The sequence below is a fragment of the Melospiza melodia genome, unplaced genomic scaffold, assembly GCF_035770615.1.
Source record: "Melospiza melodia melodia isolate bMelMel2 unplaced genomic scaffold, bMelMel2.pri scaffold_35, whole genome shotgun sequence".
NCBI lineage: Eukaryota > Metazoa > Chordata > Aves > Passeriformes > Passerellidae > Melospiza > Melospiza melodia.
The window spans coordinates 623844-695932 of NW_026948670.1; the positions used below are offsets into that span (position 1 = coordinate 623844).

At 46.4% G+C, this 72089-nt stretch overlaps 1 protein-coding gene across 1 annotated transcript; it reads left to right on the plus strand.

Annotated features, from left to right (window-relative positions):
* Positions 1 to 1637: 1637 nt before the first annotated feature.
* On the plus strand, positions 1638 to 36815 carry LOC134434348 (nicotinate-nucleotide pyrophosphorylase [carboxylating]-like). Its single transcript, XM_063183017.1, has 7 exons — positions 1638 to 1738; positions 22210 to 22927; positions 27197 to 27310; positions 30331 to 30504; positions 34549 to 34639; positions 34796 to 34921; positions 36655 to 36815. The coding sequence occupies exons 1-7, from the start codon at positions 1638 to 1640 to the stop codon at positions 36813 to 36815; spliced, it is 1485 nt and encodes a 494-aa protein (XP_063039087.1).
* The last annotated feature ends 35274 nt before the right edge of the window (positions 36816 to 72089 follow it).

A 72089-nucleotide genomic window follows, 5' to 3' on the forward strand; every position in this document is an offset into this window, starting at 1 on the left:
ATCAGCTCAAGGTTGGGAGGCTCAACGGGTCCGCTCCCAGGGTGACTCAGAGGAGGAGAAATGTGCAGCCTTGTTCCCTAGGGAGCAGAGCTGGGGGTCCTGTCCTCACGAGAGCAGTGGGGCTATACCCCGTGTTTTTCTCAACTTTCGGGTTTTGCTGTCTCGGCGTCTTTGCTCCACCTGAGGTCTTTGCTCAGAGTGAGGGGCAACAAAAGTTCTCACATTTCTGCAGGCTCAATACTTTGTTCCTCACGTCCAGACATCACTCTGATCTCTTAATTCTTTGTTGGCTCATTGTTTTGGGGGTCTTTATGTTAAGTTTGGAGGAGTGGATTCCCATGGCATGCTGGTTCTGAAGTTATTTTGCATTCCCTCTGATGCCCCCTACCATGTCCCCTCTCACTGTCTGGGGAGAAGGGCTATCAACTTAGCCACAGGCAGGGCCTTACCGATACAAAATGAGTAGTTAATGAAAACGACCGATGACTACAATAGCAAACAGGTAGAAATCCACCTTGGAAGCAACTGGTCCAACCTTTTCACTTTGCAACTGTGATAAATAGGTATGATTCGTGCTGATAAATATTGAAACAGTAATCAATGTTGATACAGTAATATATATCTGAGAATAATAAAATAGCTAAAAGTTGTAATGCCAAAGAAGAGAGGGAGAGGAGGGGCTCCACCCCCCCTCCCCCTTCCCATCAGATGTTCCCAAGGACCACTGGAAAGAAGCTGAAGATACAGTTGATAAAAAAGAGCAAGAACCAAGTTGGGTCCCAGAAAATGCTAATTATAAGAGATTTATTGCCTTGATATGTACATGCAGTGATATGTTAGTCTTGGTTTACATCGTACTGGCTTGGTCCGCATGCGTAACTCAAAGGTGAATTAAAGGACAATGAGGAAGAAGAGAGGTCTTCATCCAAAATGACCCCCAAAGACTTGTGCGACCACCAAACCGAGTGGTGGCGCATGCGTGATAAGGGTGGTAGTGAGGGCAGAGCTAGAGATATGATGAACCAAAAATGGGAGGAGATGGTATTGACACATGGCACATAAGGGGTGATTTTCACTTGGCAGGCCTGTATGTGAGGTGGCAAGGGTCCCAGAACTCTGCCCTCCATACCCTGAGGTTATCTTTTTCGTATGTGCTATTATTAGAACCAAATTATCCCTTATTTAATCAAAATATAATGTATCCAATTCTATATATTTTTTTAATTTTAACTATTCAATTAAAATTGCTACTACTTTTAATATTGGTTAGGCTTTTTTATGATGGGATAAATGGGCAAACGTAACACAAACGATTTGCAAAATAATGGGTAGCCTTTTTTTACTCATAACACTGCGCAGCTGCCCGCCTTCGCTCACTTACCCGTGGACGTTAAAGCCATAACCCAACTTGGACTTGACAATGCGGATGATGCAGGGCCCATCCGGGGGTCCTTCCCCAGCCCTGTTCCGCACCTCTGGTGGTGCTTCCCCCTCCTTGTCCGCCATCTTGGCATCCCCACACCGCTCGTTTCACAAGACAGAGCCTGCGACACCCACTGTAGAGACCCCCTCTCTCCCATCCGCGCTGCGGGGAGTGATGGGAAATAGAGTCCACGGAGCTGTCAAGCGCCATTAGCATGCCGCGGGCCGCAGGGGGTGATGGGAAATGTAGTCAGAGAGACGGAGAGGCGGGGAGAGTGCGGCGCATGTGCTGTGGGCATGGGAACGGGGGCTACAGGTGCCATGGGCCTGGGGGATGTTACCGTAGGAATGGGGAGGTGTAGGCATGGGAATGGGAGGGGACTGTTGTCATGGGAACAGAAGGGTGTTGTTGCCATGGGATTAGGGGGCTGAGGCCATGGGGACAGGGGGCCCCTGACATGAGAACGGGGGACGGTTGCCATGGAGATGGGATGCTGTTGCTATGAGAAAGGGGTGTATGTTGCCATGGAAACAGGGAGTGCGGTTTCCCTGGGTACCGGCAGGGGGCGCTGTTTGCGGTGGTGCTGTGAAGTGACTCCCAAGAGACTGAGGGAGCCCCAAAAATCCTGCGAATCCCACAACAATCTGCTCTACAACCTGACCAGGACCCTCCTTGTTCATTCCCGAGCTGACCAGGAAGAACTGAGCTAAAAAACCCCCCGGTTTCATCAAAAGCTGCGTTTCGGGTTCACTAAGAGTGACAACGCCCCCACTGCTCTCTGGCACTGGGGTGGGGGGGAGGGTAAAGGGGAGCTCCTGGGTGTACTGGGAGCACTGGAACGGGAGCTCTGGGAAGCCCCATGTGGGATCCTCCACTCGTTGCCACCCCCCGGGCATGGGAATGTTTTGCGGAGAAAAGAAGAAACTTCACAACTTTGTAAAAGTTGTAAAGCTTGGTATGCTTTTATTACGATGCGTGGGACGCAAGTCTCCCAACAAGGCATGCGTATTTCTGAAGACCTCGGGTCTTCTTTTATCTCTCTTCTAAATGCATATGTATACAGTGTCACAATAAGTTCATACATATTCATTCCGTGTGACATTTAGCACCAGTTCTTCTTTATCAAAGGAATTTCTAAGTCGGGGGCAAATCGACTTTGTGGTCTTTTCTGTTTTTCTTTCTCTGTCTCCTTGCTGTCTCGGCATGCGAGTTCTTCCTTCAGCTTTGGCCTCACAGACTTTTCACCTCTCTTAGACACTTCACTTAATTCAGAATGGATCTTTACTCTGTCTCATTCCCCCCTTTCCTAGGAAATAAGTAAATTCTTTTACTTAATGAAAACTTTCACAACAGTAAGTGTCTTTTAGTGCTTCACTATGTGCTTTTGACAAAGATGTTAGTACAGCTATTTGTTGTAGTATTCTCTAGTTCTAAATTAACAATATAATAGATAATCTTAAGCTTACTCTAATTAATAGTAGTAAAACTACAATGGGGTGGTACAACTTATTAAAGATTCCATTTGCAGTTGGTGACTACTTAAAGATCACATCTAATAATCTTAACAAAATTACATATACAGAGACTAGAATGGTTTCTACTAGACAGAATAACATCATTGCTATCAATTTGTACAGCAGCACAAGCAGTTCTCAAGCATACATCCTTTTCTAGTATATACGAGCACAGTTTTCTGGTCAGTGACTGGATGAATTTCGAAGTGACAAATACTCTGCTCAGTGTTCAAACACACACCTTGAGCATTAATAGTATTGCTTTCACAAATGAATCCTATCTGTTCTCTAGCAGTGCAGGATTCTAAGTTTACTGTCTGCCACTTCTCATTCATCTTTTGTGCTCACACTCTATGTTCTGAAGGATAGAGTATTGTTTTTCATGGTTTAACCTTAGAGCAACGATGGGATGGATAACATAAACAGTGACATTATGTATGGTAAGCACAAAGGCAGTTGTTACATTAGAAACAGGATCATAGGTGAAATTCACTATAGTCTGCTAGGTTTGAAACTTCTTTTAAACATCAGTTGCATTATCTCACACAATTTCTTGAATTTTAGCTGGAAAATTACTTTCACCTCTTTCTCATATGATCAGAGCTGCTGTTGCTTGTATCTATAACTGTGCTTGTATACAACTGAAAGCTAAAGACACATTATCTTGTACTATACTTAGTGCTTCTACTATTAACTTGTGGTCTTGGTCTCTGGCTTTTTCATACTTCTTTACTTTGGCAGTACTTTTGAAATCTGTCACTGGCTAGTTCTTAATGCTAATAGAGATTACTATAAAGGCTGCTTCAATTTTGTTAGGCTACTTGCTGCAGTAGCTAGTTTATTCACCAGTATTTCTGAATCAATTCTATTTAAAACTCTTAATCTTGTCTCTAATATGCCAGTTAGATGTTTGTTATGGGGAACAGGAACTGCTTTCTGTTTATGACTATCCCTCCTTGCCAGAGGGATGTGCTGGGCTCACACTGCAAATTCAGACACACTTCACAAGTGTATCTGACAGAGGTTTAGGTCATATTTGAGGCAGATGTTTGTTCTGAAATGTAGAGACTTCAGGAATCTCTTTCTCCTTCTAAAGTACCTGATTTCTCAGATGTGTGGCAAGCAGGAATGTCTCTCTTGGTCTACAAAACTTCACTCACCTTGCTCTTAGCTTAAGGTCTAAGCTTCAAGTAAATAATGAAGGGGAAATCTGAGAGAAGAGCCTAAATTCATTGCAGTGCCTCAGAAGAAACTGGGATCAGGTTTCTGCTACTTGAAACACTCAGCACAAAAGTGATGCTCCAAATCTTACAGCCTGCTGCTGAGCTCTGAGGGGGGGTCTCTCTCTACTTCTTTTAAGCAGAATCCAACTGCCTCAGACTGGGACAATCACTGATCTAAATCTCAGTAGGAAAAGGGATAGCTATAAATAAAGAAAATCACTTTCTTTGCTTGGGTTAATTTACCACTTGCAGTTCAGCACCTTTTACTAGTCATTGCCTGAGTGTTCAGCTAACTGGCTTGGAAAATGACTTAAGGAAACTGATTTCTTGGTGTTCTTGGTTTTAGGCACCAGGAGAGCTGGCTCTTTCTTTTCTTGTTCTGCTCTTGAGATATGCTTGTTTTTGTAACTATGTTGTCTAGCTCTCAAAGGAAGTTTTTAGGAAGGAGGAGCAGGCTGGTTGGATTTTTGAGATGTTAATTTGCATTATTAACTTTACACATTTGAGAGACTATTCTGGATTGAATAATAGGTGTTGTTCAGTCACATTCTTTACTACGTTAGGTTCAAGTTTGGAGTTTGGGTAGAGTCTGAACTAGTATGGAGTGTATAAGGCCTTGCTGTGGTAAAAAGTACAGTGTCTACTTTGAATTCAAATGAAAGTCTGATATTAATTCGAGCTCAAAGGCAGGTCACTTCTACAGGCTGTATCAAGGTGAAATTACACCAACAGTCTGATTCACTTAGGTTATCACAGACTTCTTGGTGTTCATATACACTAGGGGAGGTTCAGACACTAATTACATCTGGTCTCTCATAAGCTACTCTATTGATGACTTGGCACCTTACTTTGATTTCTTCTCTTCTGATTCTTTGAAGAGTCTACAGTTTTTGTTCTTGCCATTCTTGCTCCTCACATATCTGATTTTCGTGGATTACTACAGTAGATATGTTTAAATCTTTTATCTCAGAAGGTTTTCTTATGGATCTAGTATACTAATTAAATGCCCAGGACCAAGGCCATTTAGCATTACTTTGAACAGAGGTACTCTCAAGTTCTGAAACTTCAGTTATGATTACACACAATACAATTCTACAAACTAAAATATGAGCTACTCTTGACTGCAATATACTCATTTTGCCCGAGTAAGTTTTAATCTCAGTTCATTGTCTCTTGGCGTCACTCCTTAAGGGGTTTCTGGGCCTTCTTCACCCGAGAGTGATGGATCCAGGCATTCTGCTCCTTGATTTTGATTGCAGTGAAGGTGGTGAGAAGTACTCACAGTGGTCTGTCTCACTGTGGTTCTGAAGTCTTCTCTGTAAGAGACTTAACATATACATCATCCCCAGGCTATCTAACTCCCTGCTCTGAGTTCCAGCCACATGTTTCTCAATTACTCTGAGCTGCTTGCTTAATGCCACCATGTAGGTGGACATTCTGGACATTCTCTTTGTATTCTATATGGTCTTCTATAAGGCATTCTAAAAGGACCTAGCATTCCTTTAGCTCAAGGTTTAGTTTGAATTTGAAATATTGCTAGTGGAAGAGCTTGGGCTAGGGTAGATTAACTTCTTGCCTCAGTCTTATTCATTCTCTCCACCTGGTCACTTGATTGGGGGTGGTATGGGTGTGAAGTTCCTAATCTGTGCTCAGATGGCTACTAATCTGTTGCACTATTTTGGAAATGAAATGTGATTCTTTATCTGAGGATATCGTGGCTGGAACTCTGAAGCGTGGTATTATTTCTTGTAAAAATAATCTGGTCACCTCTTGAGCTTTGACAGTTCTGGTGGGGAATGTTTCTCGCCACCCTGGAAATGTATCTATCAATACCAATAAATACTGATATCCCCCCTCTTTCCTTGGGAGTTCTGAAAAGTTAATTTGCCACTGCTGTACAGGCTCATGGCCTCTCCCAGTCTGACCGAGTTTTGGCCGGGGGGTATTTTGGGGTTAGTCTGGAGGCAAGGATCTCATTGTCGGCTTACCTGATTGATAGTGGCATATAAATTCCTGACAACGATACAACGATTGTTTCAATCAGATGTGTGTTCTAGAAAGCTTGTGGAAATTACTGCTTCAAAGTCAACACTTCAATTTAATGCACTCTGTATCACTCGCAGCTTTGGTCATTTTGAGAAAGGAGCCACACTCTATAAAAGGCTTTTAAGTAGTTAGGCTCTAGTGTGTTTTCTAGTGCCCTTCCTTCACTAGTAACCATGAAAATGGGAAGGGATTACTAGCTCTCTTTCAATGGTAGCTCACCTTTTGCAGTTGTACATCTCTTTTGGTTAGTATTATTGTATTATGGCTTACTTTCGAGGAAAATCTGTACTTCACCCTTTGCTGCTTTCTTTGCCTCTCTATCTGCTAGCTCATTTCTTTCTTCTAATTTTAAGCTCACTCTCTAGTGTGCTTTAATATGCCTTTTCAGGTAGCTGAACTCCTTCTAGCAGCTGGATTGTCTCTTCTTTCTCTGTGAGATCAGCAGTCTCCTCTCTTTCTTTAAAGTCTACTGCTCTGCACTCACTTCTTACTCTAGGTAGATTACTTTCTGTTTCACTACCTGTGCCTTTTCTTTGAGACTCTGCATCCTTGGAGTCCTAGGAAATTCAAAAGGCTTACCGTCCAGGCTTCTCTCGCTTCCCTCATCCGAGTGGCTACTAGAAGATCGTCCACGTACTGCAACAGCCTCCTTTCCTCTTGTGGAGCTTCTCGGGACTCTGGGTCTTTGCAAGCTGTTCTCTAATTGGAGTGGGGAATCTTGAAGCCTTCAGGCACATGGACTATGTGAGCTTGAGTTTGAATGCAAAAATTTTCTGGCTGGCTTTGTGGATAGGGAGGCAAAAGAAGGCATCTCTTAGGCCTAAAACAGTGAACCAGGTTAGCTCAGGTGCGAAACAAGTCAGTAAGGTATATGGATTTGCTACCACAGGGTATAAATTCTGTGTTATCTTATTGACAGCCCTTAATCAAGTACTATCAGTTATTGGGCTGATTCCTTCCTTATCTTGCTTTTGAGGGTACTACTCAGTTCTCACTAGTTGTGTTCTTTCCTTAAGCTTGATGCTCATGGGGGAGCATCTTTCAGTCTCCCTGGTACAGCAGAGGCCCATACTCTTGAAAACATTTATTTACTTATTCTAATATCTCTTTACTAATGTCTTTCTTAATTTCAGTGTCTGTTAATGTTAAGCCTAACATCTTTATGTCATTTGCTTCCAGAGTAACCTTTCTCATTTGAGAATGTTTAGCAAATTGAGCGAATTGTACAAAAGCTTTTAGGTACACATAGTACACATGTTACTTTAAAGGTTTGCACAAGTATGCCTTCTCAGACTGGCCAGTTGTTCAGTTTTTCCCCACACTGCAACATAAACATTCTCCACAGGTACTAAAGCTTTATTTAAAACTGAATATATGGCCCTTGTGTCAACAAAAATTCTTCCCTTTTGGGGAGGTCATCTTTACCCTTCCTCCCTTACCTTGGGAGGAGCCTTTAGCAAATCATATGTACTCATTTTGTGAACTGTGATTGCTTTGCATTTCAGCATGATAATCTTTGCTTGATTTCATACGTTGCTATCTTATGCTGCATGCTGAACAACATGTTTGAATTGCTTTCTCTTTGCCTTGTTTTCCTTTTTCAAGGGCTAAGACCAGAGGGTGGTCTGATCTTACAGTCTCTTTGCCATTCTGGGTGATTTCTTAAAACACAAAGACATTTCAGCATACAAAACTCTATCCCATTTATCTTCCTATTTTAAAACAGTACTAACAGCAATGAAGTATTATAAATCTTTTTATTTTCTGAGCTGCTCCTACTGGCAGCCTTCTCCCAGTGAGCCCCTCCCAAAAGGGGCTAATTTAGGAACTTCTTTGCTCTGGTCAGTTCTCATTATTTATTTCTCCTTGCCCTATCTCGCTTCTACTCAAACCTTTTTACAGACCTTCACAGTAGTTTCTCAACTTTCCTCCTATACACAGCTCCAGGTGGCAGGTATCAGATGTGGTTCCCACACACAAGCTCTAAGACCTTAGGTTCTGAATCCGCTTGACCAGAAACCTCTAATTTACATGTGCCCTGACACTTATTAGAACAGCAAAACCAGTGTTTCCCATAAACACCGCACTGCAATAATACCTGCACATCCAGCTTTTGCTCACAGGCCATTCTCGTGTTCCCTGGGGAGACGGGGCAGCCAGAGCTGTCCCTGTGCCCAGGGGACAGCCACTGTCGCCTCACACAGCATGCTAATCAAAAACGTGATATAGACACTATATTCTGATCAAAGAAAATATCAGTCTTTTCTAGTTCTCTTCTTGCACAATCTAATTAAGCCCTGTGTCTACTTACACTTGTTTTACTGCTTTGCAAAAAGACTGTGCTAGTCACAGCCGAAACTCTGATATGCCCACAGACACAAACACTCGCACCCGCACCCCCCCTTTATCTCAAATTCACTAGAGCCAAGGCTTGAATTGCTGTGAAGGGGGAATTCTTAGAATTCCTTTAACTCTATCGTAGTTAAGCATAAATCACCGTACTATAGTTCTCCTATGTAAAATGCTACTCTTGTTGCAACAAAATCTTAAAATCTCTACAAACACTACTATACAATCTGAGAATCAAATTACCACAATGCAGCGGAAGAAAATCACCACACAAAACCACTGGGAAAGGGCATATCTCTCAAAGTGCTCGCTTTTCTCAACACAACATAGCATACCATAATTCAGCATTTACTCAAATCAATTTTCTTGGACACAATCAAAATAACAGCATACAGTCTAGAGATCAAAATCAAACATCCAAGGCAAAGGAACTCTCTGAGCTCATACTCACGGTTAAAATGTACCAAATCTACACAAATCACTACATTTCAACACGATAAATACCATCACTGACATTCTTCTACTCACTTCCCTGCGGGGCACTTCTCTCCCTGCCCCCGCAGCCTGCTGCAGCCGGCGCCTCAGGCCTCTCTCGGCTGCTTCAAACACGGGTAGTACTGACCCCCCCACACTGTAGATTTATTCCTTTTATACACCATACACTTATACACTTGCACGATTAGAAACACAGCTCACCAACCACACAATGCACACATTAACCATACAGCAACACAGTGTCCGGACATCACACACACACACAAACAAAACACACACGGGCTCAACAGTTCTGCTCTATCAGAACTATGAACCCCCAACACGCATACACGGGTTCACCCGGCTCACCCCTAGAGCCTCTAGCGGTTCTGCTCTATCAGAACTATGAACCCCCAACACACACATACACGGGTTCACCCGGCTCACCCCCAGAGCCACTAGCGGTCTGCTCTATCAGAACGATGAATCCTGTCTCTAATACAGCTGCTCTATCAGCTGAACCCAGACGTCTCTGGGTGGTTTACTCCCTTGCTCTCCTTTCCCTCCCCCGGGGGCCCCTCAGTACATACCGTATCTTCCTCCGCAGGCCAGCAGGTCGTTGTCTGTCCTCGCAGGTGGCAAATTGAGATGAGCGGAGCCCCACCAGGAAAAAATCCTAGGGCACGCCTTGGAGGTCCGTCTATCCCCCCCTGCCCCTGCGGGGACAGAGAACTCCCGGCTTGGCTCGCCATAATGTTTTGCGGAGAAAAGAAGAAACCTCACAACTTTATAAAAGTTGTAAAGCCCGGTATGCTTTTATTACGATGCGCGCCGGACGCAAGTCCCCCAACAAGGCATGCGTGCTTCTGAAGACCTCGGGTCTTCTTTTATCCCCCTTCCAAATGCATATGCATACAGTTTCACAATAAGTTCATACATATTCATTCCGTGTGACATTTAGCACCAGTTCTTCTTTATCAAAGGAATTTCTAAGTCGGGGGCAAATCGACCTTGTGGTTTTTTCTGTTTTTCTTTCTCTGTCTCCTTGCTGTCTCGGCATGCGAGTTCTTCCTCAGCTTTGGCCTCACAGACTTTTCACCTCTCTTAGACACTTCACCTAATTCAGAATGGATCTTTACTCTGTCTCACCCCCTTGACCCCTTGACCACCTCAGTGACCCCTCATGGACCCCAGTGACCCCACTGACCACCCCAGTGACCCTAGTGACCCCAGTGACCCCAGTGACCACCCCACGGACCCCAGTGACCCCAGTGACCCCAGTGACCCCACTGACCCCAGGGACCCCAGTGACCCCTTGGCCACCCCACGGACCCCAGTGACCACCCCACTGACCCTCCTGACCCCCCCCCTATGGATAACCTGGGACCACCCCAGGACCCTCAGGGACCACCCCGGGACCCCCCCATGGACCCCCCTGACCCCCCCATGGCCACCCTTGGACCCCCCTGGTCCTCAGGGACCACCCCGGGACCCCCAGGACCTTCATGGTACCCCCATGGACCCTCCTGAGCCCTCTATGACCCCCAGGACCCCCCCCCATGGACCCTCATGGACCCCCCTGACCCCTTCAATGACCCCCAGGACCTTCATGGACCCCCATGGACCCTCATGGACCCCCCATGGTCACCCTTGGACCCTCCTGACCCCCCCATGGACCCTCAGGACCTTCACGGACCCTCAGGGACCACCCAGGACCTTCATGGACCCTCCTGAGCCCCCCATGGACCCTCCTGAGCCCCTCAATGACCCCCAGGACCCTCACGGACCCCCCCCATGGACCCTCCTTGACCCTTCCTGAGCCCCCCATGGACCCCCCCATGGACTCCCTTTGACCCCCAGGGACCCCATTGACCCCATGGACCCTCCTGAGCCCCCCATGGACCCTCAGGACCCCCTTGAGGACCCCAACATGGACCCTCCTGAGCCCCCCACCCTCCATGGACCCCCCTGGGACCACCCCAGGACCCTCAGGGCCTTCATGGACCCCCATGGACCCTCCTGACCCCTCATGGACCACCTGGGACCACCCCGGGACCCTCAGGGACCCCCCTGACCCCCCCCATGGACCCTCTGGACCCCCTTGAGGACCCCCCCATGGACCCCCCTGACCCCACTGGGTGCTCAGGACCCCCTGGAGGGCCCCACGGACCCCCGGGACCCCTCAGGGACCCCCGGGACCCCTTGGCCACCCCACGGACCCCCGGGACCACCCCATGGACTCGTCACGAAACCTTTGGCCTCCCCAGTGACCCCTTGAGCACCCCATGGACCCCCTTGAAGCCCCCAGTGACCCCTCAGGGACCCCAGTGACCCAAGTGACCACCCATGGACCCCTCATGGACCCCACTGACCACCCCAGTGACCCCTCAGGGACCCCTCACAGACCCCAGTGACCCCCTGACCACCCCACTGACCCCTCAGGGACCCCAGTGACCCCAGTGACCTTCATGGACCCCCATGGACCCTCCTGAGCCCCCCATGGACCCTCCTGAGCCCCCCCTGACCATGCCACTGACCCCTCATGGACCCCAGTGACCCCCTGACCACGCCACTGACCCCAGTGAAGCCCCCAGTGACCCCTCACGGACCCCCTGACCACCCCAGTGACCCCCGTGACCCCAGTGACCCCTTGGCCACCCCAGTGACCCCTCATGGACCCCAATGACCCCCTGACCCCCCCAGTGACCCCTTGGCCACCACCCTGACGCCAAGCCAGGGGCGGGGCAATGAACGGCTTTGATTGACAGCTCTGGCCACGCCCCTTTTGGCGGGAGGGGAGTGCTGGGATGGAACTGGAATGGACTGGGATGGACTGGGAGGGAACTGGGATGAACTGGGAGGGACTGGGAGGGAACTGGGATGGACTGGGACAAACTGGGATGGACTGGGAGGAACTGGGAGGGACTGGGAGGGAACTGGGGGGGACTGGGATGGACTGGGAGGGACTGGGAGGGACTGGGAGGGAACTGGGAGGGAACTGGGAGGGACTGGGGGGGAACTGGGAGGGACTGGGAGGGACTGGGATGGACTGGGACAAACTGGGGGGGACTGGGAGGGAACTGGGATGGACTGGGAGGGAACTGGGATGGACTGGGAGGGACTGGGAGGGAACTGGGATGGACTGGGAGGGAACTGGGATGGACTGGGATGGACTAGGAGGGAACTGGGATGGACTGGGAGGGAACTGGGATGGACTGGGAGGGACTGGGAGGGAACTGGGAGGGACTGGGAGGGACTGGGAGGGACTGGGATGGACTGGGAGGGAACTGGGAGGGACTGGGAGGGAACTGGGAGGGACTGGGAGGGAACTGGGAGGGAACTGGGAGGGAACTGGGATGGACTGGGAGGGAAATGGGAGGAACTGGGATGGACTGGGAGGAACTGGGATGGACTGGGAGGGTCCAAAAGGGCTGGGGGGGACTGGGGGGCAGGGAGGGGCCCCCATTATCCGCCCCCCTTTTGTCCCCTCCCCCTTTTGTCCCCTCCGTGCCCCCCCCGCCCATCGCGTGTCCCGGCCCCCGCCGAGGAATCGATTTTATTGATTGATTGATTGGTTTGACTGATGGATTGATTTTATTGATTGATTGGTTGGTTTGATTGATGGATTGATTTTATTGATTGATTGATTGATTGGTTTGATTGATGGATTGATTTTATTGATTGATTGGTTGGTTTGATTGATGGATTGATTTTATTGATTGATTGATTGGTTTGACTGATGGATTGATTTTATTGATTGATTGATTGATTGGTTTGATTGATGGATTGATTTTATTGATTGATTGATTGGTTTGACTGATGGATTGATTTTATTGATTGATTGGTTGGTTTGATTGTTGGAGTGATTTTATTGATTGATTGATTGGTTTGATTGATGGATTGATTTTATTGATTGATTGATTGATTGGTTTGATTGATGGATTGATTTTATTGATTGATTGATTGGTTTGATTGATGGATTGATTTTACTGATTGATTGGTTGGTTTGATTGATGGATTGATTTTATTGATTGATTGATTGGTTTGATTGATGGATTGATTCTATTGATTGATTGGTTGGTTTGATTGATGGATTGATTTTATTGATTGATTGATTGATTGGTTTGATTGATTGATTGATTTTATTGATTGATTGATTGGTTTGATTGATGGATTGATTTTATTGATTGATTGATTGATTGATGGATTGATTTTATTGATTGATTGATTGGTTTGATTGATGGATTGATTTTATTGATTGATTGGTTGGTTTGATTGATGGATTGATTTTATTGATTGATTGATCGATTGATTGGTTTGATTGATGGATTGATTTTATTGATTGATTGATTGGTTTGATTGATGGATTGATTTTATTGATTGATTGATTGATTGATGGATTGATTTTATTGATTGATTGATTGGTTTGATTGATGGATTGATTTTATTGATTGATTGGTTGGTTTGATTGATGGATTGATTTTACTGATTGATTGGTTGGTTTGATTGATGGATTGATTTTATTGATCGATTGATTGGTTTGATTGATGGATTGATTTTATTGATTGGTTGGTTTGATTGATGGATTGATTTTATTGATTGATTGATTGGTTTGATTGATGGATTGATTTTACTAATTGATTGGTTGGTTTGATTGATGGATTGATTTTATTGATTGATTGATTGATTGGTTTGATTGATGGATTGATTTTATTGATCGATTGATTGGTTTGATTGATGGATTGATTTTATTGATTGATTTTATTGGTTTGATTGATGGATTGATTTTATTGATTGATTGATTGATTTTATTGTTTGATTTATTTTAATGATTTATTTTATTATTTGATTTATTTATTTCCATTTGTTTTATTGTTCTAATTATTTTATTGTTTGGATTGATTTTATGTTTCAATTTAATGTATTGACATATTTTATTGTTCAAATTATTTACTTAATTTATTTTATTGTTTGATTTATTTATTTCAATTGATTTTATTGCTTGATTGATTTTATTGTTCGATTGATTTTATTGTTTGGATTGATTTTATTGCTCAATTTAATTTATTGACTTATTTATTTCATTGTTTGATTTATTTAATGGATTTATTTTATTGTTTCATTTATTTATTTCCATTTATTTTATTGTTCGATTGATTTTATTGTTTGGATTGATTTAATTGTTCAATTTAATTTATCGATTTATTTATTTCATTGTTTGATTTATTTAACTGATTTATTTCATTGTTTGGATTTATTTTATTGTTCAATTTAATTTATCGATTTATTTTTTTCATTGTTTGATTTATTTAATTGATTTATTTTACTGTTTGATTTATTTATTTTTATTGATTTTATTGCTCGATTGATTTTATTGTTTGATTTAATTTATCGATTCCTTGATTTTATAGATTGATTTATTTTATTGCTCGATTGATTGTATTGTTCAATTGATTTTATTGACTTCTTTATTTTATTGTTTGATTTATTTAATGGATTTATTTTATTGTTTGATTTATTTATTTTCACTTATTTTATTGATCAATTGATTTTATTGTTTGGACTGATTTTACTGTTTGATTTAATTTGTCGATTGATTGATTTTATCGATTGATTTATTTTATTGCTTGTATTGTTCTATTGATTTTATTGTTGGATTGATTGTATTGTTCGATTTAATTTATCGATTGATTTATTTTATTGTTTGATTGATTTTATTGTTCAATTTAATTTATTGATTGATTTATTTCATTGTTTGATTTATTTAATGGATTTATTTTGTTGTTGGATTGATTGTATTGTTCAATTGATTTTATTGACTTATTTATTTTATTGTTTGATTTATTTAATGGATTTATTTTTATTGTTTGATTTATTTATTTCCATTTATTTCATTGTTCGATTGACTTTATTGTTTGGATTGATTTTATTGTTTGATTCAATTTATCGATTGATTTTATTGCTCGATTGATTTTATTGTTTGATTGATTTTATTGTTGGATTGATTTTATTGTTCAATTTAATTTATCAATTGATTGATTTTATCGATTGATTTATTTTATTGATCAATTGATTTTATAGTTCAATTAATTTTATCATTGGATTGATTTTATTGTTCGATTTCATTTATCAATGGATTTATTTTATTGTTCGATTGATTTTATTGTTTGATTTAATTTATTGATTTATATATTTTATTGTTTGATTTATTTAATTGATTGATTTTATTTTTTGGATTCATTGTATTGTTCGATTTAATTTATCGATTGATTGATTTTATTGATTGATTCATTTATTTTGATTGATTTTATTGCCGGATTGATTTTATCGTTGGATTGATTTTATTGTTCGATGTAATTTATGGACTTATTTATTTTATTGTTCGATTTATTTAATGGATTTATTTTATTGTTTGATTTATTTATTTCCATCTATTTTATTGTTCGATTGATTTTATTGTTTGGACTGATTTTATTGTTCGATTCAATTTATCGACTGATTTAAATTATTATTCGATTGATTTTACTGTTGGATTGATTGTATTATTGGATTTAATTTATCGATTGATTGATTTTATTGCTGGATTGATTTTATTGTTTGGATTGATTTTATTGTTCGATTTAATGTATCGATTGATTGATTTTATCGATTGATTTTATTGCTGGATTGATTTTCTCCAAACCTCTCCTCCCTGGGCTGGGTTTGCCCTTTGCTCGGGGCCATAAATGCCCTGAAAAACCACAATTTGTTTGTTGGGTTTGTGTTTGCAGAGCCCAAATATGTTTTTGGGTTTTTGTGTTTGCAGAGCATTTCTGGCCCCAGGATGGAATTTGGAATTCGGAATTTGGAATCTGGAGAAAACCAGAAATAAAATCAAGTTTTGCTGGAGAAGGACAAAATAAAATAAAATAAAATAAAATAAAATAAAATAAAATAAAATAAAATAAAATAAAATAAAATAAAATAAAATAAATAAAATAACATAAAATAAAATAAATTAATGAAATAAAATAAGATAAAATGAAATAAAATTAAATTAAATTAAAATGAAATGAAATGAAATAAAATAAAAATGAAATGAAATGAAATAAGATAAAATAAAACAAAATAAAAATTAAATAAAATGAAATGAAATAAGATAAGATAAAATAAAATAAAATAAGATAAAATAAAATAAAAAAAATAAATAATAAATACAAGAAAATAAAATAAAAATGTATTAAAACATAAAATGAAATAAAAATAAATAATAAATAAAATAAAATAAAATAAAATAAATAAAATATAAAATAATAAAATAAAATACTATACAATGTAATATAATATAATATAATATAATATAATATAATATAATATAATATAATATAATATAATATAATATAATATAATATAATATAATATAATATAATATAATATAATATAATATAGTATAATATAATGTAAATGGATTAAAACATGAAATGAAATAAAAATAAATAAAACCCAAATCTGTTTGTTGGGTTTTTGTGTTTGCAGAGCATTTCTGGCCCCAGGACGGAATTTGGAATTTGGAATCTGAAGAAAACCAGAGAGAAAATCGAGTTTTGCTGGGGAAGGACAGAATAAATTGAAATGAAATGAAATAAAATAAAATAAAATAAAATGAATGAAAGGAAATAAAATAAAATAAAAATGAAATGAAATGAAATAAGATAAGATAAAATAAAATAAGATAAAATAAAATACAATAAAATAAATAATAAATACAATAAAATAAAATAAAAAATTATTAAAACATAAAATGAAATAAAAATAAATAATAAACAAAATAAAATAAAATAAATAAAATATAAAATAATAAAATATAATACTATACAATGTAATGTAATATAGAATAATGTAATATAATATAATATAATATAATATAATATAATATAATATAATATAATATAATATAATATAATATAATATAATATAATATAATATAATATAATGTAAATGGATTAAAACATGAAATGAAATAAAAATAAATAAAACCCAAATCTGTTTTTGGGTTTGTTTGCAGAGCATTTTGGGTTTGTTTGCAGAGCATTTCTGGCCCCTGATGGAATTTGGAATTTGGAATCTGAAGAAAACCAGAGATAAAATCGAGTTTTGCTGGGGAAAGACAGAATAAAATAAAATAAAATAAAATAAAATAAAATAAAATAAAATAAAATAAAATAAAATAAAATAAAATAAAAATGAAATGAAATGAAATAAGATAAAATAAAATAAAATAAAAATGAAAATTAATGAAATGAAATAAAATAAGATAAAATGAAATAAAACAAGATAAAATAAAATACAATAAAATACAATAAAATAAATAATAAATACTATAAAATAAAATAAAAATGTATTAAAACATAAAATGAAATAAAATAAATCAAATCCAATAAAATAAATAAAATATAAAATAATAAAATATAATACTATACAATGTAATGTAATATAGTATAATATAATATAATATAATATAATATAATATGATATGATATGATATAATATAATATAATATAATATAATATAATATAATATAATATAATATAATATAATATAATATAATATAATATAATATAATATAATATAATATAATATAATATAATATAATATAATATAATATAATATAATATAATATAATATAATATAATATAATATAATATAACATAACATAACATAATATAATATATTTTCCCCCAATTTTTCCCATTTTTTTCCCATTTTTCCCCCAATGTCCCCAACGTCCCCAAATCTCATTTTTTCTAAATTTTCCCCTAACTTTTCCCATTTTTTTCTCATTGTCCCCAATGTCCCCAATGTCCCCAAATCTCATTTCTCCCAATTTTCCCCCAATGTCCCCAAATTTCATTTTTCCCATTTTTTACCAATTTTCCCCCATTTTTTCCCAAATTTTCCCCCATCGTCCCCAATGTCCCCAAATCTCATTTTCCCCAATTTTCTCCCAATTTTCCCCATTTTTTCCCCATTTTTCCCCCAATGTCCCTAAATCTTATTTTCCCCATTTTCCCGCAAATCTCATTTGTCCCATTTTTTACCAATTTTCCCCCAATTTTCCCCATTTTTCCCCCATTGTCCCCAAATCTCATTTCTCCCTATTTTCCCCCAATTTCCCTCCAATGTCCCGAAATCTCATTTTCCCATTTTTTACCAATTTTCCCCCAATTTTTTCCCAAATTTTCCCCAATTTTTCCCCCATTGTCCCCAATGTCCCCAAATCTTGTTTTCCCCAATTTTTTCCCAAATTTTCCCCTTTTTTTTCCTATTTTTCCCCCAATGTCCCCAAATCTTATTTTCCCCTAAATCTCATTTGTCCCATTTTTTTACCAATTTTCCCCCAATTTTCCCCATTTTTCCCCCATTGTCCCCAATGTCCCCAAATCTCTTTTTTTCCCAATTTTCCCCATTTTTTCCCCAATGTCCCCAAATCTCATTTTCCCCAATTTTCCCCATTTTTCCCATTTTTTTCCCATTTTCCCCCCAATGTCCCCAAATCTCATTTTTCTAAATTTTCCCCCAATTTCTCCCCAATGTCCCCCCAATCTCCCCAATGTCCCCAAATCTCATTTTTTCCCAAATTTTCCACAATTTCTCTCCGTTTTCCCCCCAACTTTTCCCATTTTTTTCTCATTGTCCCCAATGTCCCCAATGTCCCCAAATCTCATTTCTCCAATTTTCCCCCAATTTTCCCCCAATGTCCCCAAATCTCATTTTCTAAATTTCTCCCAATTTTCCCCCAATTTCTCCCCAATGTCCCCCCAATCTCCCCAATTTTCCCCAAATCTCATTTTCTAAATTTTCCCCGATTTTTCTCCACTTTTCCCCCAACTTTTCCCAATTTTTCTCCCATTTTCCCCCAATGTCCCCAGATCTCATTTTTTAAAATTTCCCCCAATTTTTCCCATTTTTTTCTCATTGTCCTTAATGTCCCCAATGTCCCCAAAACTCATTTTTCTAAATTTCTCCCAATTTTTCCCATTTTTTTCTCATTGTCCCCAAATCTCATTTTTCCCATTTTTTACCAATTTTCCCCAATTTTTCCCCAATGTCCCCAAATCTCATTTTCCCCCATTTTCCCCCAATTTTTCCCCAACGTCCCCCCAATCTCCCAATGTCCCCAAATCTCATTTTCCCCAATTTTCCCAAATTTTCCCCATTTTCCCCCAATGTCCCCAAATCTCATTTTCCCCTATTTTCCCCATTTTTCCCCCAATGTCCCCAATGTCCCCAAATCTCATTTTTCCCATTTTTTTACCAATTTTCCCCAATGTCCCCAAATCTCATTTTTCCCAATTTTTCCCAATTTCCCCCCATTTTTCCCCAACTTCCACCCCCCCATTGCCCCTCCCCCAAACACTTCCGGGTTTATTTTTGGGTTTTTTCGGAAATTTTTTTTGGGTGGGCGTGGCAGCCAATCAGCGGCGGCAGCCAATCAGCGGCGGCAGCCAATCAGCGCCCGCGCTGTGGCCCCGCCCCCCCGGGTAAGATCCCCCCCCTCCCCCCCCGGGGCCTCACTCGGGCCCGGCGCGCGCCAGGTGAGTGGGGGAGGGGCGCGTGAGGGGAGGGGGCGGGGCCGGTCCCAAAACGGCCCCGGGACCGCGGGATTTGGGGCAAAAAGGGCAAAAATCGGCACAAAATCGGCTGAAATTGCACAAAATCAGCGGAAATCGGCCCAAAACGGGAAAGAAGGGGAAAAATCGGCACAAAATTGGCAAAAATTGACATAAAATCGGCTACAATAACCCAAAATCATCAGAAATCGGCCCAAACCCGGAAAAAAGGGGGAAAAATTGGCGCAGAATTGGCGAAAATTGGCACAAAATCGGCTGAAATTACACAAAATCAGCGGAAATCGGCCCAAAATCGGAAAAAAAAGGGGAAAAATCGGCACAAAATTGGCAAAAATTGGCATAAAATCGGCTGAAATTACACAAAATCAGCAGAAATCGGCCCAAAACCAGAAAAAGGGGAGAAATCGGCACAAAATTGGCAAAAATTGACACAAAATCACCCAAAACCATCCCAAAATACACAAAATCGGGAAAAATCGGCACTAAATCAGCTAAAATTACTCAAAATCGCCCTAAATTGCCCAAAATCAGGAAAAAAGGAGGAAAGTCGGCACAAAAGTGGCAAAAATTGAAACGAAATTATTTTAAAATCTCCCAAAATTTAAATAAAGGGCGAAAATCGGTACTAAATTGACTCAAATTGTCACGAAATAATCCAAAAATCCCTAAAAGGGAAAAAAAAGGGGGAAAATCGACACAAAAATGGCAAAAATTGACACAAAATCGGCTTAAATTGCCCAAAATCAGAAGAAATTGCCCCAAAACCGGAAAAAAGGGGGAAAATCAGCGCAAAAATGGGAAAAATTGGCATAAAATCGACTGAAATTACACAAAATCAACAGAAATCGGCCCAAAAGCAGAAAAAAAGGCAAAAAATCGGCACAAAATGGGCAAAATTTGACAAAAAATCAGCTAAAAAGCCCCAAAACCAGAAAAAAAGGGGAAAATCAGCACTAAATTGGCAAGAATTGGTACAAAATAATCAAAAAATCCCTAAAATGGAAGAAAGGGGAAAAATCGGCACAAAATTGGAAAAAAATAACCTAAAATCACCCCAAACTACCCAAAACCAGAAAGAAAGGGGAAAAATTGGCACAAAATTGGGAAAAATTGACACAAATTCACCCCAAAATTACCCCAAAATCCTAAAAAAGGGGAAAAAAGGCAAAGAATCGGCACAAAATTGGCAAAAATTGACACAAAATTATTTAAAAGCCCCAAAACCAATGAAAGGGGAGAAAATCGGCACAAAATTGGCAAAAATTAAACTAAAATCCCCCCAAAATACCCTAAACCAGAAAGAAAGGGGAAAAATCGGCACCAAATTGGCAAAAATTGACACAAATTAACTCGAAAATCACCAAAAAATCCCAAAAAAGGGGGGAAAAGGCAAAAATCGGCACCAAATTGACCCAAATTGGCACAAAATCGGCCAAAAATCCCCAAAATGGGGAAAAAAGTGGAAAAAAATCGGCCCCAAATTGGCCCAAATCCCCCAAACCCGACCCCAAATTTGCTCTTCAGCGCCCCCAAATCCCCCCAGGGACCCCCAAAATCCCCCCCAGACCCAAATCCTCCCCAAAAACCCCAAGGGGGACCCCAAAACCCCCTCAAGGACCCCCCAAATACCCCCCTGGGACCCCAAAATCCCTCAAAATCCCCCCTGGGACCCCAAAATCGCCCCCAGACCCAAAAATCTCCCCAGAGATCCCCATGGGGACCCCAAAATCTCCCCTGGGACCCCATTAACCCTTCGAAGCCCCCTCCCCATTACCCCAAATCCCCTCCTGGGACCCCAAAACCCCCTCAAGGACCCCCTAAATCTCCCCAAAACCCCCTCCCCACACCCCAAAATCCCCCAAGGACCCTCCTGGGACCCCCAAATCGCCCCCAGACCCAAAATCTCTCCCTAAATCCCAATGGGGACCCCAAAATTCCCTCAAGGACTCCCCTGGGACCCCAAAATCCCCCCCAGACCCCTCCCCGCACCCCCAAATCCCCTCCAGGAGCCCCCTAAGACCCCCAAAGCCCCTCAGGGACCTTCCTGGGACCCCCTAAATCCCCCCAGACCCAAAAATCTCCCCAGAGATCCCAATGGGGACCCCAAAACCCCCTCAAGGACCCTCCTGGGACCCCTAAATCCTCTCCAAGCCCCCTCCTGAGACCCCCAAATCCCCACCAGACCCAAATAGCTCCACAAAAATCCCAATGGGGACCCCAAAATCCCCTCAAGGACCCCCCAAATCCCCTCCAAGCCCCCTCCCCATCGCCCTAAATCCCCTCCTGGGACCCCAAAATCCCCCCAAGGATCCTCCTAGGACCCCCAAAATCCCCCCCAGACCCAATTATCTCCCCATAGATCCCAATGGGAACCCCAAAATCTCCCCTGGGACCCCATTAACCCCTCGAAGACCCCTCCCCATTACCCCAAATCCCCTCCTGGGACCCTCAAATCCTCTCAAGGACCCTCCTGGGACCCCCAAATCCTCACAGAGACTCCCCAAAGACCCCCTAAATGCCCCCCAAGGACCCCAATATCCCCCCCTTAATTCCCCTTTCTCTCTCCCCAGGTCTCTCCGCACCATGTCCGGCTCTGCGCCCCCGAACCCCGCGGGACCCCCGAACCCCCCGAACCTTTTGGGGACCCCCTGGCCGCCCCCCCCTCCCCCGCACCGCCTGCGGGCCCTGGCGCGCTCCTGGCTGGACGAGGACGCGCCCTGGCCCGACCCCACCGTGGCGCCGCTGGGGAACGCCGAGATCCGCGCCCACATCCTCGTCAAAAACCCCGAAACCCCCGCATTTAACCCCGAAACCGCCGGATTTAACCCCAAAACCCCCGCATTTAACCCCAAAACCCCCCCATTTTTCGGGGTGCTGGCCGGCTGCCCGTTCGCCGAGGCGGTGTTCGCGCTGTCGGGCTGCTCCGTGCTCTGGAAGGTTCCCGAAGGTTCCCGGCTGGGCCCGGGCCGGGCGCTGCTGGCCGAGGTTCGCGGCCCCGTTTCCGGGCTGCTCCTGGCCGAGCGCACGGCCCTCAACGTCCTGGGCCGCTGCAGCGGCGTGGCCTCCATGGCCGCCCGGGCCCGGGGCGTCGCCGAGAGCCGGAATTGGGGAGGGGTCGTGGCGGGGACGCGCAAGGGCACGCCCGGCTTCAGGGCGGCCGAGAAGTACGCGCTGGGCGTGGGGGGCATGCAGGGGCACCGCCAGGGGCTGGGGGCCTTCGGCCTCGTCAAGGACAACCACAGGGCCGTGGCCGAGATGGGCGGAGGCGGGCAGGAAGGGGTTAAACGGGTAAGGAGCCCGAAATTTGGGGGTGAGAGACCCCCGAAATTGGGGAAAAATTTGGGGTAAAATGAGGGGAAATTTGGGGGGGGAATGGGGGGTCCAGGCTGCTCAAGGACAAGCACAGGGCCGTGGCCGAGATGGGCGGAGGCGGGCAGGAAGGGGTTAAACGGGTAAGGACCCCAATTTTGGGGTGAGAGACCCCCGAAATTGGGGAAAAAATTGGGGTAAAATGGGGGAAATTTGGGTGGGAAATGGGGGGTCCGGGCTGCTCAAGGACAAGCACAGGGCCGTGGCCGAGATGAGCGGAGGTGGGCACGAAGGGGTTAAACGGCTGAGCACCCCAAATTTTGGGGGGATTTGGGGCGGTTTTGGTTGTGGGAGACCCCGAAATTTGGGGGAAAATGAGGGAAAATTTGGGTGGAAAGTGGGGGAGAAATGGGGAGAAATTTGGGTGGAAAACTGGGGAGAAGTGGGGGAGAAATGGGGTGGGGAGACCCCGAATTTGGGGGCAAAATTTGGGGGGTTCTGGTTGTGGGGACCCCCAAATCTGGGGGGCAAATGGGGAAAAATGGGGGAAAAATTTGGGGTAAAATGGGGGAAATTTGAAGGAAATGGGGAGGGGGGATCGGGGCAATCACAGGCCGGTGTGGAGCTGAGCGGCGGGCAGGAAGGGGTTAGACGGGTAAGGACCCCAATTTTGGGGGGGTTTGGGGCGGTTTTGGTTGTGGGAGACCCGGAAATTTGGGTGGAAAATGAGGGATAATTTGGGTGGAAAATGGCGGAGAAATGGGGGAAAAATTTGGGGTAAAATGGGGTGGAAATAGGGGTGGAAATGGGGGAGGAATGAATGGGGGGAATCCGGAATTTGGGGGAAAAATTTGGGGGGTTCTGGTTGTGGGGACCCCCGGATTTGGGGAAAAATTTGGGGGAAATTTGGGGGAAAATGGGGGAGAAATTTGGGAGGGGCTGGGGGCGTTCGGGCTGCTCAAGGACAAGCACAGGGCCGTGGCCGAGATGGGCGGCGGGCACGAAGGGGTTCAATGGGTAAGGACCCCCAAATTTTGGGTCGGGGGAACCCCGAAATGTGGGGGGAAATGGGAAAAATTTGGGTGGAAATGGGGGAAAAATGGGTGGAAAATGGGGAGGAAATTTGGGGGGGACAATCACAGAGAGAGCGACAGTGGGCAGGAAGGGGTTAAACGGGTAAGGACCCCAAATTTTGGGGGGTTTTGGGGTGGGGGAACCCCGAAATTGGGGAAAAAATTTGGGTGGAAAATGGGGAGGGGGATCAGGAATTTGGGGAGGGGGCATCTGGACAATCACAGAGCAGTGCATGGGAGACAGAGGAGGGGGTGACACAGGTGAGGACCCCAAAATTTGGGGAAATTTGGGGTGGGAGAGCCCAGAAATTGGGGAAAAAAATTGGGTGAAAATGGGGGAGAAATGGGGAAAAAATTGGGGGGGAAATGGAGGAGAAATGGGGGGAGAATGGGGGGGGATCCGGCAGGTGGGGACCCCCTAAACTGGGGGGGGAAATGAGTGGGGGGACCCTTGAATTGGGGCAGTTTTGGTTGTGGGGAGACCCTACAGAATTTGGGGGGGTTCTGGTTGTGGGGGACCCCCAGATCTGGGGGGGAAATGGGGAAGAAATGGGGAAAAATTTGGGGTAAAATGAGGGGGAAATTTGGGGGGGGAAATGGGGGCTCCGGGCTGCTCAAGGACAAGCACAGAGCGGTGGTGGAACTGAGTGAGGGACAGGAAGGGGTTAAACGGGTAAGGACCCCAAATTTTGGGGGGGATTTGGGGCGGTTTTGGTTGTGGGAGACCCCGAAATTTGGGGGAAATGGGGCAAAATTGGGTGGAAAATGGGGGAAAAATTGGGGAAAAATTTGGGGTAAAATCGGGTGGAGAGACCCCGAATTTGGGGGCAAAATTTGGGGGGTTCTGGTTGTGGGGACCCCCACATTTGGGGGGGGGGAAATGGGGAGAAATGGGGGAAAATTTGGGGGGAAAATGGGGGTGGGGAAACCCAAAATTTGGGGGGCAAAATTTGGGGGGTTCCGGTTGTGGGGACCCCGAATTTGGGGTAAAATGGGGGAAATTTGGGGGGCAAATTTGGGAGGGGTCCGGACAATCCCGGAGCGCTGGCAAAGGCGAGCACCCCAAAATTTGGGGGATTTTTGGGTGGTTTTGGGTGTGGGGGGACCCCGATTTTGGGGCGGTTTGGGCACGGTGGGACCCCGAAATTGAAGGTGAAATGAGGAGGAAATTTGGGGGGAGACCCTGAAATTTGGGGGGAAAATGGGGTGGGGAGACCCCGAAATTTGGGGAAAATTTTGGGGGAAAGGGAGTGGGGGGACCCCGAAATTTGGGGGGTTTTGGTTGGAGCGAGACCCCAAATTTGAGGGGAAAATTCCCAATTTTTGGGGATGAATTTTGGTGAAAAGTTCCCAATTTTGGGGATGAATTTTGGTGAAAATTCCCAATTTTTGGGGATTAATTTCCAAATTTTTGGGGATGAATTTTGAGTAGGAATTCCCAATTTTTGGGGGTTAATTTGGGGGTAAAGTCCCAATTTTTGGGGATTAATTTTGCGTAGAAATTTTCAGTTTTGGGGGAATCATTTCTGAATTTTTGGGGATTAATTTTGCTGGAAAATTGCCAATTTTGAGTAGAAATTCCCAATTTTTGGGGATAATTTTGTGGGAAAAATCCCAATTTTTGGGGTGAAAATTCGCAATTTTTGGGGTAATTTTGGGGTGATAATTCCCAATTTTTGGGGTGAAAATTCCCAATTTTGGGGATTAATTTTGAATAGAAATTCCCAGGTTTTTTTGGGGGGGGGAAATTTTGAGTAGAAATTCCCGATTTTTGGGAATAATTTCTGAAATTTTGGGGGTAATTTTGGAAAATTCCCAATTTTTTGAGATTAATTTGAGGGGAAAATTCCCCATTTTGGGGGGATTATCTTTGAGTAGAAATTCCCAATTTTGGGGGATTAATTTACGGGGAAATTCCCAATTTTTGGGGATTAATTTGGGGCAGACATTGCCAATTTTTGGGGATTAATTTCCGAATTTTTGTTGATTAATTTTGAGTAGAAATTCCCAATTTTTGGGGGATTAATTTTGAGTAGAAATCCCCAATTTCGGGGTATTAATTTGGGAGTCAAATTCTCAATTTTTGGGGATTAATTTCCGAATTTTTGGGGATGAGTTTGGAGGGAAATTCCCAATTTTTGGGCTGAAAATTCCGAATTTTTGGGGATTAATTTCCAAATTTTTGGAGATTAATTTGGGGAAAAAATCCAATTTTTGGGCATAAATTTTGAGCAGAAATTCCCAATTTTGTGGGTTAAAATCACAATTTTGGGCGTTAATTTTGGGGTCCCACAGCTGATTTTGGGCTGGGGGCTACACGCGGAAATTGGGGATCAATTTTGGGGGGGAAATTCCCAATTTTTGGGGATAATTTTGGGGTGAAAATTCCCAATTTTTGGGGATAATTTTGGGTGAAAATGCCCAATTTTTGGGGATGAATTTATGGGGAAATTCCCAATTTTTGCCATTAATTTGGGGATTAATTTCCAAATTTTTGGGGATGAATTTTGAGTAGAAATTCCCAATTTTTGGGGATTAATTTCTGAATTTTTTGGGGATTAATTTCAGAGGGAAGTCCCAATTTTGCAGATGAATTTTGGGGACAAATTCCCAATTTTGGGGGATTAATTTTGGGCAGAAATTGCCAATTTTTGGGGATTCATTTCTGAATTTTTGTTGATTAATTTTGCGTATAAATTCCCAATTTTTGGGGGATTAATTTTGAGTAGAAATCCCAATTTTGGGGTATTAATTTGGGAGTCAAATTCTCAATTTTTGGGGATTAATTTCTGAATTTTTGGGGATGAGTTTGGGGGGGAAATTCCCAATTACTAATTTTGAGTAGGAATTCCCAGTTTTTGGGTGGGAAATTCCCAATTTTTGGGCATTAATTTCCGAATTTTTGGGGATTCATTTGGGGAAAAAAAATCCCAATTTTTGGGAATTAATTTCCAAATTTTTGGGGATAAATTTTGAGTAGAAATCCCCAATTTTTGGGGATTAATTTTGAATAGAAAAACCCAATTTTTGGGGATTAATTTCCAAATTTTTGGGGATTAATTTCGAGTAAAAATCCCCAATTTTTGAGGATTAATTTTGAATAGAAGAACCCAAATTTTGGGGGGAAAATCCCTAATTTTTGGGGGTTATTTTGGGGTCTTTTCAGCTGATTGAGGGGGCCGGGGGCTTCACGCAGAAATTGGGCGTGGAGTGCGCGAGCGCCGAGCAGGCGCTGGAGGCGGCCGAGGCCGGGGCCGACGTCGTCCTGCTCGACAACCTGAGCCCAGAGGTGAGCCCCAAAACATCGGGGAACCCCGAAAATCGAAATTTTGGGGGAAAACCGGTGAAAATTTGGGGAAAAATGGTGAAAATTTGAGGGAGAAACTAAAAAATGTGGCCCAAAATTGGGGTGGTGATGGTGGAGATTTGAGCTCTGAGCCCACGGGGGAGCCCCGAAATTTGGGGAACCCCAAAAATCGAAATTTTGGGGGGAAAAGGTGAAAATTTGGGGGAAAAAGGTGAAAATTTTGGGAAAAAAGGTGAAAATTTGGGGAAAAACGGTGAAAATTTGGGGGAGAAATCCCCAAAAATGGCCCAAAATTGGGGTGGGGATGGTGGAGATTTGAGCTCTGAGCCTACGGGGGAGCCCCGAAATATCAGGGAACCCCGAAAATTGATATTTTGGGGAAAAACGGTGAAAATTTGGGGGAGATAACTGCAAAAAATTGGGTTTTTTTGGGGGGTCAAATAATCCCAGAATTGATAAATTTTTTAGGGACCCAAATTTTAGGGCAGATTTTAGGTTGAAAGTCCCAAATTTTGGGGTTTTTCTTGGTGGGTGGGACCCCAAAATTGGGTGGAAAATCCCAAATTTTTGGGGTTTCTGGTTTAGGAGGGATTTGGGGGTGGGCACCCCAATTTTTGGTGGAACAATCCCAGAATTAGTGATTTTTTTATAGGGACCCAAATTGGGCAAATTTTGGGTTGGAAATCCCAAATTTTGGGTATTTTTAGTTGGGTGAGACCCCAAAATTGGGTGCAAAATCCCAAATTTTGGGGATTTTGGGTTTAATGGGGATTTGGAGGATTTGGGGGTGGATGCCCCAATTTTGGGTGGAATAATCCCATTTTTAATGGGTTTTTATAGGGACCGAAATTGGGCAGATTTTAGGTCGAAAATCCCAAATTTTGGGGTTTTTCTCGGTGGCTCAGACCCCAAATTTTGGTTGGAAAATCCCAAATTTTTGGGGTTTCTGGTTTAATGGGGATTTGGGGGTGGACACCCCAATTTTGGGTTAAATAATCCCATTTTTAATGGGTTTTTATAGGGACACAAATTAGGCAGATTTTAGGTTGAAAATCCCAAATTTTGGGGTTTTCGGGATGGGTGGGACCCCAAAATTGGGTGGAAAAATCCCAAATTTTTGGGATTTCTGGTTTAAGGGCAATTTGTAGAATTTGGGGATGGACACCCGGATTTTGAACGCCCAATTTTAAGCAGAACAACCCCAAAATTGATAAATTTTTTTCAGGACCCAAACTGGGCAAATTTTGGGTTGGAAACCCCAAATTTTTGGGATTTCTGGTTTAATGGATGAGGTTTAATGGAGGAGGATTTAGGGGTGGACACCCCAATTTTGGGTCAAACAATCCCAGAATTGACAATTTTTTTTTAGGGGCCCAAATCAAGCAAATTTTGGGTTGGAAACCCCAAATTTTGGGGTTTTTCTCGGTAGCTTAGACCCGAAATTTTGGGTGGAAAATCCCAATTTTTTGGGGTTTCTGGTTTAGTGGGGATTTGGGGGTGGACACCCCAATTTTGAACGCCCAATTTTAAACGGAACAATCCCAAAATTGGTCATTTTTTCTGGGGACCCAAACTGGGCAAATTTTGGGTTGGAAACCCCCAAATTTGGGATTTATCTGGGTGGGAGAGACCCCAAATTTTGGGTGAAAAATCCCAATTTTTTTGGTGTTTGTGGTTTAAAGGGGATTTGGGGGTGGACACCCCGATTTTTGGTGAAACAATCCCCAAATTTGTGGGGATTTTTATGGAAAAAAACTCAAATTTGAGCAGGGACACCCCAATTTTGGGTCCAAATCCCCGGATTTGTGGGGATTTTTATGGGGAAAACCCAAATTTGAGCAGGGACACCCCAATTTTGGGTTCAAATCCCCGGATTTGTGGGGATTTTTATGGGAAAAACCCAAATTTGAGCAGGGACACTCCAATTTTGGGTTAAATTTCCCGGATTTGTGGGGATTTTTATGGGGAAAGCCCAAATTTTAGCAGGGACACCCCAATTTTGGGTTCAAATCCCGCCCAACCCCAAATTTTGGGGTTCACTGACATTATCCTATTTTACCGGGATCTGCACACGGATAAACTCCAAAAATGGGGAGAAACCCATAAAAATGGGAAAAAAATCAAAAAATATTTGGATAAATCCCCCCCAAAAAAAAGGGGGGGGGGAATCTCAAAAAATTTGGGATAAACCCCAAAAATGGGGAATCGACAAAAAAAAAAAGCAGAAAACCCCAAAAAAATGAGGAAAAAACCCAAAAAGGGGGGATGAACCCGCCAAAAATGGGGAAAAAAGCCAAAAAGCTGGGGTAAAGTCCAAAAATTGAGAAAAAAACCAAAAAATTGGAATAAATGCCAAAAAATTGGGATAAAACCCCCACAAAATGGGGATGAAACTCCAAAAAAATGGGGATAAAAGCCCCCAAAATGGGGATAAACACCAAAAATAGGGATAAAGTCCAAAAAATGGGATTATTCCCAAAGAAATGGGGAATAAACCACAAAAAATGGGGGAAAATGCCAGAAAAATGGAAAAACCCAAAACAAAAAGTGGGAAAAAATAAAAAAACATGGCAATAAAAACGAAAAATAAGGAAAAAAACCCAAAAAATGAGGACATGGTGTAAATATTTGGGATAAACTCCAAAAATTGGGATGAAACCCCAAAAATGGGAAAAACAAACAAACAAACAAAAAGGAATGAACCCTAAAAAACGGGGGGAAAAAACCCCCAAAAAATTGAGATAAAGCCCCAAAAAATGTGGGGAAACCCCAAAAATTAGGAAGAAAAACCCCGAAAAATAGGAAGAAAAACCCCAAAAATGGGGCTATGGATCTTTTGAAATGGGGATAAGCCCCAAAAAATGGGAAAAAAACCCCAAAAAAATGGGGAAATAAACAAAAAAAAAATTGGGATAAACCCTAAAAATGGGACCGAAACTGGGCAGGTTTTGGGTTGCAAAGCCCCAAATTTTGGGTTTTTTGATGTTCTCCTCGTTTTGCAGGCGCTGCACGCGGCAGCCGCGCGCGTCAAGGCCGCGCACCCGCGGGTGCTGGTGGAGGCTAGCGGGGGCATCGGCCTGGAGAGCCTGGGCAGCTTCCTGGGGCCCCACGTGGACGTCGTGTCCATGGGGTGCCTGACCCACAGCGCCCCCGCGCTCGACTGCGCCCTCAAGGTGGTGGGGATGGGGGACGGAGCCGAGGAAAAGTGAAAATCAAACGTGGAAACCCCAAAATTTCATCCTGGAGCCCTGAAATCCATCCCAGAAACCCCAAAATCCAACCCAGAAACCCCAAAATCCAACCTGGAACCCCTAAAATTCATCCCAAGAACCCCAAAATCCATCCTGGAAACCGTGAAATTTGGGAACCCTGAAATCCATCCCAGGAACCCCAAAATCCAACCTGGATTTATTTAACCTGAATAAAATCCAACCTGAGATGGGGAAACACCTGGAACCCTGAAATCCATCCCAGGAACCCCCAAAATCCGAGCAGGAACCCCCAAAATCTAGCCTGGAATCCCCAAAATCCAACCCACCAAACCCAGCCTGGAACCAATGGAATCCCGGGAACCCCAGAATCCATCCCTGAACCCCCAAATCCGCCCCAGGAGCCCCCCAGCCCTGCAGGCCCTGCCCCGGTTCCTGGGGCCCCACGGGGCCGTCGTGTCCATGGGGTGCCCGACCCACAGCGCCCCCGCGCTCGACTGTGCCATCAGGGTGCTGGGCATGGGGGACGGAGCCGAGGAACCCTGAAAATCCAACGTGGGAACCACAAAAATTTGCCCAGAAACCCGAAAATCCCACCCAGAAACCCCCAAATCCATCCCAGATACCCCCAAAATCCAACCTGGAACCAATGAAATACAACCTGAGATGTGGAAACGCCCGGAACCCTGAAATCCGTCCCAGGAACCCCAAAAATCCAACCTGGAAACCTCAAAATCAAACCTGAAACCCTGAAATTTGGGAACCCCAAAATCGAACCCCGGGAACCCCCAAAATCCAACCCAAAACCCTGAAGATGAACCTGGAAGCAATAAAATCCAACCTGAGATGTGGAAACACCCGGAATCCTGAAATCCATCCCAGGAAGCCCCAAAATCCAACCTGGAACCCCCAAAATCGAACCCGAAACCCTGAAATTTGGGAACCATAAAATCCGACCTGGAACCCCCAAAATCCATCCCAGGAACCCGCAAAATCCATCCTGGAAACTCTGAAATTTGGGAACCCTGAAATCCATCCTAGGAACCCCAAAATCCAACCTGGAACCCCCAAAATCCAACCTGGAAACCTCAAAATCCAACCTGAAACCCTGAAATTTGGGAACCCCAAAATCGAACCCCGGGAACCCCCAAAATCCAACCCAAAACCCTGAAGATCCAACCTGGAACCAATAAAATCCAACCTGAGATGGGGAAACACCTGGAACCCCAAAATCCATCCCAGGAACCCCAAAATCCAACCTGGAAACCTCAAAATCGAACCCGAAACCCTGAAATTTGGGAACCATAAATTCCAACCTGGAACCCCAAAATCCATCCATGGAACCCCCAAAATCGAACCTGAAACCCTGAAATTTGGGAATCCCGAAATCCAACCTGGGAACCCCCGAAATCCAACCTGGAACCCCTAAAATCCATCCTGGAACCAATAAAATCCAAGCTGAGACCCAGAAACACCTGGAACCCCAAAAATATTTTTTTTTATATTATCCAATATAAAATTGAATATATAAATTCAATTTTACATTATTTAGTGATTCGTTTAATTTAATATAAAAATATTTTCAATATATTTAATTATATAATCTATTTTCTTTTATTTTAGTATTTATTATTTCATTTTTATATTATTCAATATAAAATTTAATATATAAATTCAATTTTACACTTTTTAGTGTTTCATTAAATTTATTATAAAAATATTTTCAATATATTTAATTATATATATTATATATTTTCTTTTATTTTAATATTTATTATTTATTTTTTTTAATATTATCCAATATAAAATTTAATATATAACTCCAATTTTACATTATTTAGTGTTTCATTTAATTCAATATAAAAACATTTTCAATATATTTAATTATATATATTATATATTTTCTTTTATTTTAATAATTATTGTTTAATTTTTTATATTATCCAATATAAAATTTATTATATAAATTTAATTTTACATTATTTAGTGTTTCATTTAATTTGATATAAAAATATTTTACATAAATTTGATGATATGATCTATTTTATTTTAATATTTATTATTTTTTAATATTATCCAACATAAAATTTATTATATACATTTAATTTTACATTATTTAGGGTTTCATTAAATTTAATATAAAAATATTTTCAATACATTTAATTATATATATTATATCTATTTTCTTTTATTTTAATATTTATGATTTCATTTTTATATTATCCAATATAAAATTTAATATACGAAATTAAATTTATATATTAAATTTTATATTTTATAATATAAAAAAATGAAATCATAATTATTAAAATAAAAGAAAAAATATAATATATATAATTAAACATATTGAAAATATTTTTATATCAAATTTAATGAAACACTAAATAATGTAAAATAAATTTTTATATAATAAATTTTATATTGGATAATATAAAAAATGAAATAATGAACATTAAAATAAAAGAAAATATATAATATATATAATTAAATATATTGAAAATATTTAGATATTAAATTAAATGAAACAGCAAATAATGTAGAATTAAATTTATATATTAAATTTTATATTGGATAATATAATAAAATTGAATAATAAATATTAAAAGAAAATAATAACAATAATAAATATATTTAATGAAACAATAAATAATGTAAAATTAAATTCATACATTAAATTTTATATTGAAAAATATAAAAAATGCCAAATAAGGAAATAAATGCCATATAAGGTCATAAATTCCATATAATGTCATAAATGCCATAAAAGATCAATTTAAATTTATACATTAAATTTTAATTGAATAATATAAAAAATGCCAAGTAAGGAAATAAATTCCATATATGGTCCTCAATGCCATAAAAGGTCATAAATTCCATATAAGGTCATAAATGCCGTAAAAGGTCATAAATTCTATATATGGTCATAAATGCCATAAAAGGTCATAAATTGGGGAGGAATTCCATATAAAATTGGAATTTGCCCCCCCAGGGCTGGATAAAGGCCGGGGGGGTACCCAGGGCTTCCGTAACGTTCCGGGGGATCAGAGCCAAGGAGGATGGGAGCCGAGAGAGGCAGGTGGGGGTGAGATCTAAATAAAATCAAAATAAATTAAATAAAATTTAAATTAAAAAATAAACACAAATGAAAATAAAAAATTTAAATGACCGTTTAAGTAAAAATAAAAATTTAAGAAATGGAAATGGAAATGGAAATCGAAGGAAAAAAATTAAAATTACGAAGATCGACATTAAATAGAAATATGAATAAGCCAAAATAAAATTGAAAATAAATAAAAAAATTTATAGTTTATATAAAAATCAAAGATCAAAATTAAATAGAAATATGAATAAGCCAAAAAAATTTGAAAATTAATGAAAAATTTAAAGTTTATTTAAAAATAAAAATTAAGAGATTAAAATTGAAATTGAAATTCAAATTAAAGAAAAAATAAAAATGATAAAGATAAAATGGAAATAGAATTAGAAGTAGAAATAAACAAAAATAAACTAGAAATAAAAATGAGGTGACATTTTAAGACCCCGATAAGACCCCGAGGTGCCCTTTGGTGACATTTGGTGACCCCAGTGTGACATTTCATGACCTTGGGTGACATTTGCTGACCTTGGGTGACATTTGGTGACCCTGAGGTGACATTTGGTGACCCTGAGGTGACATTCCATGACCTTGGGTGACATTTGCTGACCATGGGTGACATTTCAAGACCATGAGGTGACATTTGGTGACCCTGAGGTGACATTTCAAGACCCCGAGGTGCCCTTTGGTGACATTTGCTGACATTTGGTGACCCCAATGTGACATTTCATGACCTTGGGTGACATCTGCTGACCTTGGGTGACGCTTGGTGACCCCAATGTGATGTTTAGTGGCCCTGGGTGACAGTTGGTGACCCCGAGGTGACATTCCATGACCTTGGGTGACATTTGGTGACCCTGAGGTGACATTTGATGGCCCTGAGGTGATATTTGGTGACCCTGAGGTGACATTTTAAGACCCCGAGGTGCCCCTTGGTGACATTTGGTGACCCCAATGTGACATTTGATGACCCTGAGGTGACATTTCAAGACCCCGAGGTGCCATTTGGTGACCCCGATGTGACATTTCATGACCCTGAGGTGACACTTGCTGACCATGGGTGACATTTGCTGACCATGGGTGACATTTCAAGACCCCAAGGTGTCCCTTGGTGACACTTGGTGACCCTTGGTGACATTCGGTGCCCCGTGTGTGTGTCCCCAGAGCGCGTGGTGACGGCGGGCCATGACGTCAGCGACGGTGGCCTGCTGGGCTGCCTGCTGGAGATGGCCTTCGTGGGCAACTGCGGCGTCACCGTCACCGCGCCCGCGCCGCCCGCCGGCGTCACACGTCAGTGACAGCGCTGTCCCCCCCTGCATGTCCCCAATGTGTCCCCAGTGTCCCCAGTGTGTCCCTTGTGTGACCCCAATGTCCCCAGTGTCCGCCATGTCCCCAATGTCCCCTCTGTCCCCTGTGTCCCATGTCCCCAATGTCCCCTCTGTCCGCTGTGTCCCCAATGTGTCCCCAGTGTGTCCCCACTGTCCCCAATGTCCCCAATCCCCCAATGTCCCCCAATGTCCCCTCTGTGTCCCCAATGTCCCCCAATGTCCGCCCTGTCCCCAAAATGTCCCAAATGTGTCCCCTCAATGTGTCCCCAATGTGTCCCCAGCGTGTCCCTCATGTCCCCTCAATGTGTCCCCAATGTCCCCCCAATTGTCTCCTCAATGTGTCCCCTGTGTGTCCCCAATGTCCCCTGTGTGTCCCCTCAGTGTGCCCAATGTCCCCAGTGTGTCCCCAATGTCCCTGTGTGTCCCCTGTGTGTCCCCAGTGTGTCCCCAATGTCCCCTGTGTGTCCCCTGTGTGTCTCATCAGTGTGCCCAGTGTGTCCCCAAATGTCCCCTCAATGTGGCCCCAACGTGTCCCCAATGTCCCCAATGTCCCCAGTGTGTCCCCAATGTCCTCTGTGTGTCCCCAGTGTGTCCCCAATGTCCCCTGTGTGTCCCCTCAGTGTGCCCAGTGTGTCCCCAAATGTCCCCTCAATGTGGCCCCAACGTGTCCCCAATGTCCCCAATGTGTCCCCTCAATGTGCCCAGTGTGTCCCCAATATCCCCTGTGTGTCCCCGTGTGTCCCCAGTGTGTCCCCAATGTCCCCTCAAAGTGTCCCCAATGTGTCCCCAATGTGTACCCTCAATGTGTCCCCACTGTCCCCAATGTCCTCAATCCCCCCAATGTCGCCAATGTCCCCTCAGTGTCCCCAATGTGTCCCCAATGTGTTCCCTCAATGTGTCCCCACTGTCCCCAATGTCCTCAATCCCCCCAATGTCGCCAATGTCCCCTCAGTGTCCCCAATGTCCCCTCAAAGTGTCCCCAATGTGTCCCATGTGTGACCCCAGTGTCCCCAGTGTCACCTCAATGTGTCCCCAGTGTCACCTCAATGTCTCCCCAATGTCCCCCAACGCCCTCAATGTCCTCAGTGTCCTCAATGTGTCCCCAATGTCCCCCCAATTGTCTCCTCAGTGTGTCCCCAGGGTGTGCCCAATGTCCCCAATATCCCCTCAGTGTCCCCAATGTCCCCTCATTGTGTCCCTTGTGTGTCCCCAATGTCCCCAGTGTGTCCCCTGTGTGTCCCCAATGTGTCCCATTGTCCCCAATGTACCCTTAATGTGTCCCTTGTGTGTCCCCAATGTCCCCAGCGCATCCCCAGTGTCCCCTCAATGCATCCCCAATGTCCCCAATGCCCGCTCACTGTCCCCAGTGTCCCCAGTGTCCCCTCACTGTCTCCAATCCCCCCAATCCCCCCAATGTCCCCAATCCCCCCAATGTCCCCAATGTCCCCACTGTCCCCAATGTCCCCACTGTCCCCAACCCCCCCAATGTCCCCAGTGTCCCCAATGTCCCCAAACCCCCCAATGTCCCCACTGTCCCCAATGTCCCCAACCCCCCCAATGTCCCCAGTGTCCCCAGTGTCCCCAATGTCCCCTGACTGTCCCCAGCGCTGGCGCTGCTCTTTGCCGAGGAGCTGGCCGTGCTGCTCGAGGTCCCCAGTGTCCCCAATGTCCCCAATGTCCCCTCACTGTCCCCAGCGCTGGTGCTGCTCTTTGCCGAGGAGCCGGCCCTGCTGCTCGAGGTCCCGGCCGCGGCCGCCATCCCTGTGTGCCGCCGCTACCAGGACGCCAATGTCACCTGTGTCCCCATCGGCCACAGCGGCCCCTACGGCCCCCGCGCCATGGTGAGGGGACACTAGGGACATTGGGGACAGTGGGGGGATTGGGGACGTTGGGGACATTGGGGGACATTGGGGGGATTTGGGTACAGTGGGGGGGTTGGGGACAGTGAGGGGACATTGCGGGGACTGGGGGGAATGGGGACAGTGGGGACATTGGGGGGTTTGGGGACATTGGGGACAGTGGGGACCTCGAGCAGCCAGGCCGGCTCCTCGGCAAAGAGCAGCGCCAGCGCTGGGGACAGTGGACACAGTGAGGGGACACTGGGGACAGTGGGGACAGTGGGGACATTGGGGACATTGGGGGGTTTGGGGACATTGGAGACCCTGCGCCATGGTGAGGGGACACTGGGGGCATTGGGGACGGGGGGGGGTTGGGGACATTGGGGGGATTGGGGGGGATTGGGGACATCGAGGAGGTTGGGGACATTAGGGGACATTGGGGACAGTGGGGACAGCAGGGGGATTGGGGACACTGGGGACATTGGGGGGTTTGGGGATATTGAGGAGGTTGGGGACATTAGGGGACATTGGGGACATTGGGGGGATTGGGGACGTTGAGGAGGTTGGGGACATTAGGGGACGTTGGGGACATTGGGGACACTGGGGGGATTGGGGACATTTGGGGACAGTAGGGGATTGGAGACAATGGGGACATTGGAGGGACTGGGAACATAAGGGACATTGGGGACATTGGGGGACATTGGGGACAGCAGGGACAGGGGGACATTTGGGCGTTGGGGACATTGGAGGGATTGGGGACATTGGTGACATTGGGGGGGTTTGGGGACAGGGGACAGGAGGTGGCTCTGTCCCCCGAAGTGGGCGGTGGTGGCTTTGTCTTGTTGCTGTCCCCATTGTTCTTTGTTGTCCCCATGTCCTTAAGTGTCCCTGGCAGGTGACAGTGGCTGGGTCTCCTGTCCCTATGTCACCATGTCCCAGTGTCCTCAATGTCCTTGATGTCCCTCAATGTTTTCAATGTCCCCAATGTCCCCAGTGTCCCCAATGTCCCTCAGTGTTCTCAATGTCCCCAATGTCCCTCAGTGTCCCCAATGTTGTCCATGTCCTTGGTGTCCCTCAATGTCCTCAGGGTCCCAGGTCTCGATGTCCCCAAATCCAAATGCCACCATTCCAGTGTCCCATATCCCGATGTCCCCAATGTCCCCAGTGTCCCTCAGTGTTTTCACTGTCCCCAAGGTCCTCAATGTCCCCAATGTCCCCAATGTCCCCAATGTCCCCAATGTCCCCAATGTCCCCGATGTCCCCAATGTCCCCACAGGTGACAGTGACCGTGGGTGGCCAGGAGGTGCTGGCCGAGCCCCTTGGGGACCTCAGGGACATTTGGGAGCAGACGAGTCCCTGTCCCTCAGTGTCCCCAAAGCCCAGTGCCACCATTCCAGTGTCCCATATCCCAATGTCCCCAATGTCCCCAGTTCCTCCAATGTCCCCCAATGTTCTCCATGTCCTTGATCTCCCTCAATGTCCTCAATGTCCTCTATGTCCCAGATCTCGATGTCCCCAAATCCAGGTGCCACCATTCCAATGTCCCCAATGTCCCCAATGTCCTCAATGTCCCCAACGTCCTCAATGTCTCCAATGTCCCCAATATCCCCAATTGTTGTGGTGTGCTGTAATGTCCCATTTTGGCCTTCCAGGTCACTTTCCCAGGTGTGCCAATACCTCTCTCCCTTCCCCCTTGCCCCCATGCTGAGTGAGTCCTGTCAATCAGGCTTAACATTCCAGCAAGGCGTCGTGTGGTTGCTGAAGTTCAAAGGATGCCCCTATGCCCAGAGGTCATTGGCCTGTCTGGGTGTCAACTTCCCCTGAGACCCTGCCCCTCTCACCTGGTTGGTGGCTCACCTGTACCTCCCCTCCCCCTGTCCCTGAGCTTAAAAGGTGAATCAGAGCATGTGGCTGGTTTTTCTGTTGGAGCAGTTGCTCACGTTCAGACCTCTGTAACCATGGAATAAACCTCTGGACATTAAACCCTCTAGCAGAATTCTCTCCTTTTTCTCTTCACCATCGCCTGAAGCCATTCTTCCTGAGGTAAACGGGGTTCCTAACAAGCCTGGACTTGTTCAGTGCCAAGCTGCAACCACCAGCAAGCCAAGGTATCTCTGGGGTGATACACTGCAGTTGCTGCCTTTGGCCCAGCAGCAAGGGTCAGACTGGCCCAGGCACAATCTAACTGGTAATATTGGGAGCCTTTTTTCCAATATTTGGCGTCCCTGAGGCAGGCTAAGTGACTCTGCAGCCCGAGAGGGACCCGCAGCACCTCGGAGAAGCTTCTAGCAGCCGTGCATCCAGCTGAAAGGGGCTTTGGTTGCATTGCCCTCAGCTAGAGACTTTGGGAATATTCACAGAAGAAGTTTTGTGGACTGTTCGGCACCTCTGGAAAGCCCAGCTCCTTTCTGGTGAGCAGATTTTCCAGAGGGAGGACAGGGTAGCCTTTCTCGCCCACAGAGAGATCCTGTTCCGGTGAGGAGACCTGCCTGTACCCAGCCAGCTACAGCTTCCATTTCGGGTGAGTATCTCTGCTCTCGGTAGGGCAGGAGCTCAAAAACAGACTCTGCCGTGAGTTCTGTTCCTTTTTGCGTTTGCATTTCTAGCTGCGCAGCCCCACAGATGGGAATTCATTGTGTTCTCGCTTTTAGCTTTCTGTTGCATGTGTTACTGTTTTTTGGAATTCGTGCGGAGTGCTCTCTGCCCTTCCCCCCGGCTTTGCAGCGCAGCGTGCTCGGCTCTCTCCACGTGGTCGGGGGATGCCTCTCTCTCTCTCTCTCTGTGCGGGGGAGTGGGGTCTCTCGGCTCTCTTGCCGCGGGGGACTCTCTTTCTCAGCTCTCTGTACGGGGGAGGGGGGGTTCTCTGCACACGTGGCACGGGGGGCCCCGGTTTCGGCTTGCCACGTGGCGTGGCTGCTCTCTCTGCTCCGCGGGGGGGCTGCATTCCACGGCGGGGGAGGCTTTGTTTCTGCCTCTGCTCGGCAGGGCGTGCCCTGCAGCTGCTGCCCGGGAATTTTAAAAGCAGTATATACAGCTACATTGTGAAGCTTTTGTCGGCTCGTTATCGCTTTCCATCTGTGGTTTTTTTAGAAATCGGTAGCTGATTTTAGCTTTGTTTTTGGTCAGGCGGGATTTAATACTTTGCTTTTTACATCTAACATGGGTTTGAAACTCAGCATTGTACAAAAAGGAGTGTTTTATATTATTGTTAGCATTTTAGACAGTGGTAATGTGAAGTTCTCAAAAGGAAAATTGAAGCAGTTTATAAGATGGCTTTTCCTCCACTTCCCACAAATCTCCCCTGAAGAAATCCACAATATTCAATTCTGGGATAAAGTTGGAAATGAATTGATAACCTTAGGACAATCTAGCAATGCACCCTCAGCTAAATTTGTGTTTTGGAGTTTACAAATTCGAAGAGCATTGCTCAAACAAAAGGAAATGGAGAAAAAGCCAAATGTAAAGCCATGTACCTCTGCTCTCCCTGTTTCTCCCTCTCCTAGCTCTAAAACCCCTAAACCTCTTTCCCCAAAAGTTGGTATTTTAAAGAGAGCACACTCATTGGGAAGTCGACGCCCAAACTCTGTTGAAATGCCTGAGTTGCCCCGTCCACAAGGCCCTGGCCAGGCTGCATGGAACCTTTCCCAATCCCCTATGTCCCCTCCTCTGAAACCCACAGCATGTGTCAGCTTTCCAGAGAGCAGTGATGCCCAAAATGGCCCCCAGTCCCTAGGGGGTCCACAAGATGGTGGATGCCACATGGCATCTTCTCAAACCTGGTCTTCTTCTTCCCAAAATCCTCTTAAGCATCCCGAAACTCCAGCCCTATGCCCCTCTCCTCCTGTTCCTCGTGACACCTTCCCCCCTCCCCCTCCCTTTCCTGCAGTACCCTCAGCTCCACCCCTCTACTCCTCCCAGGGGGCGTCTGCTGACGTGATGTCACCAGGTGTCCCCGCCCCCTGCCTGCCCCTTGACCCCGCCCCTTGTTCCCACGGTTTCCCCGCCCCTTGCCGGCCCCCTGTCCCCACCCCCTGTACCCGTTGCGTCCCCGCCCCCTCCCTGGGTTCCCACGGTGGGGACACACCCACTGCCATCCCCCAAACCTGTGTCTGTGATCCCAATGCTTCTGTTTCAAGGGATACAGAGCAGGGAACAGCAGATTCAATGCATAGTCCCATGTTGTCACTGGCTCCTGTCACCTTTCAGCCTGCAGCTCAGGGGGGAGCAGCTCCAACTGCTAATTGGAGTTCTTTTGGACGACAATTGATTAAAGAGATCTGTAAGTCTCATAAAGAATATGGTCCACACAGTCCATATTTCCGTGGCCTTTTAAATTCTGAATTGAGTAGGACTGTAGTGATTCCACATGATTTAAAACAGCTTTTTTCCTGTCTCATGACCTCCACGGAATTCATATTATGGGAAATAGCATGGACACAAATGCTAAAAGATGCTCTCCCAGGCTTGCATGCTGATCCAAACACAGCCAAAGACAACAGTGGTAACCCTATCACCATTGAGCACCTCTGTGGTGAGGGCCAATGGTCTTCTCCCTCAATCCAAGCTACGGCAATTGCTGCAGAAACACTCGAGAAAGTAAAAGAAGCAGCTGAAAAAGCATTCTTTTCCCTACAACCTGAGGGGCCTTTTGAGCCCTATAGTAAAATTAAACAGCTACCATCAGAGCCTTTTTTGAAATTTGTAGAAAGGTTAACTAGAGCTATTGAAATACAAGTTAAAAAAGAGAATGCTAGGGAAGCAATTTTAGAGGAAATGGCATTTACAAATGCAAATGAACAGTGTCAAGCGGCAATCCTGAGCCTTCCTATAGAACCTTCGCCAACCATCAAAGATATGCTTCTAGTGTGTAACAGGAAAGTGCCTCTGATGAGTGTGGCTGAAGACACCAGACCAAGGCTGCTGCCAAGACCACCTCAGCGTGTCGCCGTTGCCAGCCCTGCGCCTTTCCCCTCAGCACAGCAGTGCCCTGGGCAGCAGCGGAGACCAGCAATGGTTGAGCCCACAAAGCCATGCCTGCTTTGTAACAACCTAGGGCACTGGAGTAACCAGTGCCCCCTGAAAAGGGAATTTGATGAATTTTGAAATGGCAGGGGAGGAGAACTACAAGCCCTCCCAGGGGGTCAACAACAACAAAAAAACTGAAAAGGGAGCACCGGCCTGCCAGGCGTGCAGACACAAAAAGAGCAGGCCAAGGGAATAAGTGTAGCAAAACAAATCAAGCGCGTGATAATATTAATGTTTGTGTAAGTGAAGCAGGTGCTTCAAAGACTGTGTATGATTTAAGTGATCCTGTGTTAACCACGTCTTCTGTCAATGAGCCTTACAGGTTGCAGCTGACTGAGTCACTCCATCTGGAGGACACTGATTGGCATTTTGTGTCTGCAAATCCTGAACAGAAAGGTACTTGGAACCGGATTCGTTGTAAGTACATCGTCATTGAAGACACCAAACACACACCACAAGAGATCAGAATTGCTCCGGGAATGACAACATCAGATCCTGAGCAATTTGTTCTCGGCCTGCACTGTTTCCACCCACCCCTGTTTCTTCCCAAGGGACAAATTGTTGCACAAGCTATCCCTGTGCCATCTTTACCTGAAAGTACTGAAAAACAAGGGCCCACAGTCGCCCGAGTACAAGTTATTGGGAAAGACAAACCCAAATTATGGCGTAATGTCAGTGGGGGTGGGGAGTCAAAACGCATTGAGATGCTTGTAGACACGGGTGCAGACTGCACAGTGATTCCAGTACAAGACTGGCCAGCACATTGGCCTTTGCAAAATGTTGCCGGTCACCTTCAAGGTGTAGGAGGTCTTCAATTGGCAAGACAATCCAAAAGCATTATTCAATTTGAGGGACCAAACGGACAATTTGCAAATATCCGTCCATTTGTGTTGGATTTTTCGGAACCTTTGTTAGGGAGAGATTTGATGGCCCAGTGGGGTGTCACAATTGATATTCCAGACTCTCCACAGCATATTTGTACAGCAGTCATTGAACAACAGTGCCCCACCCAAAAACTGAAGTGGAAAACAGACAAACCAGTTCAGGTAAAACAGTGGCCGCTCAGTAAACAAAAAATGAAGGTGCTTGAGGAACTAGTGGAAGAGCAACTAAATAAGGGCCACATTGTGGAGACCATGTCCCCATGGAACTCTCCAGTGTTTGTCATCCAAAAAGCTGACAAAAATTGATGGCGACTCCTCTGCGACCTCCAACAAATTAATAATGTAATTGAAGATATGGGTTCTCCCCAACCTGGTATGCCATCCCCAACAATGCTTCCCCAAGATTGGAAATTAGCTGTTATTGATACTAAGGATTGTTTTTTTCAAATCCCCTTGCACCCTGACGATGCACCGTATTTTGCATTCTCCCTCCCTTCCATTAATAAGGAATCACCTATGAAAATGTACCATTGGACCGTTCTTCCTCAGACATTAAAGGTATCTCCAGCTATCTGCCAGTGGTATGTCTCTTCCCTGCTTTCCCCAGTATGTGCAGCCGCAGAGAAGGCCATTATCTATCATTATATGGATGATATCCTTGTGTGTGCTCCCAATGATGATTTACTCACACATGCGCTTGACCTAACGATCGATGCATTGATTGTTGCAGGGTTCGAGCTCCAGGAGAAGAAAATTCAAAAGATGCCACCTTGGAAGTATTTGGGCTTAGAAATTGGAAATAGGACCATTGTTCCTCAAAAACTAGAAATCAATCCAAGGATCAAGACCCTTGCGGATGTCCACAAGTTGTGTGGGTCTTTGAATTGGGTAAGACCATGGCTCGGTCTGACTAACGAAGACCTTGCCCCTCTCTTCAATTTATTGAAAGGGGGAGAGGACCCAGGTGCTCCTAGGTCTATTACCCCAGAGGCACGGAAAGCTCTAGAAAAGGTTCAGATTGCAATGGCCACAAGACAGGCCAACCGATGCCGGCCTGACCTGCCATTCAAATTTATCATCCTAGGTAAGTTGCCACACCTCCATGGAATTATTTTCCAGTGGGAGGACAAAACAAACACCTAAGGCAAAGAACACACCAAAAAGAACGGGAACAGAGGGACCCTCTCTTGATCATAGAATGGGTTTTCCTCAGTCACAAAAGGTCCAAGAGACTGACAAAGCCTCAGGAGCTGGTAGCAGAACTGATCCGAAAAGCAAGGACCCGGATCAGGGAGTTAGCAGGATGTGATTTTAAGTGCATTCACATTCCAGTTGAGTTAAAATCAGGTCAAAATACTATGAAAATACTGGAACAATTGTTTCAAGAAAATGAAGTGTTGCAGTTTGCTCTGGATTCCTACTCAGGACAAATTTCGGTAACGCGGCCCGCTCACAAATTGTTCGAACAAGATGTTCAATTCACCTTAAAACTGAGAAGTGCTCTAAGTAGGAGACCTTTAAAAAGGGCTCTGACTGTCTTCACAGATGCATCCGGGAGGTCCCACAAGTCCGTTATAACGTGGAAGGATCCTCAAACCCAGCAGTGGGAGACAGACATTGCTGAGGTGGAAGGTTCACCTCAGGTTGCTGAATTGGCTGCGGTTGTTACGGCCTTTGAAAGGTTCTCAGAACCATTTAATCTGATTACAGACTCTGCATATGTGGCAGGAGTAGTATCCAGGGCAGATCAAGCAAGACTGCAAGTTGTGTCTAACATCGCACTTTTCGAATTGCTCTCAAAACTGGTAAAGTTAGTCACTCACCGAGAGCAACCATTTTATGTGATGCATGTCAGGTCACACACTGACTTGCCAGGGTTTATCGCTGAAGGCAACAGAAGGGCAGATGCTCTTGCTGCATCTGCAGTGATGGCCACTCTCCCAAATGTTTTTGAACAGGCAAAAATCAGCCACCAGCTTTTCCACCAAAATGCACCTGGCCTGGTTCGTCAGTTTAACATCACTCGAGAACAGGCCAAAGCGATTGTGGCCACATGCCGAAATTGCCAAAAACATGCACTCCCTACAGTGAGTACGGGAGCAAACCCAAGGGGACTGAAGAGTTGTGAACTGTGGCAAACAGATGTAACACACATACAGTCTTTTGGACGGCAGAAATATGTTCATGTTAGTGTAGATACCTTTTCTGGAGTGGTCTATGCTTCTGCCCACACAGTTGAATCATCTATCGATGCTATTAGGCACCTCTTACAGGCTTTTTCTTTCATGGGCATCCCCAAGGAGCTGAAAACTGATAATGGGCCTGCTTACAAATCCAAGGAATTTGGGAGCTTTCTGCAGCAATGGAGAGCAGAGCACAAAACTGGCATCCCCTACTCCCCTACAGGTCAAGCCATTGTAGAAAGAACTCACCGTGATATTAAAAGGGTCCTGGACCAGCAACAACAGGTTCTGAAGGTGGAACCTCCCCACATCCGGTTATTCAGGGCGCTATTCACAATCAGTTTTCTGAATTGTTCTTTTGACAGCCTGAACCCACCCATCCTACGCCACTTTGGGGGGAGCAATCATAGGTTAATTAAGGAAAAACCTCCAGTTTTAGTAAAGGACCCTGAGACTTGGAAAATAGTGGGACCTTACAAATTGGTTACTTGGGGACGTGGATATGCCTGTGTGTCCACCCCCTCTGGTTTAAGGTGGGTTCCTTCCAAATGGGTAAAGCCCTATGTTCCCAAGGTCTCAGAGAAATCTACAGAAGCACCCCAGATTGCTCATGCTGCCTGGAGAAGAAAACGCCGCACGTGTTCTCTGGAGGAATTTCCACTTAAACCTCCTATCTGGAATAGTTTGTAATAAATGTTTGTTTCAGGTTTTTGTACCAGTTTAGATCCCACTGTTCGTGTGTAGCCTCGAGACGCCATGAGACTGAGCCTGCTTCTCGTCCTACTCGTGATCATCCCACCTGTGACCTCCTGCATAATGCCGCAGCCCAAACCACATATGGACTACCTTGACAAAAGCTCTCAGACATCAACAGAGAAACTGACAACTGGCTGAATGGACTCTTCAATGGCTGGGGACTCTCAGGCTGGTTGGGATCTATTCTGAAAACTGTGTTTTTAGTGCTGTTTATTTTAGTTATAGTTATTGTAGTTTATAGCATTGTTTTTGGACTAATCAAACGCATGGTGCTCAAGTTAATTTCAAGCTCATCTCCCCCTCCTGAAGTCTACCATTTAGAAGCCCTCAGTGCTCCAATGGATGACCTGGAAGCCTCAGTGGAAAACACTGACCCTCCTGTAGAGGAAGAACTGATTTACCAACCATGGTTTGGCAATCATTCTGCACCACAAACACAGTCCTTTTCTTTTTAAACAAAACTAGGGGGAGATGTTGTGATGTGCTGTAATGTCCCATTTTGGCCTTCCAGGTCACTTCCCCAGGTGTGCCTATACCTCTCTCCCTTCCCCCTTGCCCCCATGCTGAGTGAGTCCTGTCAATCAGGCTTAACATTCCAGCAAGGCGTCGTGTGGTTGGTCAAGTTCAAAGGATGCCCCTATGCCCAGAGGTCATTGGCCTATCTGGGTGTCAACTTCCCCTGAGACCCTGCCCCTCTCACCTGGTTGGTGGCTCACCTGTACCTCCCCTCCCCCTGTCCCTGAGCTTAAAAAGGTGATCAGACCATGCGGCCGGTTTTTCTGTTGGAGCAGTTGCTCACGTTCAGACCTCTGTAACCATGGAATAAACCTCTGGATATAAACCCTCCAGCAGAATCCTCTCCTTTTTCTCTTCACCATTGCCTGAAGCTATTCTTCCTGAGGTAAACGGAGTTCCTAACAAGCCTGGACTTGTTCAGTGCCCAGCCGCAACCACCAGCAAGCCAAGGTATCTCTGGGGTGATACACTGCAGTTGCTGCCTTTGGCCCAGCAGCGAGGGTCAGACTGGCCCAGGCACAATCTAACTGGTAATATTGGGAGCCGTATTCCAATAATGGAACAACACGATGTGTACCTCAGGGAGATCTGATTGTAGGGTGAGAATGATTTGCAAATATCACTTTTCTTTGGATGTTACTGCCATTGTCTGTACATTAAACCACATACACAGGGGATAGAAGAAAATGTGCAAGTGTTGAAGGTCTGAGCAAGTGGAAGATGGAGATGTACAAGTGTCAAAGGTCTGAGAAAGTGAAAGATGGAGGTTTGAGTGAGAAAATTGAAAGGGGGGAATCCCACATCTCTCTATTATGGGGCGTGGATTCAGTTGTCCAATGTGGGGATGTGATGAGGACATGATGGATATTGCTTGTAATTTTGGGGGTAACAGATGGAAATGTTGTGTGACTAAATGCATGATGTGTGGTAGTATGTTGATGATATGGGGATAGGGGTGGAATGTCCTGGGGTGAAATTATTACCCTTGTATACCCATTAATGTGTTCTGTTTATGCTGGATATCACGTTCTGTGCCTTTAAGACTGGCTCTGAAGAGTGAAAGTTTTGTTTGGGTTTTCTTATCAGCCGCTTCCCCCTGGCTGGTGGGACACAGAGACAGGGCAGTACATAGTGCAGCTTTTGCTTTTTTGCTTTTGCTTTTCTGCTTTTGCTTTTTGCTTTGCTCTCTGCTCTTGCTTTTGCTTTGCTTCTGCTCGCTCTTGCTTCTTCTCATTAGCTAGTTTAGCTAAACAGTCCAAATTTCTTCCTGGACTGTTTCTCCTTTCCTTTTTTGAACTAACTCGAACCTGCTCTGGACTGGGAGTTGGAAGCACCTAGAGTTTACACCCTGTGGCCTGCAGCAGCTACCCCAGTTCCAGAGGGACTAAGAACAGAGCAACCACCCCTGAGAGAGACTTTCTGTATTTGTCATCTTTTTTCAGAGTGGTGAAAGTGTTGGCATGCAGTATTGTTCATTTTGTGTGCAGGGGGGTTCTGTGCCTGTAAAATAAACAGGTTCTTTCCACTTCTCCCCAAGGAATTATTCCCAAACTGGTTGAGGGGAGGGGACGTGTGGGTTTGCTTTCTGGAGGGGCCCTCCCTTTGAAGATTCACTCCCAAATTTGCCCTATACCAGGACATGGAGAGATCAGCCTCTAACTCCTCAGTGGGAAGGTCCCTTCCAGCTACTGCTTACCACTGAATCAGCCATGTGAACAGCAGAGCAGGGATGGACTCATGCCAACAGAGTCAAAGGCCCAGTAGAAGAACTCAAAGAATGGACTAGAACATCCTAGCTGGGTGAGAAAAGATTGATTCTCAAGCAGAGACTGAAAGACAGCCAGAAAAACACCAAGACGCCCAAAAAGTACAGTCAAACTTCCACCAACCAGCTTGAGAACTGTCTTCCTGTTTTCATGGGTGAGAATTACCAGCATCTCTTGAGGGGAAATACACAAGGGTCTTTACAAGGCGATGGGACAGCTTCTTTAAGAAAATAAGACGATGAAGGAGGGCAAGACCAGGTTGGACCCTTGTTTGCTACCAAGAAGGCTCCATGGTCCTGCTGTGGGTAGCAATCCCATAGGCATGGTAAGGTAGGGACAAAGGGCCATACTTGAGAGTATGGCCTCTATCATTTTTCAGTTGTCTTTTAATTCAACAGGGACTGGAGGGCAGGACCGAGTTGCCCTCTGTACTCACCCCTAAGATACACTGACTATAAGTAGCAGCCACATGGGTATGGTAGATGGGAGTCAAAGCCATACTGGACCTCTGTGATGGCCTTTTGTCCATTTCAAATAAGTGTGTCTAAGGAAAACCTGAGATTTTTTTTCTCCTGTTCCCACTGTCCTTGCCCACATCAACAGATGCTGGTATGACTCATTCAAAAGAGAGAGAAAATTTTTGACTCAATTGTTTGAACAAAATGACTTATAGAAAAAGAAAAGGGGAGTTTGTTATAGATGAGTAATCCTATGGTTGACTCTCACAATTAAGGGGTGAATCTTAAATATATGTTAAGAGAAATTTTGTAGATGTAGACTTATCCTTTCCCTCCCCCGTGCATTGTTATCACAGGATGGCCTCAGTAGTTGGGGCATTCGGGAGGGTTGGCTTGTTGCTGCGGCAGCACCTGACCTCCAATCAAGGTGTAAGAAAGTGATCTCCACCACTGGAAAGTGAAGAAGGAGTCGATTGACAAAATTTTGGGAGAAGCTAGAGGTGTAAAAGACAGAACATCCATTTTGTGGAAAACTACATGACGACCGAATCCTTTGCTCCTGGTGCTGTATTCTTTTCTTTATTCAGTCTTCTGTTGTATTTCAAAAAGGTCTCAGTAAACCATTTAATTTTTGAAAGTAAAAATAGTTTCTCACATGGGATTGTGGAACGTGACGCAAGGTTGTCCACACTGGAACAGCTCTCAAGATACAACTTCTCTGACCTGGCCAGACCTCCTTGGGAGAGACCGTGGATCAATATCAATCACTGAATGCTCCAAGCAGCTCTCCTCTAAAGAGAACATCAATAAAAGACACTCTTTAAGAAAGGAATTGTCATGGTTTGGGCCTGGCACAGAGCCAGTGCCCCCATGAGAATACCCTCTCCCTGGTGTCTGCTGTGAGATGTGACCAGGAATAAGCAAAGCAGGCTCCAGCTTAAACATGAAGAAAACTTTATTACCTAAACTACAAGAAAAGAAGAAAAAACCTATAAGGGAAAAAAATTGAAAACCTTACAAAATACCACCACCAAAATTTCCCAATCCAATACATTCTCCCAAATCACCAACTGCCCAGTCTGGCACCACCCTTTAGAATATTCAAACTTCAGTCCATGAAGAGGAGAGGAGTACTTCTTGCACCATAGGCTACCCCTGGAAACACATTGAAACCTCGTGTGCTTCCATGTCACTCGGCACCACCCAGAAAGTCCTTTTGCCATTGTGACATCTTCCTTCCATGCCCAGTGCTCTCACCACTGTGCATGGACAAGAGCTGCTTTTAGGGTTGTCTTTTAAGGATGCCTTTTCTCACTCCAAAAAGGCACAGTCTCTGCTTTGGGACATCTGTCCCCCCCATTTTTTTCTACCCCCTGGGGCCGAGGGGTCCTCACAATGAACCCTCATGGTTCTGAGGCACTGTCTCCCCCTAAATGCAGTCTCTGTGTCACAGGAATAAAACTGGGTGAGTCTATGGCTACACAAGAAAAGTCCAGCCAAAAAGCCACTCCAATCATCTCTCTCTCCACTCAGCCAGCCTTCTCCACGTCCTTCGGGCCAGGTCCTTGGTTATCTCATCTCTTATTTCTCTTCTTATTTAGCTCTGAGGAGGATCAGCATTTTTGTGAGGTCCCAATCATGAAAGAAAGGGGTTAAAAATTCAGTCTCTGCCTGTCCCAGAGCTCCGGCACTCCCACACTTGCTGCTGCTCCGGCCAGCACCTCCTCCCTCACTGCATTCCCCCCCTTTCTCCTCCTGGGCCTGCTGCTATCACATTCATCATCGCCGGCTCTCCCTCTCTCTCTCCTGGGGGGGGTGGATGGCTGCCCGATGTCTCTTGGGGCTCCTCCACCCTTCCATCCTCCAAGGCCTCCTCACCCCCCATCTCTGTCCAGGCCCAGGCCTACCACATGGCTGCCCCTCCCCTGCCCAGCAGCAGCGGCTGGACGGGGGGAAGGGAGATCTGACCTCCATCCCTCGAAGTCCCAAGAGAGCCTCCCAGAGCCGAAGCTCTGGTTTTAACCCCTGTGAGTTCTCAGAGGTGTGTCCGAACTCAACTGGCCACACCAGGTGCCAGTATTAAAATCCGAGCACCCATTGGTTTGACCAGAGCATCCCAGAATTCCCACTTCTTCCTGGTCAAACCACCACAGGAATGCATACATCTTAGAAGCTCTTTGAAAGAATTCTTGATAACTGTAAAAGGAAACCTTCCTCATGAACTGCTCCAGACAAGAGAGAAATCAAAGCAGAACCATGGTTTGTCAGGACTTGCTTGAGTCTGTGGTGCATTTGGAGCTAAACCCTGGAACCTCATGGCCTAGGAGGAGATTGCACAAACCTTTCCAGGAGTCAAAGTCGGAAGAAACCCCCAAAGTGTCTCAAGGCACCAATGGGTTGCACTGAGGACCATCCCCAACACAGGCTCGTCATGGAATCCTTGAAGGAGAGAATTGGAGGCCAGGATGGCAGAAAAACCACTCGGACAATCAGTGTAGAAAGGAAAATCCAAAGTACCTTAAAAAGCTTGAGTATCTCAAAGCATTGATGAGCCCCACTGAGTGTCAGTACAAAGCTCTCAAGGGACTCATTAAAGCAGATAATTGGGGCCATGATTGCACAAACCTCTCCCAGAGTCTGTATCCAAAGGGAAACACCAAGTACCTTAAAGTAAATGAAGTACCCTGAAGCATTAATGAGCCCCACTGAGTATTGTTACTGACAAAGGCTCTCCAGGGACTAATTACAGCAGAGAATTGGAGGCCATGATTGCACAAACCTCTCAGAGACTCCAAGGCAAAAGCAAAACCCAAAGTTCTTTAAAAAACCTGCAGTCCCTGGGAGCATTCAGGAGCCCCCAAGGCCATTGCTGAGCAAGGCTCCCCATGGACTCCTTCCAGCAGATCCTTGAGGCCACTGGGATGTGGGCTAGGGGAGCCTGCTGAGGGCAGGACAAGGGGCTGACAGTGCCCAGCCTGGCTGGGGCTGTGCCAGGAGACCCCAGTGCCTCAGGACAAGGTGTCTCCTTCCAGCCCTTGGTGGCACAGACCGTGCTGCTGTGCTCCAGGGCACCAACACTTGGCTTCTCTTTGTCCCCACCTGTCATCACTGCCCCCAGTTCTCTGCTCTGCCTGGGGCCTGGGGACACTTTCTCAGTCGTGTTTCTCAGTGGGACCCATTAAAAGTCCAAGAAACTTTGTAGCTGGATTCTGACTTGGGGTTCTGGAGAGGTTTCTTCAGCTCCCTCTCAGGGACTGATGTTCAGGGCCTGAGCACAAAGCCCCAGAGGCTCATTAAAGTTCTTGTGCTGTGTCTGTGCTGATGAGCTGGGCTGGGCTGCTGGCACAGAGGCAGCTCCTGGTCTTCAAGAAGAGCTTCAAAAGCACATTTCTCTTGATGAGCATCTCTTCTGCCAGCCCAGCAGGGCTGGGGCACTGCCTGCAGCCACCCTGGGCACAGAGGCACAGAGAGCTTCAATCAGTCAGGGCTGGAAAGGTGCTGAGAAGTGACTGGGACAGAATCACTGCCAGCCCTTGGCACAGGAACCTCTGGCTGCAGGACAATGCAGCTGTAGCTCCTGGAGTGATCTCCTAAAGCTGGAACATCCCAATGCCTACAGACTCTGTGAGTACATTCTCTGATTGTCTCTTGTGCAGAGCAGCCAGGGGTGCCCAGGGCTGTCCTGCAGAGCAGGGTCCTGTGCTGGGGCAGGGACTCTGCTGCCAGCCAGGGACAGCTCTCAGCCAGCCCTGGCAGCTGCTCCCAGCGCTGGGGGACAAGATCTGGGTGGGAGGAGACACCTGGTCAAGCTTGGAAGTGTTCTCCTTGTGTGGTGAGGATGATGCATTGTTCAGGACTGCTCCCAGCCTGACATTTAACTCCGTAACATTTCCAAGTAGGTTATACAGGAAGCACACCAAGGCAGGGGCTGCATAAAAGGGAAAATCCTGCTTTTTTATTCTACTACTCTGGGTGGCCATGATAGAAAATTGCCCATCAGTATTCATCTCTCATTTCATGCGGAAAAAAAATCAAAATATTTTCTCTCAAATCTTAATAAACCAGGCAATGCAGAAATAATCACAGGAGCCCTTAGAGGCAGAATCAGTGTCACTTTTCCAGCCTCCTCAGGGTTGCTGTGATGTTGCCATCAGAGCGTGCAGAGCAGAGCTCTCCCTAGGAAGTGCCTGAGCTGGGAGGGGTCTGCAGGGCAGGGATGAGCTCCCAGGGCTGGGCTGGGCTCTGGCAGCACTGGCAGGGCTCAGCCTTGGGTACAGGGAAGCAGCTGCTGGCAGGGACAACTCCAGGCAACAGAGTCCTGGGCAGGCAGTGGGGGGAAAGCGCCCCCACGCTGTGCTGGGATATTTCAAGTCTTCTCCAAACCCAACTATTCCATGGTTCCTTTTTTTACAGATCCCCATGCCAAGATATTGCAAATGTCCAACAGCAGCTCCATCAGGCACTTCCTCCTGCTGGCATTGGCAGACACGCAGCAGCTGCAGCTCCTGCACTTCTGCCTCTTGCTGGGCATCTCCCTGGCTGCCCTCCTGGGCAACGGCCTCATCATCAGCGCCGTAGCCTGCGGCCACCACCTGCACACGCCCATGTTCTTCTTCCTGCTCAACCTGGCCCTCAGCGACCTGGGCTCCATCTGCACCACTGGCCCCAAAGCCATGCACAATTCCCTCTGGGACACCAGGAACATCTCCTACACTGGATGTGTGGCTCAGCTCTTTTTCTTTGTGTTCTTCATTGGAGCAGAGTTTTATCTGCTGACCGTCATGTGCTACGACCGCTACGTGTCCATCTGTAAACCCCTGCACTACGGGACCCTCCTGAGCAGCAGAGCTTGTGCCCACATGGCAGCAGCTGCCTGGGCCAGTGCCTTTCTTCATGCTCTGGTGCACACAGCCAATACATTTTCTCTGCCCCTGTGCCATGGCAATGCCCTGGGCCAGTTCTTCTGTGAAATCCCACACATCCTCAAACTCTCCTGCTCTCACTCCAACCTCAGCGAACTGGGGTTTCTTTCTGTCAGTGCCTCTTTATCATTGTGTTGTTTTGTGTTCATTGTTTTCTCCTATGTGCAGATCTTCAGGGCTGTACTGAGAATCCCCTCTGAGCAGGGACGGCACAAAGCCTTTTCCACCTGCCTCCCTCACCTGGCCGTGGTCTCCTTGTTCATCAGCACTGGCATATTTGCCAACCTAAAGTCCTCATCCATCTCGTCGTCATCCCTGGATCTGGCCCTGTCATTTCTGTACTCGGTGGTGCCTCCAGTCCTGAACCCCCTCACCTACAGCCTGAGGAACCAGGAGCTCAAAGCTGTAATGTGGAGACTGATAACTAGATAGTTTCAGGAACATCAAACTGCTAACAAATTTTTGCAAACCATTTGTAATACAATTTATCTTTGATAGTTCTTCTTGGTAACATTTTGAGGGTTGTTTTTTTTTTTTGTTTTACATTTTAAGTATTGTCCACAAATAAACATCATTGTTTGTGCCATTTCTCCTTTTGTTTCTTTGCACCCTCCCTGTGACCACAGACTCTCTCAATGAGGGGCTGTGCTGTCAGAGCCTTTAAATGAAGTAAAGGATCTGCTAGCAGAGTTTTCTGCAGAGATGCCCATTTAGTTGCCTTCTCTGGAGATGCAGCAGCAATGTCTGTGTGCAGAGCTGGGGGCAGATCAGTGCTGGTCCAGCAGCTGTGCCCAGCAGCAGCAGCACTTGGTGTTGCTAGTGCTCCTTCCGTGGCCCTGCCCCGCTGCCCTGGTGGCCCTGGTGTTGCTGCAGGGCCTGAGTGCTCTCGGGGCCGGGCACAGCCTTGGGGGTGGCAGTGCCGGGGCTGCAGCAGGAACAGGCCATGGGCACTGCTGGGGCAGCGCTGATGCCTCAGCCCAGGGCTCCAGGCTCCTTGCCCAGGCTCTCTCAAGAACACACCCAGGCCAATGCTCAGCACAGAAAAGCTCCGTGAGCAGCCCCAGGCTGGCTGTGGGCAGGCTGGGGGCAAACAGCATGGCTGGGGCTCTGCAAAGGCCCTGGGGCAGACGGGAAGGAGCAGCAGAGCAGGGGCTGATCCATCCCCAGTGCACTGCACAGCCCAGGGCAGCGTCCCAGAGCGTCCTGATGGAGCTGCCAACTCCCTCTGCAGCCCTGGCCTCTACCCCCAGCTCACACAGGTGCCCCATCCTTGCAGGCACAGACACGGCAGCACTGGCTCAGCAGCCCCTGTTTGCATTGCACACAGCAGGGGGAGCACGCCCATGCTGTTGCTGTGGGGACATGAACCTGAGGAAGCACAAATGCCATCAGCCCCTGGGGCCAGCAAAGGCTGGTGGACACAAGGGAAACCGCTCAGCTTTGTCCTGGCCTCTGCAGTCAGCCAGAAAGTTTGTTCCCATCAGCTGGGAGTTTCCTGTCCCACTGCAGACGCTGTTGCTCAGAGCCAGGGCTGCCTGGCAGCCACCCCCAAACTGCCCTGAGCATTTCCTTTGCTTCATCTTTGCTTTCTTTACTCTTCCTGATACAAATTTCTTCTAATTTCCCACCCCATGGGACCCAGAACAAGACATAGCACTCGAGGTGCTGCCCAACCAGTGCCCAGCACAGGGAAAGAATCCCTGCCCTGCTCCTGCTGGCCACGCGATTCCTAATCCAGGCCAGGAGCCATTGGCCTTCTTGCCCACCTGGGCACTCTGCTGGCTCATGTCCATCCTGCTGTCCATCAGTCCCTGCAGGTCCCTTTCTGCCTGGCTGCTCTCCACCCACTCTGTCCCCAGCCTGTAGCGCAGCAGGGGTTGTTGTGGCCGAAGTGCAGGACCTGGCACTTGGTCTTGTTAAACCTCACCTTTGTGGATCACACAACCTTGTTAAACCACACCTGGATCCAGCCTGTCCAGGGCCCTGTGCAGAGCCCTCCTACCTCCATCCTCCATCAGATCCAAAGTCACACCCAGTTTGGTGTCATCTGCAGATTTGCTGATGTTGGACACAATCCCCTCATCCAGACCATTCCATGCAGACATTGGAATCCACGCTGGCTGGCTCTGACCCCTCGGCCATCCTGTGGGTGCCCTGTGATGGCACTCAGGGTGACCTGTTCCATAACCTTTCTGGACACCCAGGTCAGGCTGATAGGCCTGGAGTTCCCCAGATCCTCCTTCCAGCCCTTCTTGGGGATGGGCTCACACTGGCACCTCCAGTCCCCTGGACCCTCCCTGCTGAGCCAGCTCTGATGGTAAATGATGGAGAGCAGCTTGGGGAGCTCATCCACCAGCTCCCTCATCCCCCTGGGATGGATCCCATCTGATCCCACACACCTGTGAGCATCTGAGTGGCTCAGCAGGTCACCAACTGCTTCCTCCTGGATTACAGGGGCTGTTCTGGTGTGAGAGTCTGTCCTAATTTTCCCTCATCTGCCTCACGATCGTCCTTGGGAGACCACTGAAGAGAAGACCCCCCCCACGGTCTATATCTGGCTCTGAAAGAGAAAAGTCGCACGCCACGGGCCCTGAGACCTGAAAGCTCAGTGTTGAGCTACTGTTTACACAAGTGTGTTTGCTGTATGCTAAGAAGAGGGCACCATGCCCCGTTTGCAACAATAGCAGCTCTGGAAGCTGTCCCACCTCTCGGCCTGGCTGGACTTCTCCTGAGTTTCAGGTGGTCTCCCACAGAGGACCCTCGCCTGTTTTACAATCACCGTGACAGACAGACTGAGATGTAAGAAGATTCTCCATCAAGGACTGAGACATGAAACTCCTAAAAAGGCTCCTCTGCTACTTCCAAGGACTGGGACTGAAACCCCTAGCCCGGGGGAGCTGTGTGGGGAGGCAAGCTGACCAAAGAGAGATGTTTGCCTGCAAATTGTGACCACTGGACCGAGAATACGATGGCTCTCGCTTACTGCTGAGAACATGGACTACCTGTTACATCTGTTCCCTATTGTATCTGTTTCCCCCCCCCTCACAAATTTCAGTAATAAAAACCTCTGAGTTAGCTAGAGCCTTTGAGATCTCCCCAGCATAGCAGGCGGACCCTTGGCTGGACTGCATCAAAGGACTTTGTCTCTGCGTTGGTAGCTATATCCCCTCTCCCTCTCTCTCTCTCTCTTTCTCTCTCTTTTTCTCTCCCTTAATCCCTCTATTACATTTTTTGCTGTGGTTATTTCAATAAAACTGCATTTGTTTTGATTATCACTGCAAACCCCCTTGTACCGTGTTGGTGTTTTGCACTCTGAGATCATTCCTACGAACCATCAGGTCATCTGTCCATTAGGACGGACCCTGACATCTGATCCCTGTGCCCATCCACCAGCTGAGCAGAGCACTTGTCCTGGGGACAGCCCGTCCTAATATCGAAAATTGAGAGAAACAAGATGTTGAGTAGCTCTGCCTTCTCCTTATCTTTAGTTACTATATTCCCCACTGCATCCAATATAGAGTAGAGGTTCTCCTTATCTCATGTTTTGCTATTAATTTAATTGTGGAAACATTGTCTATTTTTTTTTCACAGAAGTGGTCAGGTTAAAATCTAATTGAGCTTTCACCTCTTTACTTTTTTTCTGCACGACTTCACAACATCCTGAAACATTTCCTAAGCTGCTTGGCCTTCTGTCCAAAGTTGATGCACCTCTTGTTACCCTTGAGTTCCCACAAAATCTCCACGGCCAGCCAGGCCAGTCATTTTCCTCACTAGCTCATCTTTTGCCACACTGGAACAGGCTGCTCCTTCCCCTTAAGATTACTTCCTTGAAATGTGTCCATCCTTCCTGGATCCCTTTGTTTTTAAGGGATGTTTTCCTTAAAAAAAATCAGTGCCTGATTCTGTACTCCCCAAATCTGCATCCTAAATAGGCCAAAGTCTGCCCTTCCTAATTCCAGTGTAGAAGTTTTGTTGCTGCCCCTCCTTCCTTTCCAGAACATTGAAAACTTGATTATTTCATGGTCACTGTGCCCCAGGCAGCCTCCAAGCCCCACATTTGCCACCAGCCCTTCTCTGTTTGTGAACAGCAGCAGACAGAGCTTTCCTTGGCATTGGGAGTGTTACGAAAAACTTGGTGAAACAGAAAACTCCTTAACCTCAATGTAGCATTAAGAAGCAGCATTCTTAATTCAGCTGGATGCATTGGGGAGAGTTCCTCCCAAAGCCCTGCATGCTGACCACAGGAAAGTTTCTGACTATTTTCCATATTTTGCACACATATTCATTGATTGTCCTGGACTAAACATATATATGATAATCATTTCCCCAAAATCATTAGCATATTTCCCCTCCTCTTAACCCATGTGTTCTTGTGTCCGGGGGGTCTCTCTGGTGGTCCCTGGTGGCCATGGACCCCAATGTTCCGGTGGGCATGGCTGAGCTGGCAGGACACTGAGGCTGCTGAACTTCCAGTTCCCCTTCTCACACAATGGGCATTGTGTGGCCTCCATAGGCCTGGGGTTTTGGAGAACAAACTCCAGGTGTCAGCTCAGCTGGTGGAGACAATTTATGATCTTGTAACATGAGGTGACAGAGTGGTCTATGACATCACAGAGTGGGGTAGGTGAGTTTATCGAGAACTATGACATGATAGACTGCCTCTGTGACATCACAGAGCAGACTTTGATATCACAAGACAGAGATCTGGCATCACAGAGCAGAATACTACATCACAGAGTTGGCTGTGACATCAGAGACCAGCTGTGTGACAATAGAGAATGGGCTGTGACATCACAGAGCAGGCTGTAACATCCCAGAGGGGCTGTGTGACATCCCAGCAGGGCTGTGTCAGGTCACTGGGTTGGTCACTCTGCCCCAGCTCCCCCTCACAGTTTCTCCCAACAAATCCAATGCTGTTCATGCCCAGCAGGGTCCCTGTCCCCTGGGATCCCCCCGGCCCACCTGGAGCCACAGCCTCCACCAAAGGATGTTCCACAGGATCCCCCCAGGAGCCTGACAGGGGAACAAAGGGCTAGGGCTTTGTGACCAGGACATCAAGGACAGGGATTATCCAGGTCACTGTGGCCTGGGTTGGGTTGGCCAGGGCAGGAAAGATGTCTGGCAGCTGGAGCAGGGTCTGGGAAGGACCTCCAAGGTGGGGCTGGAGCCCTTGGGCTGTGAGCAGAGGCTGAGGGAGCTGGGCTGGTCCAGCCCGGAGCAGGGAATGCTGAGGGGCTCCTCATCCCAGCCTGGCAGTGCCAGCGAGGAGGGGATGGAGAACACAGAGCCAGGCTCTTCACCAGGGGGCTGGTGGGAGACAAAAGCCAATGGGTGGTAGGGGAAAGAGGGGAGATCAGCCAGGACAGGAGGAGATGAAATGAGTCAGGCTGGTTTCAGCATTTCTTCAACACCAAGAGCAGCCTGACCTCCCTTCTCCATCCACCACTGACAGCTTTGCAAATCAGGAATTGTTTGACCTGTTTTGTCCCCACTACAGAACGAGCATCCTGATACAAGAACCTAATTGTGCCTATATCTATCACAGAACCATGTTTCTATAAAATTATTTTAGTATGGAAATCACTTATGGATGGTGGACTCATCAGACGCTGCTGGAATATTGCACATAGCTCAGGGAAGAGCGTGATTGTTATTAATTTGTGTCCTGTTCAACTGTGGTCTGTTGGCCATGAAGAGAATCTTTCTGTGCCTCTGAATCTCATCAGTTCCTGACCCCTAAAGGACAGAAACCCTGATGAGCTGTGCTTCCCACTCCAGTTGTGGCACTTCCACCTTCCTCCATAGCCAGAGCAGAGCTGCCTTGTCCCAGAAAGTCCCTGGCAAATGAGAAATGAAGGAAACAGGAAAGGCTGTGGGGATCAGGTGCGGGGTAGATCCAGGGACAAGACTGACTTCTGTATTTGATGGAGCTGTGCCTTCCCCTGGCTTTGTTGGCTGACAACAAATGAACATCCCTTTGTGTCTCGGGCAACTCCTTCTCCAAGGAAAGCAGGTGGGAGTTGGAGCCAAGGAGCTGAAAGCTGCAGGTGCAGCCTGGGCTGGAGGGAGCTCAGATTTGCACAAGGCTGCTCTGAGTGCCAGGGCTTGGATGGAGGAGATGGTGGGGTGGGGGCAGGGACAGAGTCTGATTGATTGTCAGCCGTGAAGGGTCTTGATTTTCATATTTATTCAAATTGCATGAGGAGGTACTTGGATTCAATATCAATTGGAGACTACACATATCAATTTATGAATAAGAAAAAACCTTAAAGACCTAAAAATGGTTCATCACTATCTTTGTAAATAAAATATATTCCGTTTGAACTCACTACTGAAATCAGCCAAATTAACCACAGATGGTTTGAAAACTTAAAACAAATTATTCCCAGAGGCTTGGCTGGTTTAGGTGTTCTGAATGTTAATGAGCCGTGGGACACTGAATTCCTGCACTCAAGAGCTGAAGGCTGAAAAAGCCTCTGGAGCAGGAAAATTCAGCTGCAGCCTCCAAGGTGCTGAGGATGTCAGCAGCCCCCACTGAGGCCATCCCTGCCCAGAGACCGTGGGGAAATGGGCAGACCAGGAGAGCATCCCTGGGGCTGGTGCAGCACAACTCAGAGGCACCAGCGGCTCCAGCTGGGAAATGGAGTGTGGAATGTGGCTGGGAAAGCCCTGTCTGGGCTGTGCCAAGCAGGACACACAAGCCCTGACTCCCATTCCCCAAAAAACTCTCTCAAGGAGACATTTAAAAGGAATTAGAATTGTTTGTGTCCTCTGAGTAGGATGTACTGGAGAAATACCAGCAAGAGATTTTCAGGACCCCAAACCAACAAAACAGACTTTGCTGGTAACTTCCCAAAATGAGAGAAATTTTAGCAACTGGTTTAAAACGACATTCAATCAACACAGAACACTTCTTAAAGCACTGACTTGGCCCATTCAACTTCACAAACTCTAAGCTATTTGAATTTTACATTATTCAAATTTACAAAAGGACAGATATAGAAGGAAATGACAGAAAGAGGGAAAGGCAAAAAAATACAGAGGAGCACAAACAGAGGTACCAACTCCTGGATTCCAGCAGTGTTCAGATGGAAATTCCAAGAGGAGGTAGGGTCAAGATGTGTGCTTGCCTTGTGGTCAGCCTTCAATACCCCTTGGTCTCCCTGGGCCCTTCCCCCAGGTGGGACTTGGGCTCATTTGGTCCCTCAGGAGCTGGGCTGGGGCTGCAGAGGTGGCTGTGGAGCATTGCCTGTGCTGTGCCAGGGACTGGCAGCAACTGCTGGGCTGGGATAGAGGCTCTGGGGGGATTGGGGTTCCAGGGCAGGGCAGGGCTGGACCTGCCCCTTCCTCCCCCCCCGCCCCTGAAAAAATGTTTTCAGCCAACAATCTCCTCCAGTCTGTCACAATGGACAATGTTGGAGGTGAAACCCCAATCTCGGCCATGGGCACCTGGACTAGAAGGACAGTCCTTTCCCAAAGTTAGGAAAGCACAGAGCCTTCCCCAGAGTTTTTGGGACAGATGAAAGGTGACCCTTGTGAAACCATTACCAGCCAGATTTGTCCTGACAATCTTCCTATTGGAACAATCTCTGGATATATGGAATTTTGGAGGTGAAATCCCAATTCTGGCCATGGGTGTCTGGAGGAGAAGGCCAGTTCTTTTCCATGAGAAGGAAAGCACAGAGTCCCAGTATTTCAATAGCAGATGAGGAGACTCTCAATGTGCCAAGGTCAGCTGGACAATTGCCTGTTGATTACAAGAAGACCTGCAGTGTCACAATGGACCCTTGGTTCAATGAAGTCCAACATTGTCACAGTGGTCCCTATGTTTCATAAGGCCCAGTGGTGTCACAATGGTCCCAATGAATCCATGAGGCTTTGCAGTGTCACAATGGTCTCCGTAGCTCTCCAGGCCCCACAATATCACGTGACTCCTCTGTTCCATGAGCCCTGAAATGTCACAATGGCCCTTTGGACCCTGGGAGTTTCTAGTGTCACAATGTTCTCCTTTGGGTCAACAGTGTCACAAGGGACCAATTATGACATGAGGCCCCACAGTGTCACAATGGTTTGTTCCATGCAGCCCTGCAGTGTCACAAAGCCTCTTGGTTTCATGAGGCCCCACAGTATCACAATGGTCCTCTTGGTTCTGTAAGGAACCCCAGGGTTAAAATTGGTTCCATGAGGCTCCACAGAGTCATAGTGGACGGTTGGTTTGATGGGGCCTGCCAGTGTCACAATGATCCCTACATTCATGGACCACACAGTATCACTACAATTCCCTTGGTTCCATGAGGCCCAGCAATGTCACAGTGGTCTCCATGATTCCATGAGGCCCCACAGTGTCACAATAGTCCCTTGGTCTCACAGGGCCCCACAGTGTCACAATGGTCCCTTGGTTCCATGGGTCCTGTGCTGCTGCATTCCCCCCTCCCCTTCTCAGGCCACACTGCCAGCTGAGAAATGATCCTTGGGCATCGGCCTTGGCCAAAATCCCCTGGGCTCAGCTCCTCTGCAGCTCATCAAAAACACTGTCTGCTCCAGGCACTGCTGCTGCCCAACCAGCTCCTGCTTTCTGTAGGAGGAGCCCTGGGAACTGTTTTTGTTCCCTCAGTGGCACAACATCCCTGTTCTCACACTCCCAAAGAAAGCTGTTGGTGCCAAGTGCGGCCAGGATGAGCCATTGCTGGGACTGAAGCCCCTCTTTTGGGGCCCTACAAACAGCGCTCCAAAAGGAGCCCTTGGAGCTCTCCTGGCCAGCGACTCCCTCTGAGTGGGGCCTCTCCCAGCCGGGAACTCTCCCGTTTGCTGCACTCAGGGATCCTGAACAACGACGGAGCCTGGGCTGATCCCCTCACTCCTCCAAGCTCAACCCTTCACCCACTGGGGAGATAGCAAAGGATCCACAGGGAGCATTTCCTGCCCTCAGGGGAATTGCTCCCAGGTGCCTTGCACTGACTCTTTGTGCCTGTGTGCACACAGGATTGCCTGTGCTGGGGAAATGTGGCAGAAATGCTGCTCTCTGAGGGGCTTGAGCGCCTTGGATAGTTGAGTCACTCAGATATCCAGATATCAGTAAGTACAGTTTAGTCAGAAGGTCTAAACGAAGTTAAATGCTCCTAGGAGTTGTTCTTTTGCTAAGTTATTAGGTTTATTTTAAGTTATTAGGTAAGTTAAATATTGTTAACTGTTATCCCTCTGTTAAATTTCTTATTCATGGGTATAAGTTAGGTCAAATACTGTTAAGTGCTGTTCTTTTAAGGTATCAGTTAAGGTTAAGTTAAGTCCCGTTAGGTTTGTCCTCTGTAAGCTTTTGGGCCACATTCCTTTTATCCTTACCCTAATTATCTTTATGTCATACACACAGAGGGACAGTTCTCAGTTAATTTCTCGTGTGATTGCCTGGATTTTGTTTGGTTTTGTTGTTGCTTTGTTTCCTTCGCGTGCCTGAATTGTTCAGTCAGGAGCAGAGTGACTCTTGCCAAGAAACTTTGTGCTGCTGGCCCTTAATATTAAATCTGGTTTTTGCTGCTCCCTTGCCGGGGATTTTTTCAGTGCTCTCAAGGCCTTGTTGGTAGCCCTGGCCAGGCTCTGGCCCTGGGGGACACGGGGACACTGCCGGGGGGTCCCTGTCCCCCTGTGCCACCCCCAGGGCCCCGGCCCCCCGTCCCCGTGTCAGGCTCTGGGGTCGATCTCGTGGAACATCCTCTGGGGGAGGCTGCGGGGCCGGGGGCGGGGGGACCCGGGGGGACCCGGGGGGACAGGGGACCCCGCTGTGTACGAGCAGGGTTGGACTGCTCTGGGGGGATCTGTGAGGGGGGCTGGGGCAGAGTGACCTCCCCAGGGACCTCACACAGCCCCTGTGATGTCACACTGCCCCTGTGATGTCACACAGCCCCCTGTGATGTCACACAGCCCCTGTGATGTCACACAACCCCTTATGATGTCACACAGTTACCTGTGATGTCACAGCCCACTCTGGGATGTCACACAGCACCCTTGTGATGCCACAGAACCAAATCTGGGGTGTCAGCCTGGAATGTCATGCAGCTGCACTGTGATGTCACAGAGGGTGCTGTGATGTCACAAAGTCACCATGTGATGTCACAGTCTTTTCTGTGATATCACAGCCTCCTCTATGATGTTACACAGCCACCAAGTGATGTCACAACCCACTCTGTGATGCCACAGAACAACCTTCTATGATTGCAGCATCTGTTCTATGGCCTCACACCTTACACACCTTCAGGGATGTCACAAAACCCTCCCTGTGATGTCATACTGCCACTCTGTAATTTCACAGCACACACTTTGACCTCACTGCTGGCTCTATGATGACATCCAGCCATGCCATGATGTCACAGCCTGCTCTGTTATTTCATAGAATCCCCTTTGTGATGCTGTAGCTGCTCAATGACCTCACACAACAAACTCTGTAGTGTCACAGCCCAATCTGTGACCTCACACAACCCACTTTGTGGTGTCACACAGCCCCTTGCTGACATCACAGCTGCTCTGTGCCTCTATGACACAGCCACAGAGGTGCTGCTGTGACACAGCCCCCTCTGGGCCATCCCACAGCCCCTGCCAGTGCTGAGCCCCTGTGAGCTCTGTCTGTGCCCTGCTGGTGTCCCTGAGGGGCCCTGGCAGCGTCCCAGCCCTGCTGGGCTGTGCACAGGAGCTGCTCCTGGCAAGAGCTGTCTCTCTGCAGCGCTGCCCTTGCCAGGAGCTGCCTCTGGGCCAGGAGCCCAGCCCAGCTCAGTAGCACAGATACAGCACAGGGACTTTAATGATCCTCTGGGCCTTTGGTGCTAGTTGCATCAGATTCTGTCCCTCTGAGTGGACTCAAAGAACTTCTCAAGAACTTGAAGTTAAGTTGAAACATGGAAGTTTCTTGTAGTTAAATGGGGCCCACTGAGGGACATAACACTTGTGAAAGTGTCCCCAGGTTCCAGTTAGAGCAGAACACTGGAGGCAGTGATGGCAGCTGGGGACAAGCAAGGCAAAGATGTCTCTGGTGCTGAGCAAACCTGGATGTGTTTGAGGAATGCAAAGGGCCCAGGCCTGAGCCCCAGCCCCTGGCCAGGCAGATCCTGTCCCTCCCTCCTTGCTCAGGGCTCTTCCCAGGATGGGCACTGGCATGTGGGGATGGGCAATGGCAAGGGCAGGAGCATGGGGTATTACCGCACCTGAGTGGGCACGGCTGGTGAGAGAGAGACGGTGAATCTTGTTTCTTGAATCAGAAGGCTTGATTTATTAAGATATTATATATAATACATTAAGACTATACTAAAAGAATATAGAGAGAGGTTTGCAGAGCAGCTAGGCTAGCTAAGAATAGATAGAAAAGGATCTACAACAAAGTTGTGTTCAAGGACTCAGTCCCCTAGCTTGCACTGGTGGTTGGCCCTTAATTATAAACATAGGAAATGAACCAATCAAGGTGTCCCTGTTGCATTCCACAGCATCTGATAATAATTGTTTACCTTCTCTTCGGAGGCCTCTGGCCTCCCGAAGACGCAGAAATCCGAAAGAAAGGATTTCTGTGGAGAAATGTCTGCGACAATGGGGCAGCCCCTGCCAGGCTGCTGAGCAGGGACAAGGAGGCAATGAGGCCCCAGCCCTGCAAGGGTCACTTGTCCCCTCGTGGCCTCAGGCCCAGGCCCAGCAGCCATGGCCAAAGTGCTGCCCAAGTTGGCTCTGGCAGAGCTGCCTTGCAGCTGCTGCCCATCCCTGTGCCCTGTGCAGCCCAGGCTGTCCCACGGTGTCCCTGCCCTGCGCCTCTGTCCCTGCAGGCTGTCAGCATCCCCCGGCTGCCCCACCTGGCTGGGCCCTTCCTTTGCTGACAGCTCTGCCTCCTGCCTGCCTCTGCCTGCCCACACAAAGACTTGGGCTGCTTCAGGCTCCTTCTGGGGCCGTGCTGTACCACAGCCCTGCCCTGGCAGGGAAATTCCTTTCTCCTGGTGTCCAGTCTGGGTCTCCTCAGGTGCCTTTGGAATTAATTCTTTCTTTCTCTGGCTGTTTTCTACTATGTGAAAAGGATCCACCATCTCTGAAACCACCCTTCAATCCCTTCCAGGGCTCTCCTCTGCTGTCCTCACTCCCCACCCCACTGAGCACAGGGCTCCCATGTCCCTATAAATTGTCATGTGCTTGAGGCCAGGAGCACCTGGACAAGAGGGACAGTTCTTTTCTATAGGAAGGAAACCACAGAACCCCAGGGTTTGAAAGCAGACGAGAAGCAGTCACCAGAAGCCAAGGCCAGCCAGACCTGTCTTTCCTAGCAGTTTTTGTCTTACAGTAACCCTTAGATATTCAGGGAGTTTTGGGGGGGGAATTCCATTTCAGCCATGGGTTCTTGGACTGGAATGACAGTTCTCCATGGGAAGGAAAGTGCAGAGCCCCAGTGTTTCAAAGGCAGATGAGATCTGGCCCTCAGGAAACCAAGAGAACCTGGACAGACCTGGCAGCTTTTGTCTGGGAGATATCCTTGGATATAAGGAATTTTGGAGGCTGATTCTCTATTTTGGCCATGGATGCCTGGACTTGAGAGATGTTTTTTTTCAATGAGAAGAAAAGCACAGGCCCCCAGGTGTTTTGAAAGCAGATGAGGGGTGGTCCCCAAGAGGCCAAGGACAGCACAGAGTGGGTTGTGTGAGGTCACAGGTAGGGCTATGACATCACAGAGGTTGTTGTGTGAGGTCAATGAGCAGCTACAGCATCACAGAGGGGATTCTGTGACATCACAAAGCAGGCTGTGACATCGTGGCATGACTGGATGACATCATAGAGCAGGCTGTGATGTCAAAGTGTGTGCTGTGCCAATACAGAGTAGATGTATGACATCACAGAGAGGGTTTTGTGACATCACTGATGGGATTGTGACATCACATAACTGTCTTTGACATCACAGGGTAGAATGAGCGGCCACAGAGCAGATCCTGCCATCATAGAGGCTGGCTCTATGACATCAGAGAGTGGGTTGTGACATCACTGGGTGGCTATGTAACATCATAGGATGGGCTGTGACATCACATAGTGACTTTCTGACACCATAGAGTCTTCTGTGAAATCACAGTGCAGGTGCATGACATTCCAGGGTGACATCCCATAGCTGGCTCTGTCACGTCATAAGGGTCCTCCGTGATGTCACAGAGTGGGCAGTGACATCACAGATGACTGTGTGACATTGCAAAAGAGCTGTGTGGCATCATAGGGGGCTGTGGCATCACAGGGGCTGTGTGAGGTCCCTGGGGAGGTCACTCTGCCCCGGCCCCCCTCACAGTTCCCCCCAGAGCAGTCCAACCCTGCTCGTGCACAGCAGGGTCCCCTGTCCACCCAGGTCCCCCCGGGTCCCCCAGCCTTGCAGCCTCCCACAGAGGGGATGTTCCACGAGATCAACCCCAGAGCCTGACACGGGGACGGGGGGCCAGGGCCCTGGAGGTGGCACAGTGGGACAGAGACCCCCCGGCAGCGTCCCTGTGTCCCCCAGGGCCAGAGCCTGGCCAGGGTTCCTTCACCCTGTAACAAACGAGGCCTTGAGAGCACTGAAAAAATCCCTGGCAAGGAAGAAGCAAAAACCAGATTTAATATTAAGGGCCAGCAGCACAAAGTTCCTTGGCAAGAGTCACTCTGCTCCTCACTGGACCCTTCAGGCACACCAAGGAAACAAAGCAACAACAAAACCAAACCAAATCCAGGCAATCACACCAGAAATCAGGCAAGAACTCTTCCTGGGTATGTGTGTGACACAAGGACAGTGAGGGCAAAGATAAAAGGAATATGGGCCAAAAGCTTAACAGAGGTCAAACTTAACAGGACTTTACTTATACCTTAAATTTAACTGGTACCTTCAACTCCCCAATTTAGCAAAAGAACAGCACTTAACACTATTTAATCTAACTTAAAACCTATGAGTTAGAAATTTAACAGAGGAATTACATTTAACAATCCTTAACTTAGCTAATAAATTAAATGTAACAACTTAGCAAAAGAACAACTTTTAGCCGCATTTAACTTCGTTTAGACCTCGTGACTTATACTTACTTACTGATATCTGGATATCTGACTGACTCAGCTATCCAAGGCACTCCAACCCCTCAGAGAGCAGCATTTCTGCCACATTTCAGGCATTCATGTGTGTACACAGACACAGAGACAGTGCAAGGCACCTGGGAGCAATTCCCCTGAGGGCAGGAAATGCTCCCTGTGGATCCTTTGCCATCTCCCCAGCGGATGAAGGGTTGAGCCTGGAGGAGTGGGGGGACTGGCCCAGGCTCCGTCGTTGTTTGGGATCCCCAAGTGCAGTAAATGGGAGAGTTCCCAGCTTGGAGAGGCCCCACTCAGAGGGAGTCGCTGGCCCAGGAGAGCTCCAAGGGCTCCTTTTGGAGTGCTGAGTGCAGGGCCCCAAGAGAGGGGCTTCAGTCCCAGCAATGGTTCATCCTGGTCACACTTGGCACCAACAGCTTCCTTTGGCAGTGTGAGAACAGGGATGTTGTGCCACTGAGGGAACAAAAACAGTTCCCAGGGCTGCTCCTACAGAAAGCAGGAGCTGGGTGGTCAGCAGCAGTGCCTGGAGCAGACAGTGTTTGTGATGAGCTGCAGAGGAGCTGAGCCCAGGGGCTGTTGGCCAAGGCTGAGCCCCAAGGAGCATTTCTCAGCTGGCAGTGTGGCCTGAGAAGGGGAGGGGGGAATGCAGCAGCGCAGGCCCATGGAACCAAGGGACCATTGTGACACTGTGGGGCCCTGTGAGACCAAGGGACAATTGTGACACTGTGGGGCCTTGTGAGATCAAGGGACCATTGTGACACTGTGGGGCCCTGTGAGACCAAGGGACCTTTGTGACACTGTGGGGCCTTGTGAGACCAAGGGACCATTGTGACACTGTGGGGCCCTATGAGACCAAGGGACCATTTTGACTCTGTGGGGCCTCATGGAATCATAGAGAGCACTGCGACATTGGTGAGCCTCATGGAACCAAAGGGACAGTACTGACACTGTGTGGCTCCATGATGTAGGGATCATTGTGACACTGACACAATGGCCCCATCAAACCAAGGGGCCATTGTGACACTGCAAGGCCCCATGGAGCCAAAGGTCCCTTGTGACATTGCAAGACCTCATAGAACCTAATGGAGAGACCATTTGGGCACTGCAGAGCCTCATGGAACCAAGGTCCATTTTGACACTGAGGGAATTCATAGAATCTTTTGGACACTGTGAGGCTCTAAGGAATAAGGAAAGCATTGTGACACTCTGAAGCCTCATGGAACCAGTGAGACCATTGTGACCCTGGGGATCCTCACAGAACCAAGAAGACTATTGTGATACTGTGGGGCCTTGTGAAACCAAGAGGCCATTGTGACACTTCAGGGCTGCATGGAACCAAAGGTCCAGGGTGATATTGCAAGGCCTCATGACATCAGTTGTCCATTGTGACACTGGGCCACCAAAGGAGACCATTGTGACACTGCAGGCTGCATAGAACTGAGGGGCCATGGTGACATTTTGGAACTCCATTGAACCAAGGGTTCATTGTGACACTGCAGGCTTCATGGAACCAAAGCTCCAGGGTGACACACAGTGGCCTCCTGTTATCAATTGTCCATTGTGACACTGTGGAGCCAAAGGGAGACCATTGTGACACCACAAACCCCCAGGGTCCAAAGGCCCATTGTAACATTGCAGGCTGCTTGGAACAGAGGAGTCACATGTCATTGTGGGGCCTGGGGAACTGTCGGGATCATTAGCTTTTCAGAGTGACCCTGAGAAAAGTTCGAAAGTCTCTTTTCCCAGCCCGGTGCTTGAAGGAGTCAGGGCTCTTCATTTCTCGGTCTCAAGGTTGTTTATTTTATCTTATCTATTAAAAATTTTCTAGTGCCCTGCCGAGGTCAGCTCACAAAGACAGTCAGAGGCATTCTGCCTGCCCACAGGGCTGTATTATGTCTTTATACAAAAACTATGTACACAATGTTTACAATTTCCAAAACCTATCACCTATGTTAGACCTTGAGCTTCTACTCTAAACCAATCTCTAAGTGCCAACACCACAGCAGAAGATGGAGGCCAAGAAGAAGGAGAAAGGCTGGACACACTTAGTTCCCTCCATCTTGCCCCCATACCAAAAACGCAAAAATCTACTTTTCCACCCTGTGAAAACTTCACTAATATTCTATTTAAACTGTTGTGGCTTGCTGATCTTCATACAAGGTTGGTAATTTGCTCCACGGGTCATAATCAAAACCACAGGGGCATTTTGGGCCCTATGCCAGGGTCTCTGAGACCCCTGACAGGGGTCGTGGCTGCTCAGGACAGCCAGAGGGATGTCCTGGGTCCTGACAGGGAACCACAGAGACCATTGTGACATTGCAGTGACTCATGGAATCATTGGGACCATTGTGACACTGTGGGGCCTTATGGAACCAAGGGGCAAGTGTGACACTGCTGGACACTGTGGAACCAAGTCACCATTGTGACACTATGGAGCACCATAAAGCCAAGGGAACACAGAACAGGTCTGGCTGGTTTTGCCTCCCATGGACTGCCTGACTGGTCCAGCTGATCTTGGCATGTTGAATGTCGCTTCTCATCTGCTGCTGAAATACTGGGGCTCTGTGCTTTCCTTCTGATGGAAAAGAACTGTCCTTCTTCTCCAGGCACCCATGGCCTGAATTGAGATTTCACCTCCAAACTTCCTTTTATCCAGGGATTGTTCCCTGGAATATTGCCAGGACAAGTTTTTCTGGCAGTGGTTTTGCAAGGGTCACCTCTCATCTTTCCCCAAAACACTGGGGAAGGCTCTGTGTTTTCCTTTCTACAGGAAAGAATTGTGCTGCTTCTCCAGGTGTCCATGGGTGAGATTGGTCCTCCACCTCCACAACTCCCTAGATCCAAAGACTGCTTTCCCACAAAATCTGCCATTCCTGACAAGTCTGGCTGGCCTTGGCCTAGTGAGCCTTTCAGCTGCTTTCCAAACACTGGGTCTCTGTGCTTTCCTACCTATGAAACTGTCCTTCTCACCCAGGTGCCCATGGCCAGAATTTGGGTTCCCCCTCTAAAATTTACTGTTGTGAAAGGCTGGAGGAGATTGTTGGATCAAAACTTCTCATGTGTGAAGGGAGGAAGGGGCAGGTGCAGCCTTGCCCTGCCCTGGAGCCCCAATCCCCCCAGAGCCTCTATCCCAGCCCAGCAGTGGCTGCCAGTCCCTGGCACAGCACAGGCAATGCTCCACAGCCTCCTCTGAAGCCCCAGCCCAGCTCCTGAGGGACCAAATGAGCCCAAGGCCCACCTGGGGGAAGGGCCCAGGAAGACCAAGGGGTATTTGAGGCTGACCACAAGGCAAGCACACATCTTGACCCTGCCTCCTCTTGGAATTTCCATCTGAACACTGCTGGAATCCAGGAGTTGGTAGCTCTGTGTGTGCTTCTCTAAATCTTTTTTGTCTTTCTCTCTTTCCATGTCTTCTTATGTTTCTTTGCTTCTGCAGATATTGAATAACATGAAATTGAACAGGCTTAGAGTTTGTGAAGTCAAATGGGCCAAGTCAATGCTTTGAGATGTGTTTTTTGTTGATTGAATGTCTGTTGTAGTTTGACATGAGAAGAATTTTAAAAAGTAATACAAAAATTTTGTGTAACTGACAATCTGTTAAACCACAAAGACACTGAACACGCCTCTGTGAAACACAAATGTTAAAAATGAAATAAACCAGGAACCTCCTCTTTCTTTTCCAGTCAGCAAAGAAGCAGCAGGCCCTGGCCCCAGCCCCCATCTCAACCAAACCAAACCAAACCAAACCAAACCAAACCAAACCAAATCAAACCAAACAACCCTGCCGAGGGCTGAGCCCCTTTCCCCCTCCCCAGGCTGCCCCCCTCCATTGGCCCTATTCTAACCAAACCAAACCCCAACAGCTCCCAAACAGGAAAACAAAAGAGGCTACAAAACCTCAACCAGAACAAAGCTGGCCACAGAAATTAAAATCTTACCATCAAGTCCCCTCCCCCAACACAATTAAAACTAAAAAATTTACAACCTACAACCCATACAAAATAACCCTACAACTAATATTAAACACAATAAAAAGCCCCAAACCAGTCATAAAAGCAATCTTAATATAACTCAACCACAACTTCCCCCACAAGTTATCAGCAGGTCAGGGGTAAATCCTTTCAATAATTCAATCCTCCCTCAATTGGAAAAAAAATAAAAACCAAACAAAAAACCTTAAAACCATAAAAGTCAGTAAAAAGTTAAATCCCTCCCCCAAAAAAGAAGAAAAAATACCTTTATCTTAAAACTAAAATCTTCTTATAAACTATAAAGAAAAAATTATTTTTCTTAATAACACATGAAACTATAAAAAAAATTCAAATTAATCAAAATATTTCAAATTAATCTAAGAAAAACCTGCATGTTAAATAAATAAATGTTAAAATAACTGTAATTTTACAAAAAGTTTAAACAGGGGGAAAAAAAAGTAATCCAGTATCCCCAAGAGAAGATCTCTATTGTCAGAGATAAAAATAATTTTAAAAGAAAATAATAAAAACTTTTACCTTTAAACAGCTCATCTTTAAAACAATACCCCTTAAGTTGACATCGCCCATCAAAAAGCTGTAAAAAAGCTTGTAGCAATAAAAACATCACAATAACAAAGATCCCCAGACAACTGTTATTCATGACAAAACTAAGAACAAAAAACAACCTATTTTTTCCTCTTGTAAAAAAATCTCCATAACCTTAACAAGAAAAACTTCTCCCCACAGTGAAGTAAAAAAATT

Bases quoted from the DNA above. Each gene is read 5' to 3' on its own strand.
- LOC134434348 (XM_063183017.1), top strand. From the start codon at position 1,638: ATGCCGCGGGCCGCAGGGGGTGATGGGAAATGTAGTCAGAGAGACGGA. The intron at 27,311-30,330 runs GTGAGCCCCAAA...CTCGTTTTGCAG, and splicing joins TCGACAACCTGAGCCCAGAG to GCGCTGCACGCGGCAGCCGC. The intron at 34,640-34,795 runs GTGACCCCGATG...GTGTGTCCCCAG, and splicing joins AGACCCCGAGGTGCCATTTG to AGCGCGTGGTGACGGCGGGC.